The 70,813-nt window shown below is 49.0% G+C and overlaps 2 protein-coding genes and 1 long non-coding RNA gene across 6 annotated transcripts in view; 2 read left to right on the forward strand and 1 right to left on the reverse strand.

Moving 5' to 3' along the window:
* The window catches only part of LOC311578885 (lymphocyte antigen 6A-2/6E-1-like), a 4,549-nt gene extending 4,532 nt beyond the window's left edge, over nucleotides 1–17 (forward strand). For both annotated transcript variants that reach the window (XM_084748950.1, XM_084748949.1), the window contains exon 4: nucleotides 1–17. This exon is cut by the window's left edge and continues 588 nt beyond it. The gene's annotated coding sequence lies outside the window, so the exon portion shown is untranslated.
* Nucleotides 18–15,238: 15,221 nt separating this feature from the next.
* On the reverse strand, nucleotides 15,239–18,970 carry LY6E (lymphocyte antigen 6 family member E). 3 transcript variants are annotated; one of them, XM_084748685.1, is made up of 4 exons: nucleotides 18,821–18,970; nucleotides 16,727–16,824; nucleotides 16,168–16,287; nucleotides 15,239–16,062 (listed from the first exon to the last, which is right to left on the reverse strand). In XM_084748685.1, exons 2-4 carry the CDS (start codon nucleotides 16,776–16,778, stop codon nucleotides 15,842–15,844), a joined length of 393 nt encoding a protein of 130 aa, XP_084604811.1. In that variant the 5' UTR covers nucleotides 16,779–16,824; nucleotides 18,821–18,970; the 3' UTR covers nucleotides 15,239–15,841. The 3 variants fall into 3 exon arrangements, with proteins under 3 accessions (XP_084604811.1, XP_084604810.1, XP_084604812.1); XM_084748684.1 differs by having other exon boundaries at nucleotides 16,727–16,827; nucleotides 18,821–18,969; XM_084748686.1 differs by having other exon boundaries at nucleotides 18,721–18,854.
* A 280-nt stretch (nucleotides 18,971–19,250) lies between these two features.
* LOC311578675 lies at nucleotides 19,251–45,263 on the forward strand. The gene is made up of 3 exons (XR_014772922.1): nucleotides 19,251–19,455; nucleotides 44,436–44,597; nucleotides 45,097–45,263. It is a non-coding gene; the product is annotated as an uncharacterized lncRNA (long non-coding RNA).
* Nucleotides 45,264–70,813: the final 25,550 nt, after the last annotated feature.

A 70,813-nucleotide genomic window follows, 5' to 3' on the forward strand; every position in this document is an offset into this window, starting at 1 on the left:
ACCTTGTATTCTCCCAACCAAGGTCTCCACTTTTCTTTTGCTACACTGAGTCCTGCCTGCCAGTCCACACCTCTGCCCTCTCAGCTAGCCACATAGCTCTCTATGTCCTGTTATCAAGCTAGGAGTGGGGTACCGCTGGGTTTCTTCCCTCAGAGCTGATGCTAGGGGCAGGCAGAGCGTTCTTCCACTTTCCAAAAGCATCTAATTATGCTGAGAAAAGGTCATGTATACGCATAGGTATGATATGCACACACACACACGCACACGCACACACACACACACACACACACACACACACACACACCTCTAGTGTGCATACCCTGTGGTTTCTCTAGAAATTAATATTTTAGGTTCTGAGAAAGAAGTGAATTTACAAGTCCAAAGTATTCACTCTCCTTCAGCTCTAGACACCTGTGACATCTTCAGTATCTGTTATTTGGTCTTTTTGTCCGTCTCAGGCAGTCAGATCATAGCTCAGGCTTTAAGGACAAGTGAGAGTTGATCCATGTGGCTGTTAGCCAAGCATAGCCAATCATGGTGCCCACAGTACACGGTTATAAATGTGTCTACCTCTAACCCAGCAGCAGCAGCAGGCAGGCAGGTCTGCATTACACCTGTGTCTTGGCCATAGCTGTCTTGAGTAACACACATTATGTTGTTTCATGATGGCAGGGCTGGGTTCCATGTCCAGGGGTTCAGTCTGGGCCCTGCTTGCTTCCAGACTAAATGGACGCAGCTTGAGAGCAGAGGTCCTGTTTCTCACTTGGGCAGCGGGCTAGAGTACTTTAGGAGTGAGGCTAGGAGCATGGACACAAAGCCATGTTCCTAGCCTCTCCAGCGGAGGTGGGAAATGAGTTCTCACACCCGGTGTTATATTAGCTCTTTTTAGAATGAGGCTGCAGGTCTCAATAGGCAGTGAAGACTCAGGAACCCACAGGACATAAAAGTCTTACTGCTCTTCATGCTGAGGTCATTGCACAGAAAGCCAACAAACTCCCGAAACCAACTAAAGGTCAATGAAATTGTTAGAATAAGAAGGCAATGGAAACTTAGGTGGGGGTTCAAAAGGCTTGTGGTAGTACCACAGTGTTACAGTTCTCTGTTTCCTGTACCTTGACAGGCTGGGCATGGGAAGCAGGCTGAAGCCTGAAGGGAGGCCCTGTGAGATACAGACTGGGCAGGTGCTTACCCAGCGGTCTGCACTGGTCTTGCCATGATGGGTCAGGTAATTCCCTATTTCATTGAACAGTGGGAAGTCATGGAAGGCCAGCGTGTCCCTCAGGAGCCCTTCTTTTCCCGGGATGAGGAGTCTGAGTTGGTTGTGTTAGACTGAGTAAACAAACCAAACACTATAAAGCCTGGGCAGTGGGAATGGGTCATGAGAGTGAATGTGTCTGAGTCCTTAGGGCTAAGGGTACCAGGATACTTAATCTACATACTGTGCCTTGTTTACAGTCAATATCACTGGGCCTATCACAAAAGGATAAAACAGTTCTTAATTATGTGTAAAGTAATGACTTCTAGAACTATGTGACACCTCTTACAAAATCTGGTGTTCCCAAATCCGCTGAGTGAGGACCCCGCTAGGAAAGGGAGACCCTTCTTCATAGATTGAACAGGAAATGACTATCCAGAGAAGGCAGATTTCAGCCTGAGTCAGCAGAGTCCCACACATGTAGATCTTGTGCACACAGATGAGCACTGGAGAAGTCAAGACAGTAAAACACACAGCTTACCTCTCAGCGGAAGGAGGTGCCCAGATGTTCTTCCTGGAATGCCAGGATTGCATGTAGTTTACAACCTGCTGATCTTTTGCTGTCTGATGAGGCAGGCTCGGCCTCTATCTTCAAGAATTTATGCTTTCTTATCCCCTCAAAACCTTGAGCATTGCTCCTGGGCTATAAAGTTCTTCTTTGTGAGAGATGTCACTTGTACTTTACAACAGCCTAAGTGACGTCTGTGTCATCTTAGGGCCAGGACAATCCTGACTCCCACAGGCATTATGTTTACCTCAGTCATTCTCCCAAGACCCTTACCTTGAGCATTGTTTCTAGGTCAACAAGAAACCATCTTATGGACGAAGCCATATGGAAAGAGTTTCAATGTAAACACTTCTTAGGCTTGGCTGTTCACATGGTGCTAAGTAAATTGTTATCTGAAAACTTTTCCCAAATTGTGCTGTGCTTAAATATGGCTCAAGTAAAATGATCTGGGTCAGACTCCAGACGTCTTGGCCCAGGACTGATACCAAAATCAGACTCATCCTGATTCATTTGTACCTCATCCTGATCACTTTCCCCTGCCTACTCTAAAGCCTACATGGATGGACACACACACACACACACACACACACACACACACACACACACACACAGGGTAAGAGGAGGCCTAACAGATAGTTTGTAAACCTAAGGTTACCTTGAGAGGTAAAGTATGAGGACGGAACAGGGGCAGAGGTTAGGGTGTACATAGTTAAGCAGGTCTAGCCAAATTGGGCTCCAGCTGAGCACTGTCCCAAATCTTCAAGGCATCTTTTCAGTGGGAGCAGCTGCCTGAGAACTCCCCTGAGTCTTGTAGGGACCCCCACATGTGTAAAAACAGATCCTTGGTCCTGATGCAGAAACAAACTGTAGGATGGGCCTAAAATTAAAAGCAGAAAGATAAGCGCTCAGGGAACTAAGGTGCCTCATTCAAGAGACATGGGTGTGGGCTTCCCAGGGATGAGTGGTGTAAACGGTGCAGCAGTGCCACGTGTGACATTTAAAGAAGGAACCAAGCCGAAGCCATTTGGAATAAAACTTCTGTTTTGAATAGGGGTCATATAAAGTTTAAGTTCCCAAGACCTCCCTGGGTAACTGACATCTTGCTTGGCAGAAGGAGACACGCACGTGGGTAACTGACATCCTGGTTGGCAAGTTGAGACATGAATGCTAGGCAAGTTGCCTTTCCCAGTTGGAGAAACCCACCGATGGGAACAGGATAAGTGTACCATATAGGGAAATGTCCCTAGAAAAGTTCCTTACCCCTGAATCCTGATTGGTGGGAAGCTGTAACATTTTATTACACTGTGAACCCTGAGATTGTGTTGTTTCCTGGAAACCCTGTTGCTAGTTGTATTGTGGCTCAACCTGTGGAGAGCCACAGATAGCAGCGCCCCCTGCTGCTTCCCCGGCGCAATGCGCCCCTTATACGCATGTGCAATGCGTCTTTGATCGAGCCCCTTACGCGCATGCCTGAAGGCATAGCATGAGGTGTCGTGATCCGAACAAAGCATAGCGTGAGGTGGCGTGATCCGAATGCACCAACCAAGAGTGACAACGTGGCAGTCTCTGATAGGACCAGGCACACTATAAAGGTTCTGTGGGAGCTTTTCCCAGGGTCACTCCGGTAGTCAAAAGTTCCTGAATAAACTGCTGCAAGAAGAGTTCCCGGTGTTGGTGTCTTTCCTGCTGGTCGGGGGTAGCATCGACATCAACCTTAGCACACACCTTTAATTGGAGGAAGGTCAGATGGGTGTTTTCTCTGCCTCTCTGAGCTAGCAGGCTTTCACCCCATAATCTGGCTCCTAAATCATTTTTCCCCCCTGAGACAGGGTTTCTCCATTTTATCCCTGACTGTCCTGGACTCCCTTTGTAAACCAGGCTGACCTCGAACTCACAGAGATCCACCTGTCTCTGCCTCCCAAGTGCTGGGATTAAAGGCATGCGCCACCATGCCCTGCTTTTAAGTTAAATTTCAACTCTTGATAAGAAACCTTTTCTTTCTTTGACCTTTTTAATGAGTAAGATTAAAAGGTAGCTCTGGATGGGATTATAATTTGATAAAATAAAACCAAGTGCCGATAGGGTTGCACAGGTGTCTTTTATGCAAATAACTTTTCTGGCAATAGTCCTGGGAAACTGCAGGTTTTCAATAGAGAAGGTAGAATGGCCATAAACTAATGTTTATTGTGTTAATATATTTGGCTTTTTTTTTTTTTGAGACTGGGTTTCTCTGTGTAATACCCCTGGCTATCCTGAATTTGCTTTATAGACCAGGCTGACCTTGAATTCACAGAGATTTTCCTGCCTCTGCCTCCTGAGTGCTAGGATTAAAGGCACATGCCACCATGCCTGGGGTGTTGAAATATTTTTAAGAAAGATTTATTTCTATTTTATGCGTATGAATGTTTGTCTGCATGGATGTATATACACCATGGCATGCGGCATTTGAGTAGGCCAGAAAAGGCCATTGGATCACCTGAAACTGGAGTTATAGTTATTTGTAAGCTGCCAAGTTGTTGAGGTCTGTTTTAACTTTTTGCATAACCATAGCCCCTCTGTTGAGACCTACTTTACTTTTTAGCATAGCTGTAGCTCTTCTTTTGACACGCGCTTTCCATCTTTAACACAACTGAAGTCATTGTGTCTTTAGTCTCCATCTTGATCATAAGGTAAAGCTAAGTTCAGGTTCTTAGGCTCTGCCTCCCAAGGACTCAATACTGACACTCTGTGAGGTCAGAATAACTTGTTACATTGTTACGACTGTATGTCTTCTTTTCTCTACCTTTGTATACTTTATTGCCTGGATATTCTGTAAAGCCCCCAACTGCAGGAGCAATCAAATTAAAGGCCAGTTAGAAATGTTTTGTTTAGCTAATCAAAAAATGATGTAATATGCTACTCTCACCTGCTTTCCTATACTGTTATTGCCTGTCTTAGCTCTGGAAAGGTCCAGAGCAGGATCTCTAGTGCTGGATGCAGAATGCCTTCTAGTTCACTTCATCTCTTGGGTCATCCAAGCTGATCAGGCAACTGATCAGGACTGGAAGAAAGAGGGGAGGGAGCCCAGGGTTCCTTCTCTAGGGACTGGCTGTACTACAGCTAAGGAGGAAAACTGACCAAAATTTTCCTACAGCTGAGGCTGTAAAAGTGGCTTCTAGCCAAAAAACTTCAGGGGCATCATAAACGGTGATTCATTGATCGGTAGATAGGCCTCTTGGCAGAGATCTCTAGTAAGCTAAAGTATACCTGCTTGTCTGGGAAGGTTTAATGGCTGAACTGAACTCTTGCTTTTGAGCTTGTGAGAGGCTTTTTAATCAGACTCCTGGGCTAGGAGTTTCTCTTTCTTCCCAAAGTCTCCATAATTTCCCCCTTTTTATCTTGCCTAAGTGGAAACAAATTATTACTCAAGCAGACAAACTGATTCCCATATGGTGACTTCTGTTCCAGGGACAGCCTGGGCATCACAGACTGTTGCCCTCATTTGGGGGTTCAGATCATTGTCATGAAGATGTTAATGGGCCAGTGTTGGCTGTTCCTCAAATCCACGGTGACTAGGTTCAGGACTATGATTGCTAATCTTGCTTGTCAACTTGACTACATCTATAATCAACTAAAACCCAAACAGCTGGGCACACCCATGAGGGATTTTTCTGGATTGGATCACTTGAACTGGGAAGACCCACCCTAAATCTGAGCTCCACCTTCTGGTGGCAGCCTATATGAAGGACACAGAGAAGGAAGCTCTTGCTTTTTGCCTCCTTGTCCTCACTCACAATGTCTCAGGGCATTCTGACCTCATTAGTAACTCAGACTCTCAGAAGTGTGACCCCCCTAGGGAGCCTTCCTCAAACAGCCAATCCTCACTCCTCAGCAAGATCAGAAGGTATCTACCCAGATGTGAGCTGCACATATGTCTCTCCCCAGAAGATGGACTTTCATGGGACATGCCCCTTGGGCTAGTGTCCAGATATAAGTGAGTATATACCATTTGAGTCTTTCTGCTTCTGGGTGAACTCACTCATTATGATCATTTCTACTTCAATCCATTTGTCCACAAATTTTGGGAATTCCTTGTTTTTAATAACTGAGTCGTATTCCATAGTGTAAATGTACCACAGTTTCTTTATCCATTCTTCTACTGAGGGACACTTAGGCTGTTTCCAGGTTCTGGCTATTATGAATAAGGCCGCTATGAACATGGTTGAGCATATGTCCCTGTTGTGTGCTGGAGCTTCTTCTTGGTATATTCTAAGGAGTGCATCCTATTGGGACTTTAGGTGAGAGAACCATGGGAGAATGGGGAAATAGAAGGATCCAGAGAGTCCTAGAAACCTACAAGAAGGACATTATGACAGGCAGATCTGGGCCCAGGGGTCCTGCTCAAACTATGGCACCAGCCAAGGACTATACGTGCAGTAAACATCGAACCCTGACCCAGATCTAGCCAATGGACAGGACATTCTCCACAGTTGAGTGGAGAGTGGGGACTGACTTTCACATGAACTCTGGTGCCCCATATTTGACCACGTCCCCTTGATGGGGAGGCCCCTGGCACTCAGAGGAAGGATAGCAGACTACCAAGAAGAGACTTGATACCCTATGAGCATATACTGGAGGAGGAGGTCCCCCTCAGTCACAGTCATAGAGGAGGGGAGTAGGGGGAAAGCAGGAGGGAGGGAGGAATGGGAGGATACAAGGGATGGGATAACCATTGAGATGTAATATGAATGAATTAATAAAAGAAGGAGGAGGAGGAGGACACAGCCAGAGCACCGTGACATTCAACTGCCATCCAACTGCTTGAGTAGAACACTGCGCCCTGCAAAATAGGTACCTTGGGATTGCCTCTGCAAGTGCCTCTTCACCATCCAGCCTATGGCAGCTGAGCCATTGTCCCTAATACACCCTTTAACCTCTGCCTTTTTGTCTTGGTGAATTCTTTGACGGATCACACATCACCAGCCTTCCAATACCATCTCTGTCATAGCAGAGATGTGTCCCTTGCCAAGCATCTCCGTTCCTTGCCTAGCCTATCTAAGGTTCTCAGGTGGAAGACACTGCTTGGAGAACTGCTGTGTCACCTGCTCCTAATCCTGGAATGTCAAGTCCTGTTCAGCACAAAGCTGGAATTCCTCCTCCTCAGGGCCGGAGCCTAGGGCTCTGACCTCTTGCCACAGGTGCCTCTCTGCTGCCCAGCAACTTGGAAGGAGCCTGTCCCTGAAGGGCAGGTAAAGGGGCAGGCTAGCAGGACACAGGCTGAGCAAGGGCACTGTTCAATGAGACAGGAGTGGCCAATACCAAAGAGGGCCTGGGAATCTTCCAGAAACCCTCAGGCTACCCTGCCCCTGGGCACAGGCTCCCTTACCCATTCACAAGCCCTGGATCTTCTGGAAGGAAGCTGGAGGACCTGCTTGTATCTCAGAGGCAAGAATGTCAGGCCAAGTTTGCCCTCACCCTCAGTCCTCCCAAATCTATGCGCCCCCCCCCACCCCCCGCCAGAAGTGAGCCCAGCTGGAGAAGCTGACACAGAACAAGACAACTGCCCTGAGAATCATGGAAAAATGGAAATTCTAAGACTCCCAGAACCTCAGCCCCATCCCCCTTTCCTCCCTAAGTCAACTGGAAAATTCCACAGGCATCCTTCTTTTGAGCTCCTCTTCAGAGCCCTAGAGAGCAACCTAATCTGAGACCTACCTCCTGAGGCCACAGGCAAAAGGGCGGTTGCCCACATCCTTTTACTGTTTTCACACGGTAAGCTGCCATGCCTCATACCTCGTGAGAACAGATGGTAGCCGGCCCTAGTTTTTTTCCATACTATGTGAAAGTGGTTTTTCAGACACTACTTTGCTCCTGAGAAATTCCATTTTACAAGCAGCTTTCTTTCTAACTGAAAAAAAAAATTCAAACTATATTTTAATCACATTTCCCTTTCCTCAGTTCCTCCCAGATCCTCACCACTTGTCTCCACACCCAACTTTATGTCCATTCTCTCTCTTAAAAAAACATCAACAATCCAAACAATAAAAAAAAAAGGAAACATACAAAAATACCCGTAGGAAAACACAAAAAGAGAAATAAAAATAAATAAGCAAATGGCCAATATGAGCCCAACTTGGTGGCACATGCCTTTAATCCCAGCACTCAGGAGGCAGAAGTAGGCAGATCTCTGTGAGTCTGAGGCCAGCCTGGTCTCATAAAGTGAGTCCAGGACAGCCAAGGCTATACAGAAGAGAAACCCTGTCCTGAAAAGGGAACAAAACAAAACAAAACAAGAGCAAAATGACCAATATGCAACATATGCCCCCCAACAAAGCAGAATGAGATGAAAAGTCCACAAAAATGCCATGGAGTTTGGTGTTGGCCAACCGCTCTTGGGCATGGACCTGCCCTGACTTGCGGCTAACAGACTAGTGAGACTTCACTGGAGAAAACAGATTTTTCCCTTTTCCATCTGATATCGATTGCAGATAGGTTTTTGGTAAGGGGTGGGAGCCCATGTCCACTTTCCCTTCTCAGTGCTGGGGCTTCGTCTGATTGACAACTTATGTGTGCTCCTAGGGTCTCCGTGAGTTGCTATGTGTCTCAGCTCTTCCTTGGATTCACCCATCCCCTCTGGCTCCCACCAACCTTCCACATACATCTCGGAGCCCTGAGAGGGAGGGCATTGATGAAGACATCCCATTCAGGACTGAGTGCTCGCAAGTCTCTCATTCTCTACTCAGTTGTGGATCTCCGTGTTAATTCCCTTCTACTGTGAGAAAAGGGCACTCTGATGAGAACTGAATCAGGCACTGGTCTGTGGCTATCGTAGTATGCCATAAAGGACCATTGTATTGCTAAATTCCTTCAGCAGATTAATAGTATTGGGCTTCTTAAAGGGGGAGGTAGAACTTAGATCCTATTGTTCTTTGACTAAGAGATGGGGTTCAGAGTCCATCATGATGGCAGGGTCCATCTTCAGTGGCCCCCAAGGCTGTGGCTCTCTGTAATGCTACTGCCCTCATCAGGACCAGGGTTGGGACAAAGGTGAGAACAGGAGGATGTGCAGGGCGCTTGTCTTTACATCTCTTCCCTAAAAGTTAGAGCTGGGGGGGATCCTCTGGATTCCAAATTCTGACTCAGGACCCTCCAAGGAAGAGACTGCTTTCCAGCACGCAGTGAGGGGCCAAGGTCCATGAGAAGTGCAAGCAGAGACTGGACGGGGGACCTGGGGGAAGAGAGAGGGCGGCACTGGGAAGGAGCAGCTGCGGGCATAGGAGGGAACACAGGGGTTCACTTGGTTAAGAACAGAGATGATCTGGCCACTACATGACCCTTAGTGGGGTCATAATGTGGGAGCTGGTTAGGGACCCCCAAAACAGCTGTCCCAAGAATGTCAGAGACAGCAGAAGAGAGTTCTTGTTTCTGGCCCCTTGTCTCTCACTTTTGCTTGGAAGTTATATGTGAGAACGAACTCAAAATTGCAGAGAGGAACCTGGATGCCTTTTGGCTGGACCAGCTGGACTGACTAGTTTCTCCCTCTTTCTGTGTCTCACCCCAGTTTTGGCCATCAGTCCTCCTCCAAAAAGTGCCTGGACTAGCAGCTTGATGGCAGCTCATTCCTAGAGACACCCCCTGCTTACTGGGGTCTGCTCTGCACTCTGTCTCTTAAGATGCCACTTATGACTTTACAATGATTTTATCGCTAAAACTCTGTGGTCTGTGAACTTCTTTATTTAATTACAGGGATGAGAGCCTGAAAGCCACTGGCTTTGGTGGCTTCTGAGTTTTCCAGGATCATACCTGAAGGCTCAGGACTCCCAAGACCAAGTTCTCAGTACAACGGAGATTTATTTGCTCCAGAGGGACAGGCAGGGATAAGGGACAGAAACAGGAGGTAGAGAATGAGGGAGAAGAAGGGAACGGGAACAAGAGAGATGGGGGATGGGGGCAGGGAGAGTGGTGAGGAGTATTTGTCCTGAGGGACAAAGGACTGTCTCTGAATAGAGAGTAGACAGATGTGGCCCATAGGCAAATGCCCCGTTTGTAAAGACAAAAATGGGAAACCCTGAATTAGCATGAGGTTGGATTTTAATTGGGCATATTAATTAGGTGAGCCAAAGGGGTCTTCCGATTGATTGCTGGACTTCAGTCCTTTGGTAGCTGGACCTTGGTAGCCAGCCTCGGGAGGAGGAATTGGCCACATGAGGAACTAGACCGTGGTGGCCAGCTTGAGGAATATAATCTAAGGGTCTGTAGCAAGGCAGAGGGGATCGGGGAGAAGGACAAGGCCTGCCGGAGCCACGCTTGCCACGCTCCAGCGGGCCAGAGTCCCTTCACTAGCCTCTGAAGCTGAGTTCACTAAGAGCTGAGAGAGGCTCTGTCAAAGTCTCCCCAACTTTCCAGTATCGCCCCACACCATCAGTTCTGAGCAGAAAGTGGGGTGACCTTGGAGGAAGGCTGACGTTTCTGACAGCTTTATTCGACCCAAAGTCCAGTCTCTCCACCCAACCTCTGGCCCAGGGAATGGGATGATAGAGAAAGAGCATCCTTGTCCTTCCTTGGCATCTCTGTGGGGGCTGGCCCCTCCCACCCACCTGAGTACGGGTGGCCCTCATCCCAAGTCTCTGAGGACTGCTGACCAGGCCCTAACGGACAGAGAGGTACTAATGCTGCTGTGTGGATAGAGGCGATGTAGGGAAAGAGTACAGGGACTCCAACCTCTAGGTAGGTCTGCCTACATCTCTAAGAAGGGAGGACAGAGGCTCCACTGGGGGGCCAGGAGCCCCACCATACTGGTCAGAACTCAACATTCGATTGTGAGGTGGGGCCCAGACTCCTCTGTGTGGAGGGGGGGGAGGGGGTAGAGTCTCCTCTTCCTGGGCTACCCTCCAACTTTCCAGTTCCTGGCCGGATATGCCACCCTGCCCCCCTCCCGACCCCCCCCCCAAGGTTTTCTTTTACTCACCGACTGTCCTTCACAGGCCCCTCCCTTCTCTAAACTTCAGGAAATGGAAACTCAAAATTCCGGGCCACTCCTCTTCTCCCTCCCCCTTTCAAAAGCCAGGAAACTGAAAGCTAACTCCTGGCCTCCTCCACCCCTGCCCCACTTTCTCTTCTCTCTTTCACACCTCTTGCCCAGTCTGAAGCCTGTGGTGGTGCCCTGTCTGTCGTCCGTGGGCAGTTCTAAGTATCTGAGCAGGGAGGTTGGGCTAGGGGAACATCCTAGGATCCTGCCGAGTGAAAGCTCAGCTCTAAGTAGCTGGGGTTTACCAAGCGAGCAGGCAGGTCAGACGAAGTCTTCCCTAGAGCGCTAGGTGCCCATATTACCCCTACAAGAGCTCCTGGAGACGCCTATGGGTTGTACGGGAGGGATCGGGCATCTTCCTCTGGCTTACAAGGAAGGTCAGTGACGCTAGCGTGACAGCGTGTGCTCACTGCGGAGTATCTTCTTCCTCCGCAGAACTGAAGGGAAGCCGGAGTCCATTGACTTGAAAGCCGAAATGCGTTCTGATTGCTGTGAAAGCTTCTGCCACTAAGGGGCGCGGTGGGGCTTGGCCTGGAGATGGGTTTGGAAGCTCTTTCCCTGGACCGGCCTCCTGGGATAGGGTGGGTCGGCTTCCTGCCCCGCCCCCACGGTGCATGTTGATTAATTAAAGGGATGAGGGTGGCCTCAGCTGACAAGGGAAGAGGGCATTAGGGGCACAACCGGCTCTACTACTAACCACCAGCTTAAAGTCACTAGATGTGCATGAGACCACAGTCACATGCCACAACTGGGGGCCCATCTCCCAGCCCGTGGCCCTAGAGCAAGACTCCCTCCAGCCGTCACCCACAGAGCCTTTCCACTTGCTGGGCAGATAGATGCCTGAGGCTTTTGGCCCAACAATTCTGTCTTCTGGGGGTGCTCTGGGTTGGCACAGTCTCCAGTTGGCATGAAAACTAGTTGGGGGTAAGGGCGTGTCAGAGGGGAAGAAGAAGGAAAGGGAGAGGGTCCCAGGGCCTCCACAAGCTGAGGCAAGTGGCCAAGGCTACTGTGGCCACCAATGCAGCAAGCTGAGGATGTTTAGAGGTCATTGCTGGGCCTGGCGTGTGTAGGGAAGGGACCAGAGTTGGGAGGAAAGCAGGAAGCTCTCCAGGACATTTCATTTAATTAAGGTTGGAGAGGGAGACTTGACCGGACTGGCAAGGCAGTCCTTTGGAACCTACCTGCCTGGGAGAAATTCATTTGCGCCCGCTCTTGGCCTAGAGGGCTAGTAGAACAAAGGTTTCCAAGAAATTGGAATTTCCTTAGAAACTTCCTGCTGGAAGAACAATGGGCAAGAGGAGGAAGAACTTGTCCCCTGGAGAAAGATTTATAACTTGTGAGACACTGTAGACTTGGAGCTGAGTCCATGGGGAAGGGGAAGGGGAAGGGGAGGGGTAGGGGGGAGGAGGTCATACCTTGGCTGGACTGCTCACTTACGCATATTGTTTGTCTTCTGTTTATACTTTACCCCCAGGTTAGGACCCCAAAGATAGGTTTAGTGAAATCTAGCCTCACTTTGTCTCTCTTCCCAATGTGATTGCATTTGGCTCTTTTAATGGCAGATTGAGGATGGGTGGCTGAACTTGGCTTGTTAGGACATTAGCTGCAAGCCTACACGCTGTGAACTCCTTTATAGTTTAGGCATGGAGATCAGAGAAACAGCCTTAGTGTCAGGGAAGGCAAGCCTGAGCACTGGCGGGTACCCAAAAATGAGAGAGAATGGGAAGAGAAAGGGAGAGGGAGAGAGAGAAAGAAAAGTGCGTAAGGGCATGTGCTGGCTAGGTTTATGTCAACTTGACACACACTTAAGTCATCTGAGAAGAGGGAAGCTCACTTAAGAAAATGCCTCCATAGGCTGGCGTGATGGTGCTTGCCCGTTATCCCAGCACTCCGGGAGGCAGAAGCAGATGGATCTCTGTGAGTTCGAGGCCTACAAAGCAAGTCCGGGACAGCCAAGGCTACACAGAGAAACCCTGTCTGGGGGGGGGGGTGATTAGAAATAGAATTTAGAAGGGGAACACAAGCCCAGGAATGAGAGTGGACTAGTGAACTGAGGAGGGAGCTCCCCAAAGCATCTGCCATGAAGTATAGAACCCATTACAAGGCTTTTACATGCCTCTGCCTTTTGTACTTTGGTAGTTGGGGTGGGGCTGGGGGGGCTTTTCCTGCACATGCTCTGCTCATTAGATGAAGTCCAAGTAGGGAAGATTTTTCTAGGCTTGCACTTCGACCTTGCCTGAGCATGCTCAGTTTGTTGTATGAATGTGGAGAAAGGTCCTGAGGTTTCAGTATTCTGTCACTCGATGACCTCGGGATGGAGGGAAGGACGGTAAACGTTAAGCACACGCTGGGTGGTGGGGCACAGCTGGCACCGTCAGACTGGCAAAGCCCCAGTGAGTACTTACTAACTAGCAGCAATAATAGGAAGGCTGGCCAGGACCAGGAACTCATAAAAGAGATATTCTGGGGAAGGTCTGAATCTGACCTAGCATGATAGAGGCTGGTGGCCACCCACCCAGCACCTTACTCCAAAGCCTGGGCAGACCTCTGGGAAGTGTAGTATACACTCTCCCTCTCTTCCCCTCCCCTCCCCATGCTGGGCCTCCCCTGACATTTCTTGCCACCAAACTTCAGGAAAGTGAAACTCAAACCTGGGGCACCTTCTCTTCCCTCTTTAGGAAGTGAAACTTAGCTCCTGGCACCTCCCTCTCCTCCAGCTGTCCCCTCCTCTTAGCAGCCATAGCCTTCGGGTGTTCCCTAAATGAAGTTTTCTGGAACTCTAGCTCCCGCTGCCCACCCTTCTGGGAGGAATCAGACCAGTCCACCCGCTGTCCCAGTTTTTTAGCCTTGAGAGGATGCAATCCTGAAACCTAGAGCAAAAGGGTTGTTCATGGATCCCAGACCACAAGTGGCCTCAACTCTGGAGCCTCATGACACCTCCCCTATCACAAAGAGGGAATGAAGACAGAGAGGAACCTAGAGGTTATTAGGTGTCCCTGTCACTGCCTGGTGCCCTTTTAGCTCCCATGCCTCAGGAGTCTTAACCCAGGGTAACTGGAGCTGCTAGGACCACAGGCCAGTGTCTCTAGGAAAGTTACTCAGATCTGTCATGAACACCACAGTGGCAGTCTTGCTGAAGACTTAACTCCCACGTTTCTTTACTGCCTTGTCCAGTAACAAAGCACCCTCTTGTCCTGAGTCTCAGAGGCCCCATAGTTGTTCCCTTGGTGAGGTTTCCCAGGGCCTGTCCTTTCTCAGTATGGGCCTGGGCAGCCCCACCTGCTATGAGGCTAGCTCCTTCCTAGACCTTCAGGGTTTGGGTCCTGGGAATCCTGGTCTTGAAACCACGGCGCTAACAAAGCCACTGTCTTCATAGATTTCAGAAGACCAGCCTGAGCTCCTATGATGTCCCCGTGTGACTCCCACTGGGCAGGATCCCTTGGACACTGATCATAGGCAGGAACTGTATGGATCATATCCCTGTGTGCTATCACCCGCCAGCCCAGAGACTTGGGAAAAATCTGACAAAAAGGGCTCCTCAGGCACCCAGACCCAAGCAGAGTTGCTTCAGGATATGGCTCTATTAGTCCTTCCCTCAACACACAACAGCAGTGAACCCCATTAAGCCAGGTGTAGCAGCAACTGTCTGTAACCCCACTACCCAGAATTCAAGTGAGATCCTGCCTCAGAAACAAAAAGTCTTACTTAGTGTCAGGAGTGGTGGTGCGTGCCTTTAATTCTGGCACTTGAGAGGAAAGCTAGTCTAACATAATCTGAAAATACCAGAAAAGAGGCCAGGAGTGATGGTGCACGCCTTTAATCCCAGCACTACAGAGGCAGGTGAATCTCTGTGAGTTGGAGGCCAGCCTGGTCAACAAAAGTAAGTCAGGATAGCTAAAGATACAACCTCCCCCACACCCGCCAGCCACCACCTCGCCTCACCCCCCCAAAAAAAACCAGAGCCAGTTATGGGGTGGACACATTACTTGCCTGGACCACACTTCCATGGCTTGAAGCACAGTGTGGCTTGTGAAGGACAGGTGGCACACAGCAGGCCGCTGAAGTCCCTGGCAGATGAAGCTTAGGACTAATGTGTGGCCAGCCTGGCTGACCTACCTGTCTGGGTTGCTGATGTACTCTTCCGCTGACTTACAGCCCGGGACAGCTCCCTTTCAGGCTCTCTGTCTCTCTACCTCTTCCTCTTCCTTCCTTTCTCTCAGAGCCCATCTCACTGAATGGGCCTGAATCCCTGGAATGCGCTATGTACCTCAGGCTAGCCTCACAGCTACCTATCCGTCCGCTTTTGCCTCGCCAGCATTAAAGCAAAGTATCACCAAACCGGGCTGGTCTTTCAGGATCTTATGCAGAGCTGTGCACTTGCAGGGTTCTCAGGGTCCCCTGGGACCAGAGGGGAAGAAGGACTCTGCAAGGAGGAGGAAGGGTAAGGACATCCAGGCCAGAGCAGGAATGGGTGTGAACTGTTTATTTGAGGCACTAGAATAGCAGCAGGAAGCTAGTGTGGGCAGAAGAGGGTAAGTGGGGACTCAGCTGATCCAGGGGTAGGAGCCTTCATCTGGTGGCGTGGTAGCCCTCCATGGAGAGCCTCCTGAATCGCGTACAACATGGGCACAGTCATGCCAGGGAAAGGGTTTTTGTGGTAGACAGAGGCCTTCTGCCTTAGCATCTTCCAGGTCCCCTTGCCCATTCTAGAATGCAAGTGGCTTCACTCACACACACAGACTGAGCACACGGACGTACGTTCATTTGGGTTAGATATCCATGCCAGTGGATCCACAGCATTCAGGCCTGGCCCTGGCACTCCAAGATTCCAAGGAGAGCTTTACCCCTTTCCTGGCTCCCCAAGGGAGGCCACAGGATTGGCTCTGGAAGCAAGTGCAGCCAGTCCCATTTCAATGGAGTAGATCAGATGCATTTGGTGCTTAGCCCCGATGCTGAAAGTGTGGAAGGGGACTAGACACAGCCAGGAGGAGCTGAAGGCTCCTAAGGTCCCCTAGAACCTAAAAAGGGCTGGGCTTCTTCCTGAGCTGGGGGAATCCAGGGAATACATAGGTCAAGGGCCCATTTGCAGCAGAGTCAGCAAGCTGAGCAGAATTCCAAGGCCTAGTAGTGGGATACTGGCACGAAGGCCAAGGCCAGCTGTGCTGAAATTACAGAAGGAATGTTGGCAGCAGTAGGTATTGACGGATGCCACACCGAGGTTGATGTTGATGTTGTCACGGGGGCAGAACTGGGCGCAGCCCTTATTCAGGGTGTAGCCAAGGTTGACATTCCCTGTACAGAAAGTGAGATTGAGGGGACAGGCATATGGGCAACAGGAAGATGGGGGAAAGCCCTGTGGATCCCTGACCCAGGCCAAGGAGATGGCTCGGCACTCACCAAAGCCTGCAGCAGCAGATGCCGTGATACAGTAATTGTCTGAGCTCTCGCACACTGTTGGCAACAGACAATTCCAATTGCTTGTCTGATCGTTGCAGGCGAAGCACACCAGGGAATGAGCTGCAAAAGGGACACGTTGTAGGTGACACCTGCCTGCTCCCTGGGGAAAGCCTTCCAGGGCAGGGTGCCTTCGCGGTGGGGTCCTTGATACCCAACCCTTTGAGGAAAATGAGCGACTACAACATGCTCATCCCTGAGTCAGAGACAAAAACAACCAAAACCAAAACAAACAAAAAAAACCCCAACAACAACAACAACATACAACAAAACAAGACAATGACAAGTGACATTAGACTTTGGTACTAGAGGGGCTAAAGTGTCTGTCTCCTTAAGCACAAGGTGACAACATTGAGGCCAGCACTGAGGCAGGGGAACTCGGCCAGAAGTTCACAGGAGGGCTGGCTCAGGAGGAGCCCTGGGCATCTGCTCAGGGGAAACAAGAACGAAGGTCAGAAGAAGAGCCAGGCTGTCTGTATCTGGGGTCTCCACTGCTCCATACCTTGCTCCACACCCAGAAGGGCTGCCAGCAGCACAGGCAAGAAGACCCTCATGCCGGAAGTGACAGACGTCTGCTGAAGGCTCACACGCCAATGAAGCCTGCTGGGAGAGAAGCAGTTGGTTTAAGAACAAGGCTACACACTCACCACCCAGGATCCTGGCTTAGATAGCACCAGACCCAGGGCCTGGCCACTCTTTGCCTTCCCAGTGATCCACATGCTCCCTAAGTAGATGGTTCTAGCATTCAGATCCCAGGCAGGGCAGGATAACAGTATTAACTCCTTGCTGCCCTGGGGGCAGCCACTGAAACAACTTTAGTTAAGGGCCAGTTTCTTACCTAGTGTCTTCCTGGCCCCTGCACCAATCAGAAGAGCAATTTGTGTGGCCTAAAGCCAGTCACGTGCTACAGTCACACTTGCCTCACAGTATATACCGTATGTTATCTGAAAGCCCCTTGCTGCCTTTGAAACCTGTAGGAGCCAGAATTTTTCCTTTGCTCCATGGGCTGCTAATCAAATCGCTACCTCAGAACACCTGGCCTCCTCCTGCTGCTGTGGCCAATTATTACAAAGGGCTTTTACCTGTCCTTGGTAGTGCGGACTCTTTCTCCAAAATTCTTCTAATGGTACCTTCCAGTTAACAACCCTTTCCAAACTTGGAGACACCCAAGGCCAAGTAAGGGGGACCAAGAACTCTCAGAATGCCATAGAAGTGGAGGCTTAGGGAGTTGACCTGAGGTCGGGGCAGTGGCCAGATAAATGAGCAAGTGTGAACCTTAAGCCTTCCCTAGCAGTGGACGCGCAGAGGCTGGGCCCTTCTAAGATGGGGGCTCAGGACACATTTCCAGAAGATAACTCCATTTTTTCTACCAGTTGCTCAGAAGGGTGACACGAGCTACCTGTAGCAGTCAGCACACTGGCCAGCCAGGAGGACCTTGGGGCTTTTCTGGGCCCTTTGGGCAAGAGTCTGCGGCATAGGGTAGAGAAAGTTGGAGAAAGGACGAGCTTGGTGGGTTTCAATGTCCTATTTTGAGTACCCCCGTCCTCCTGTCGAGGGAGGAGACTGTGCCATCTGTTGAGTGGGAGAGGGGCATTCCAGAGACAGAGGAATAGGGGGTGGCTTACAGATTGGGGGAGGTCCTCTTAGAGGAAGGGGGTGCAGTGGGAGATGAAGCTGTGTCCTCCGGGACTGACCCTCTCCTGGTCTTGAACCTTGCTGACATCTTGTAGTGGGCAGAAGAAGTTCCAGACAGCCAAATTCCGTGCCCAGCTGGGCCTGTCCCCGCTTCTCCTGCCTTTTCTATACACAGTGAGGTTTTGGAACGAAGGACCCCTCAGCTGTCTACCAGGAAGCTCTGGCAAGCACAGCAACACAAACGGGTCCAGGAGGCAACTCATCTTCCACCGGTGGGCTAGTGAAGGTACGGGTGGAATGGGTTGGAAACCAGTCCAGTGTGATGAGTCTGCCCACAGCTACCGTCTGCAGGTAAAGAGGAAGGGCCTCCTAGGGCCCAGGAACTCCTCCTCAAACGCACAGGGCTCACCTGCGGAAAGCAGACGTCTAGTGGCACGCAGCGGGTAGAGAAAGAAGCCTGCTCAGATATACCGTGCTAGCAAGGAACTAAGCATAAAGCTCCGAACCTCAGCATTGGTATGCAAATTCCCGGAAAAGACAAAGAGCTGCTCTCCACTCTCCCGGGAGGGTCCAGCCTCTGGGCAACTGATCCACCTAGTGAGAGGGCCCAGCGTCTACCGCTCTAGTTTACAAGGGTGTATCGCTGGAGATCCCAAGCAGACAGGCGTTGGTAGAGTTGAGAAAGGGGCACCCAGTGAGAGCTCAGCAGGGGCCATTGCGTCTCAAGAACCATTGCGGAGGACTGGCGGTGGGGGGTAGGGGTGGGGGTGAGGGATGGCATGAATGGAGCACGCTGCAGGGGGCCTCGCAGGCTCCAAGCACTCCGCACCCGGGTACCAGAGCCGGGATCCCAGATCTTACACGCTGTGACCAAGGCCGCCAGCTCTCTCCCAGCTCTTCCCCGCCGAAGCACGGCCCTCGCGTGACGCGTGGACACCTGAAGCCGGGCCAGCGGACTCACCTCCGGGAGAAGCGGCCCCGAAGATATCCCGAAACCTTAGGTCCTGGCGCTCACCACAGTCTGGAGGTTCCCGGGCAGGCAGTGCCGGGCGCGGATGGCGGGGGCGGGCTGCAGGCGGGGCGTTTCAATGGCTGTGGGCGGGTCTCTGGCCGGTAGGGGGGACAACAGAAGCTGCCGGTTTCTGGATTCTGCGGAGGATGCGCCGTTGGCCTTGCTGCGCAATCGCTCCTCTTAGACTTAGACCCTGAGTCCGGAGCCACATGCCCAGGGCGGCGATCCCCAGTGGTTCCCAGAAGCCGGGCCGAGTCCGCCCTAAGCACCCCCCCCCCCCCCACGTTACACAATGTGGCACCCGAGCGCTGGCGTGGCTGGCTGCTTTCCACCTAGCCTGTGGTGCCGCTTGTTTGCGATCTCTTTTATGACAGACCTGGGGAGGGTGGAAGCGCCAGGGTTTGTGGCAACCACTGATACTAGGACCAGTGCGCAGGTTCTGGTTGCTTCCGGAAGGAGTGAGGGGACGGACTGCATCCCGAAGCCCTAGGCGCTCATGGGATCTCCACTGCAGCGGGGCTGAGGCAGTACTAGACCGTGGATGCCTCATCACCAGCCCTCCTGGATGTCAGGTCTTTCTTGAGGTGAGGCGATAGGACAGGGTTTCTGGGAAGGAGGCTATTGCAATTCTGGTTTGGACAGATCTGGTTCTCCCACATCCTCTGGGTGTCTGCCTCCTACACTCCACTCCGTGGGTGTGAACAGAGGCTCAAGCCCAGTCATCTTGTTTTGGCTCTCATCTCAAGAGCTATAGCCCCAGTTTTTTTGTTTTTGTTTTTGTTTTGTTTTTTTTTAGGTTTTTTTGTTTTTGGCTTTTCGAGACAGGGTCTCTCTGTGTAGCCTGGGCTGTCCTGGACTTACTTTGCAGACCAGGCTGGCCTAGAACTCACAGCGATCAGATCAGCCTGCCTCTGCCTCCCAAGCGCTGGGATTAAAGGCATGTGCCACCAGGCCCAGCTGAGCCCCAGTTTTTAGAAGGACATCTCCGACCCATCTGCTTTTACCTAGAGACGCATCTTCCAGTATTCTATTCCTAGCTCTCAGGAAGTGCTTTCTCACCCAATAAATATTAACGGCCACCTGCTGACCGCTGGCCCTGTAGCAGGACCCTGGGGCCCTTGTCTGGCTTCTTGATGATACTTCCGGACGGAGGAAGCCGGGGCACAAGAACCGGCATAAACAGTAGACCCCTTTGCCTGGCAGGGCTGTTTTTCCCCTCCCCTTCCCTCTTTCTCACTCTCTCTTCTGCAGAGCCCCGCCCGCCCCCTCCGGCGAGTGTGGGCTGCCAAGTCTCTGCCACCTTTTCTGAGAATCACACTTTCATTCTTTATAGGAGTTTGCACCTGATCCACATCACGGTGGTCTAAGGAGATGATGGTGGGGACGTGGACTGGCCTAGGAAGAAGCGTCACAGGACTCGGGGCAGGGTGGGAGACGGAAAAAGTGAGGCTGGGTAGGAGATTGGGTTAAGTAGGGTAGGATTTGGACCGATACCTAGCAACAGGAAGCCAGCTGTTGGGGGAGGGGACTAGGAGCATATTCAGTGTATGTGTGTTGGCCGACACAGTGTGTTAGTGTATGCTTTCAGAGTTCTCTCTCCTCCAGCGATGCTCGCTCGCGGGATCATGCAGTCCATCAAGTGGGGGTGAGGGCACACATGCTTCTGGTAGCTGAAGGTGTGTATCCTCAGACGTCCAGGCTATGTCCAGCATGGTGACAGTTGGCAGTTGGGAAGCCCATGGTTTGGGGTGATATCCTAGCTGTCCCCAAGGCCAAACCATCCAGTAGGCATTGGCCAGGCTGTTGCTCAGTGTCTGGGGCCTTGGCTTTCTGTCTCCTCCTTGGTCTCACCTGGGGCCAGGACAGGTCTGAGTAGTTAAGGATGGAGGTGTCTGCCTCGTGTTCAGAATATCTTTCTTCATGCTTGCTCTTGGGCTGATTCAATGATTTGAATCCCTGTTGAAGCCAGACTGTCCCTGTTGACTGAGGACTTCATCTCACGTCTAGCACTACGTGTGGCTCATGATTGAGTCTCAGAAAGTGGGGAGTCGTTCATCAGGACAGCCCCCTCCCCTTTGGACCTGGAAGACAAGTTACATTAGGAGGGCCCTTTTTTGATTGGGGACGGAGAGCCCCCCCCCCCAAATGTTGTAAGGGCTCTGCCATGGCTCAGTAGACTCTGTTCAAGCATCGGGCTAGGGGATCCCGGCTGTGCAGTGAGCTGGGGCTCACCAATGTGATGCTCTATGGGGTTTCTGGAGTCTGACTGGCTCTTTTAATGCTGTGCAGTTACGGGGAGTCTGAGAGTAAGTGGTAAGCTTATAGGAGTCATGGCTGGCACAGGGGTCCACATTTCCAAGGAGGTGCCTCCTTAAGGACCGTGGTCTCAGGAATGATGCCAACGTTAAGATGAGAGGCCTGGTTAAGTACGTCTAGCAACAGGCGCCGGCTTCTGTTAGCTCAGAGCAGGCCTGGGCCTCCATTCTTCAGAGGTGGGCTCAGCAGTCACTGGAAATGCTGCAAAGAGCTGGCAGCCAACCAGAGGCGGCCATGACCTGGCCAGAGAAAGATAAATTTATTTATTTATTTATTTATTTATTTATTTATTTTTTACTGCTGGTGTAATTGGTTAAGAAAGAGAAAGATAATACTGCCGATTTGGAATCTTCTGCCTCACGATGAAATCTTGACCTGGCCAGAGTAGCCCATGTGTTTACTCAGTTTGCCTGAGCTTTCAAGTTTAAATGATTACTTAACCCCCTTTGGAATTTAAATGCTTGTAAAAGGAGCCTGCCAGCCCACGGAGTTCACCAGGGGTCGCCATCCTGTCTGAGCGGTTCCTCCCAACATGCTAATGATTACCTAGCTCCACTCCCTCCACTTAGGAATTCCCCTAAAAGCCTTTAAAAATAGCTTACAAGCTCATGGGGGTAGGGGGTAGGGGGTAGGGTCTCCATTGTGTCTTAATGGTGACCCCAACATGTTGGGTTGGATCCTACAGAATAAATGCTCTTTGTTGTTTGCAAACTATTTGAGTCTGAGGTCTTTTCTTCAGCATGTTCCAGACCCTAACACTGCATCACACTGATCTCATGTTCTTTTTTGTTTGTTTGGGTTTTTTGGTTTTTGTTGTTGTTATTTTGGGTTTGTTGTTGTTGTTGTTTGTTTTTTAAGACAGGGATTTTGGGTAGCCTTGGCTGTCCTGGACTTGCTTTGTATACCGGGCTGGCCTTGAACTCACAGCAGTCCACCTGCCTCTGCTTCCCCAGTGCTGGGATTAAAGGCGTGCACCACCACCACCCGGCCAGTGATTTAATATTACTCTTAAATTCCTTACTTCAGTCAGTCTGCTTGGGACAATGGGTCAGGTGATTCTGTTCCTTCTCAAATCTGTGATCCCATTACACCGGTGGCTCAGCTCTTCCTGTTCTCTCATTCACCCCAAGGCAGTCTGGGTCACATGGGAGAGTCTTCCTGTTGTCACTCTTTAGTCTCTGTGACACAAAGACCACTTGTGTGTGGCCAGCGTCCTCTGTTTGACTTTATCGCATGTGTCCACACTCCAGACCTCACAGAGCTTGTCCCTAGGCATCCAGATTCCTGTGCAGCTTTGGCCCCGGCCCCCTGCAGAGGTCCCACCCTGGCCTGTTGTCTGTTTCTGAATAGAAGGTTACCATAACCACCCTTCACATGCTGTTGCGAAGCGGTTCTGCATCTATCCACCCTGGTAGTGTCTGTCTCCTTGGGCATGGAGCATATACTCTTCTAGAGCAATGGTACCATGAGATTAACTTAAAAAAACAAAACAAAAAAAAAACCCCTTATGTAGCCCAGGGTAGTCTTGAACTCACCGAGTTGCTAAGCAAGCATTCCACCAACTAATTTAGCCACGTTTCCAGCTCAGTTAATGTTCATCTTTCCGGTGACCATCCATGGTGTGACTTAGGCTTGTGCCAGCGGCATTATCATGGGCTGGACTTCTGTGGCCACCGAGCCTGGCCCACCCCGATGGGATTCTAGACATCGCTTTCTGGAATGGCGAGGTTTGCTGTTCCCCGCCCACCCCCCCCACCAGGGGCTTGTGGGGACCAAGACGGCTTGTCTTCTGACTTAGGTGGACAGGATGGGCTGTCTTAGGACAAGAGAATTCTACTATGGAGCACTGGGCTCTCACTCTCCACCATGCCACGCAACCGTCCCTCCTGTCTCTGCAGCCCCCACTCGCTGAGGAGTTTGAATAAGAAAGCCTCCCATAGGCTCACGTATTTGAATGCTTAGCTTTTGGGAAGTAGAGCTACTTGAGAAGGACTAGGAGGCGTGGCCTTGTTCAAGGAAGTGTGTCACCTGGTAGGGGGTGTGTGTGGGGGGGGCGGCAGATGGGGGCTTTGAGGTGTCAGAAGCCCAACCCAGGCCCAGTGTCACTCTCTTCCTGCTGCTGGTGGATCCAGATGCAGAACTCTCAGCCACTTCTCCAGCACCATGTCTGCTTGCGTGCCACTATGCTCCCTACTGTGATGACAATGGACTAAAACCTCGGATGGAAACTGTAAGCCAGCCAGCCTCCCCTGCCCCCCAAGTGGTTTCTTTTATAAAGGTTGCTGCTGGGGCTGGAGAGATGGTTCAGCGGTTAAGAGCATTGTCTGCTGCTTTTCCAGGAGTCCTGAGTTCAGTTCCCACAACCACATAATGAGCTCTGGTATCTTCTTCTGATGTGCAGGTGTATATGGAGGCAGAACACCGTGTATGTAATAAGTAAATAAATGTTAAAAATAAATAAATAAAAGAGTTGCTGTAGTCCTGGTAGCCCTTGTGTCTCTTCACAGCAATAGAACTCCAACTGAGACGGGACGCAGCCTGTACAGCTTTCTGCTCACAAGTCTCCTGACCTTCTCAGATGGAATGTGACCCCATGAGGATGACTGAAAATTGGTCAGCCACCCAACTGCAGGCCCTGGTCCTAGCCCTGAGGAGTTGAAGGATGCCTGTTTTGTTTTGTTTTGTTTTTCTCCTACACCTAGCGTGGTAGAGGAATCCTTACTAAGCTTGCTCCTGGGGTTTTTTTTTTTTCCTTTTTTCTGTTTTTGTTTTTTCCTGAGCAGGACTCTCTTTTCCCTCTTCCTGGATGAGCCACTTCACTGCACAACACTCTTTCAGGCAGGCCTGTGTCGTGAGGAAGTCCCAGGTGAAATGAGAGAGCCAGTACTGTTTGTTTCCCATGCAGAGCAGCACTTCACCTCAGCAGTCGGTCTCCTCTCTCCTGCAGCTCTCCTCGAGTCTTCTCTCCTGGCCCCAGAGGCTGTGGTGGGTAGCTGACTGAGTACCACCAGCCCTGGAATAGCAGCCCCTCCTACCTCTCAGTCCCTGATCTGCCCTGTCCCTCCATGCCAGATCCTTTCTTCTTTGACACCCCTTGGCAGTAATTAAATGCATTCTGGAGTTGTTCAGTGTTTTATCTGACTTGGACCCCCCCTACACACACACACACACACACACACACACACACACACACACACACACACACGATGTTGGGGACGGTAGGCCATATGGCCAATGTTCAGCCATCTTGTCAGAGCCTAGGTTTCTATTTCTCCAGCAGTCTGCCATTTACGAGAAACCAGCTGACCCTGTCGTGGTTCGGCAGTTAGACACCTGCTGTGGTTTATTGTGGAGGACGGTCATCCTAAAACCTCCAAGCTCATAGTAAGAGCTACTCCTTTTTGGCTATAAACAAGCTTTTCCAGTAAGACTACTGGTAAAATCAGATTAAAGGCCCCCTGACTGTGAGCAGCAGTTGTGGGAACTTTTTCCTGACTAACCAAATCTTTCACAACTTCCTTTCTCTCTGGAATTTCTCTCTTCTGCAATTATAGCAGCTGTAAAGGTAGACACCTGCTGGAACATTCCAGAATTAGGTATCCATAGCAACCCTTGCTTATGCAAATACCCACGCCTCTGTGCCTATAAAAACTCTGTGAAATTTTTCAGTAAACGAGGTTCTATCAGAATCCAGACTTGCCCCCTTCTTCATGTCTTGTGTTCTGTCCCTATACAGGAAAATTCTCCTCCTGAGCGTTAGTCAAACCCCAGCAGGCCGGGGCAACATTTCCCAGTCCTAGAGTGCCTAGTGCTCTCAAAGTGAATGAATGGACAAACGAATGAAGGAATGGAGACACTCCATCTTTTGATGCCAGCACAGGAAGAACTCATATCTTTTGCACAGGTGTCTTGTCCATCCTGGTCCCAGCTGAGGTATCAGGTGTGCAGACTGGCTATCCTATAGGGAACCTGTTGCCGTTAATTTACCAGTATGTGTAGGGAAGATACACATGTTTTTGTTTTGATCCTGAGTGTGGCATGGGGAAGAGACTTGTGAGAGAGCAGGTGATGTTTATCCACTTAGAAGTCACACTTCATGAGGGAGTCCTTGAACAGACTCTGGGAGGAGATATGTATGTATGTATGTATGTATGTATGTATGTATGTATGTATGTATATCCCAAACAGGAGGCTGAGCTTTTTTGGGACTTGGTATTGTTTGGCTGTTCATCACTCCACTTTGAGACACTCCTAGAGAGAACCGCTCCAGGGAAGGCTTCAGGGCTTTGGGCTCCGGTTGAGGGTCCAGTTCCGCTTGCTCCAGGTTCTAGCAGCAACTTTGGTGGAATTGTTGGTCTGATGAAGTCCTGCTGACTACGCCAGGGGAATCATTCCTAGGAACTGATACCCAGGAAGTTTTATTCCTGTTTTTCTTAATCTCCTTCCCCTCTTGTTTAGGGTAGTTGGGTTGTAAGGGTGGTACGCTCATTTAATAAGTTCAGAACAAGATATAATTGTTAAGGAAATTGAGCTGACAAGTATGGCTATAATTATTATTATGGCAGTATTTTCTAACCTGCTAGCAAACAATCAAGACACAGGCACCTGTTATATTTTTATAATAGCTTAACTGAACTTGAGGCAGGGCAGATATTAATCCACTAAACTACTTCCCATAGTGGGGCAGTTATGAGATATCTGTCCCCATTCCATGCCATCTGCTTTTAATAATTTCTATCAAGCTACCTCCCATCCATAATCCCATATACTTGCTAATGTTCTTCATCTGGGCCAAATCCTCCATCCACACTGGCCATGTGCTTCTCTTCCACCTAACCCACGGTGGCCTTCCTTCTTCCCCTCTCTTTTCTAGTCTCTCCTCTTTCCAAGATTCTGTCTCCTCCAGCCCTGGAAACCTTAGCCATGCCTATCCCATTTGCCCTGCCCAGGGTGTGATGGCCTTTTATTGGTTAAACAGGTTAGGCGCTTAGGCAAGATTGATCACAGAGACATCGAGCAGTTATTAGCATCAAAGTACATCAGACCATGCTTCTCTCACCTAAAATCCTAATAGGATGTCCTCCCCTCTGACCCACTTTCCTGGTACGTGAAGACTTTCATGGGACATGCCCCTTGTGCTAGTGTCTTGATATAAGTGAGTATATACCATTTGACTCTTTTTGCTTCTGGGTGAACTCACTCATTCTGATAATTTCTAGTTCAGTTCATTTGTCCACAAATTTCAGGAATTCCTTGTTTTTAATAGCTGAGTAGTATTCCATAGTGTAAATGTACCACAGTTTCTTTATCCGTTCTTCTACTGAGGGACACTTAGGCTGTTTCCATGTTCTGGCTATTATGAATAAGGCCGCTATGAACATGGTTGAGCGTATGTCCTTGTTGTGTGGTGGAGCATTTTCTGGGTATATTCCAAGGAGTGGAATAGCTGGGTCTTGAGGAAACCCTATTCTGATTTTTCTGAGAAAGCGCCAGATAGATTTCCAAAGTGGTTGTATCAGTTTGCATTACCACCAGCAATGAAGGAGTGTTCCTCTTTCTCCACAGCCTTGCCAACACATGATGTCACTTGAGTTTTTTATTTTAGCCATTCTGATGGGTGTGATGGAATCTGAGTTTCGTTTTGATTTGCATTTCTCTGATGACTAACGATGCTGAACATTTCTTTAAGTATTTCTCAGCCATTTGATATTCCTCTGTTGAGAGGAATATCCTCTGTTTAGTTCTGAACCCCATTTCTCAATTAGGTTATTTGGTTTGGTGGTGTGAGAAATAGAAGGATCCAGAGGGTCCTAGAAACCTACAAGAAGAACATTATGACGTACGGATCTGGGTCCAGGGGTCCTGCTCAAACTATGGCACTAGCCAAGGACAATATAGGCAGTAAACTTCGAACCCCTACCCATATCTAACCGATGGACAGGACATTCTTCACCGGTGAGTGGAGAGTGTGGTCTGAATTTCATGCAAACTCTGGTGCCCCATTTTTTTACCACATCCCCTTGATGGAGAAGCCTAGTGGCACTCAGAGGGAGGACAGCAGGTTACCAAGAAGAGACTTGATACCCTATGAGCATATACAGGGGGAGGAGGTCCCCCTCAGTCACAGTCATAGGGGAGGGGAGTAAGGGGAAAAATGGAGGGAGGGAGGAATTGGAGGATACAGGAGATGGGCTAACAATTGAGATGTAATATGAATAAATTAATAAAATATTTTTAAAAACCAAAATACATCAGACCAACCTCCAGCAGTTGGTTGCTATAAAAAACACATCAAACTATTGCCACATCAGAACACAGAATTAGGGATAACCTAAATCTGTTTTTCTGTGCCATTTATATTTGGCTCCAGAATAAGCTATCTTCCCCTACAAAAAAAAAAAAAAGAACTGTTCTTGGGTGAAAGAGACCATGAGCAGAAAAGTGTAAGAAGTCTGTTTAGGGGCTGGAGATGTTGCTCGGTGAGTACTTGCCTAGCAAACAAGGTGTGAACATGGTGGTGCATGCCTGTAATCTAAGCATTTGGGAGGCGGAGGCAGGAGGTCAGGAGTTAAAGGTCATTCTCTATGTCAAATCCACCTGGGATAGAAGAGAGCCTGTATGTTAGAAAAGAAGAGGGCCATTCAGACACTGAGCAGCTTGTGAGAGGACGAGGCCCCGAATCTGACACTGTCCCTTGTCCCCTGTTTTGAAGCAGCAGTGCTGGTCTGCTCTTAACAGGAAGCTGCCCGAACCGTTTGCTTGCTTTTCCGTTTCATTGCCTGAGTTTTGCTTACACAGCATCCAATTTGAGTGGCTTTAGTTATTTTGCTTTTTTCTTTTGACTAAGACAAGCTGTATCCATTACTTGTCTGTTGTAGAGATAAAATAATGAGACCAAAAGCAACTCTTTGGGAAGAACTTGTTTGGGTTCAAGGTTCCTAGAGGGATGAGAGCCCCTCATGGTGAGGAAGGCACTGGGCAGCAGGCACAGGCCTCTGAGAGATCACATCTTCAAACACAAGCATGAAACAGCTTTAAGTGGAGCGAAGCTATGAACTCTCAAAGGACCCCTCCCCCGCCAGCGATATACTTCCTCAAGCAGGGTTCTTCCTCCTAAAGTTTCCATGACACCCTCGAACAGCACCATTAACCCAGGTGCTCAAGTACGTGAGCCCGTGAGGGACATTTCTCTTGCAAACTACCACACAAGGTCTCGCTCTTCATATTCCAGCCTCGCCTCCCAGGCACTGTCATTACAGACTCGAGGCACCACCATAGCAGCTACTGATGTGAACAATGGAAGCTGTTGCTATGCTTGATAAGTTCTAAAGTAAGTATTATTATGATCATGATAATGATTATTAGGTCAAGAATTAGCTAGAATTTACAAAGGCCCCAGCTGAGTGTCTTCTCTGGGCCTGATTTTAACCATGATCATGATGAAGAGGTGTAGCCACCTTCATATGGTGACCTTCAGGAGGCTGTAGCTGCTGTCGTGGCCACAAAATAGGACCGTACAGCAGATGGCTAGGTCACAGTAATTAGACTGTTAATATTGCTTCTTGGAGATAGGGAGGGACAGCCACTGGGCCTTCCTGGGTCCCTCCCTTGAGGTTCTATCACCATTTCTTCCTGCCAAAGTTACATGGAACCCTAGAGATGCTTAAGTGTGTACGTAGCTGGGAACAAGCTGGGCATGGTCCCAAGAAACTCAGATGATTCACAGGCAGGACCTGAGGCATCTTTCTTTCATTTGTCAGCCCGTCCCTATTTTTTGATGAAAACGTATATCTTTTACATCTCCCAGGAGAGTGATAAATTAGGAGACTCTAGTTTGTATGGAGATGATAAAGAACCAACCAGCGCAGTTGACCCCTTGTCAACTTTGACATACAAACACAAAACACATCACTATTAAGCCCTACAACTTTTCTTTCTTGTTTCGCCACGAGTTATATCAGTATCACAATATAAGACATTGTGCAATTTTGGAAGTCCCACGGCCTTTAACAATTTCAACACTTTAAAAAAGACCAAGGTCTCTTTCAGAGTTACTGTGGATTCCCGTACAAATAAAACAAGTCAAATAGTTTCTCACTCCCACAGGGAAAAACCAGGACATAGTCACCATCAAGTAAAAGCAAACTCCGACTCCCAACAGTGTAAATCACGTAAGCATCAAATGTCTGGGACTCACTCATGATCTTCTGGGGCCCTAAACAATCCCATGTCTCTGGCTTTGCCACTACCTCCTGTCCTTGGTGGTTACCTCCAATGAGCTAGGGTTTCCACTGCCATGAAGACTACCTTCAGCAATGACCTCCTGACCTCTTCACAGTGCCAGGCCTCAGCTGCTCTCCATGAGCCCCATTCATGCCTTCAACCCCATGTGAGTCTCTTACATACGAACAATGTCTGTTTGCAGCTAGATGTGCAGCCTTGGTCCCCAACCCCATACTGGACCCCAGCTTCTGTGTGCTGACCCTGAGGAGATACCCCCAGAAGATCTGGCCTTGGTGATGCTGATTTCTTATTAATAAAGCTGATTTTCCAGCCTCAACTAACTAGCATGGATTGTTCCAGGAAAGAAGAAAGAAGGACCACTAACAGGGTCCAACGAACGGGCTAGGTTCTGAATTGCTGTTGCAGTGCCACTCCCCTCCCCCAGAGTCACTTTTCTTCTGTCCACTCTTGTAAAGGAGACCCAAGAATTCTGGTCTGACTTTTTAGCCAAATTGCCCAAAACCATGGGTTTATTAGAAGTAGCCAAACACTAGCACTGAATAGAGGTACTAGAGGTTTCCATATGGAAAGATACCCAAGGCTGGAGAGATGGCTCAGTGGGTACGAATGCTTACTGCTCTTGCAGAGGACCTGGGTTTGATTACCAGCATCGGCATGGCTCAGGCATGCCTGTAACTATGGTTTCAGGTGATCTAAGCGCCTCTATTGACACACATACACACACACATACATACATACATACATACATACATACATACATACGTACATACACATACACACATACATACATACATACATACATACATACATACATACATACATATACACACACACATATATAGGCTAGGGCTCCCCACAGGCCAATCTGTTAGTCTCTGCATTGTGTCCAGTTGAGGTTTTTTTTGTGATTGTCTCTATGTGTTGCAAAGAGACGCTTCTTTGATGGAAGTGGTAGCTATACTTATTTTTTGGTATAAAGATAGGATTTAGACTATAGTTAGGAATTATGCTGGTCTAGAGTGGCAGGAGTTTAGTATCTTCTAAGATCCATAACCTCACCAACTCCAGTATGAGGCATGACTTTCCCCCATTGTGTGGCCCGTAAGTCCAATTAGACATATGCTGGTTACCAGCAACACACGAGTGGCACAGCCTGTATGTTTATGACGTCATCCATGCTGGTCTTTGTTGTGGCTCATGGGCATGGCATCTTGCTAGGATTACTAATTGCTCCTCTCCCTGGGAAGCTCCTGTATGTATGGCTCAGTGAATAGTGCAGAAGAAAAGGCAGAAAGAGTGTAAGAGCCAGAATATCAGTAAGTCCGCCCTGAAACTGTCTCTCCTAGAAATGGATGTTGGGGGCTGGGCTGGTGTATGTATTCTGATGCTGATTACTGATCTAGTCGCTGCCCAGAGGAGCACATTCTCACTACATCTGTCCTTGTTGTGTAAACCTTGTTCTACCTATTTAAAACATGCTGAAGCTTGCGATTTGGCAGAAGAGAGGAAGGCGGAGTTTGAGGCTCACAGGCCTGGCAGCCTGGGGACCATGGGGCAGGAGAGAGGGAGGAGACAGACAGGAAGAGGAAGAAAGAAAGAGGAGGAGGGCAGAATGGGTTAGTGTGGAGAGGGGCCTGGATGGAAAAAAGCAGCCCAGGTGAAGAACGTAAGCAAGTATTTTGGGGATTATGGATGGGAAATTGCCCAGATAGGAATAGTTAAAGCAGCTGGCCTGGGATGGCACTGGAAGTGATAAAGGTAGTGTAGAGGGGTAACGTCTGCTCAGTCCCAGGTAAAATGAGGCTGCTCTAAAACACAACAGGTGTCTGTGTCTTTATTGATTACGATAGCGGGTTAGATAAAACCACCATAATAGTGATAGATACTTAATAATAAACATTATTAGATAAATATTTAAAATCTCTACAACAAATGAGTGCATAAGCATGACCAGAACAATGGCACTATCAATAGGCATGTTAACATGGAATGGGGAAAATCGCATGGAGTCCCACCCCTAGACAGAACTACACTCAGGGATTGCTGAGAGGAAAGAATCAGCCTTTCCCAGAAATGAGCTAATTGTTACCCAATACAAAATGCCCAGCCCTGAAGCCATAGTTACACAAACAACAAAAACAGTTACAGCGGATTGTATTTATATAGTTGCAACACACACACACACACACACACACACACACACACACACACACCAATTATAATAAAAGAAAATGAGATTTTCAATTTGAGGGTGTCAGGGAACATGGAAGAAGAGTTGGAAGGGACTTAGGAGGGACAGGAGAGAGGAAGGAAAGGGAAGAAGGAAAGTGATGTAATTGTGTTTTCATTTTAAAATGCATAAAAAGAATTTGCTTTAAAAATAAGACATTGAGACACTGTTATGTCCAGAAGAGAAAAAAAAAAGCATGTGAAATACTCTGTAAAAAAAAATTATTACAAGAGCCGGGCAAGGTGATGCACGCCTGTAATCCCAGCACCCAGGAAGGCAGAGGCAGGAGGATCTCAGGGAGTTCAAGTCCAGCCTGGTACACAAAGTGAATGTAGGACAGCCAAGGCGACACAGAGAAGCACTGTCTTGAAAAAAAGTTATTACAAGAATGAAAAAAAAAAAAAAGAGCTGGGTGGCAGTTTTGCACACCTGTAGTCCCAGCACTCAGGAGGCAGAAACAAAGAAAAAAGAAAAGAAAAGATGCCGGGCGTGGTGGCACATGCTTTTAGTCCCAGCATTCAGAAGGCAGAGGCAGGCAGATTGCTGTGAGTTTGAGGCCAGTGTGGTCTACAAAGCTAGTCTAGGACAGCCAAGTGTAGGCTCAATTTTCTTAACATTATGCTTTGTTATGAACTCACTAATAGAGTGTGCCTCATTTACAACCTGATTAACCCAAACAATAGGAAAAGGAGATTAAAGAACACAATGATGAAACCTTAAGGATTTCAGTTCTGAGGAATAATTTTCCTGGAGTAGTCAGCAGGCCATCAGCAAACCCACAATTCAACCAAGGTTACTGCTGGAACCTGGAATGGCAGCTGAGGCCCAGAGCCTCAGCTCCATCATCTAAGTGTTGATGAACAGCCAAAACAATCCCACGTCCTTTCTTTTTTTAAAATATTTTATTAATTTATTCATATTACATCTCGATTGTTAGCCCATCTCCTGTATCCTCCAATTCTTCCCTCCCTCCTGCTTTCCCCCTACTCCCCTCCCCTATGTCTGTGACTGAGGGGAACCTCCTCCCCCTGTATATGCTCATAGGGTATCAAGTCTCTTCTTGGTAACCTGCTATCCTTCCTCTGAGTGCCACCAGGCTTCCCCATCCAGGGGACGTGGTCAAAAATGGGGCACCAGAGTTCGCATGAAATTCAGACCGCACTCTCCACTCACCGGTGGAGAATGTCCTGTCCATCGGCTAGATCTGGGTAGGGGTTCAAAGTTTACTGCCTATATTGTCCTTGGCTGGTGCCATAGTTTGAGCAGGACCCCTGGACCTAGATCCGCGTGTCATTATGTTCTTCTTGTAGGTTTCTAGGACCCTCTAGATCCTTCTATTTCCCCATTCTCCCATGCTTCTCTTACCTAAAGTCCCAATAGGATGTCCTCCCCTCTGACCCACTTTCCTGGTACATAAAGACTTCTATGGGACATGTCCCTTGGCCTAGTGTCTTGATATAAGTGAGTATATACCATTTGAGTCTTTCTGCTTCTGGGTGAACTCACTCATTATGATAATTTCTAGTTCAATTAATTTGTCCACAAATTTCAGGAATTCCTTGTTTTTAATAGCTGAGTAGTATTCCATAGTGTAAATGTACCACAGTTTCTTTATCCATTCTTCTACTGAGGGACACTTAGGCTGCTTCCAAGTTCTGTTGTGTGCTGGAGCATTTTCTGAGTATATTCCAAGGAGTGGAATAGCTGGGTCTTGAGGAAGCCCTATTCCCATTTTTCTGAGAAAGCCCCAGATAGATTTCCAAAGTGGTTGTACTAGTTTGCCTTCCCACCAGCAATGAAGGAGTGTTCCTCTTTCTCCACATCCTTGACAGCATGTGGTGTCACTTGAGTTTCTAAAGTTTTGGGCTCACATATATATCTCCTCTCAGAGTCTCTACTAGGATGTCTTCAGCTGGCAACATCCAAGCTCCCCAACGAAGTAGTTCGACTTCTAAGTGGAAAAACATCCTGATCTCTGGCTAGTCTGCTCCCCATCCCACACTTGGGATCAACACAATAACATGTTCATCTCTTCTATAGCCAAGGCTAACAGAAAAACCCTGTCTTGAAAAACAAAACAAACAAACAAACAAACAAAAAACCAAAACCAACCAAACAAACAAAGGAACCCCCCCCCAAAAAAAAGACAATTAAAAAAAAAAAAAGGAGATGGGTGTGCCGGGAGGCATTTGTAATTCCAGAGCTGAGGAGAGTGAGGCAGGAGAATTCCTATGAGCTCCAGGTCAGCCTGTATTGTAAGCAATGAGACTCTGTTTCAAAAAGACAAAGCCGTCCAAAGCCAAAGCAAACCCTTAACAACAAAACAAACAGAAATAAGGCTAAAGCTGCTGAGGACTGTGCTCAGATTCCCAGGTATGGAGAGCCAGGCTAGGCCTGGACAAGATGCTGCTGACAGTGTTAGCATGGGTTTGGGTCTGAAGAGAAGGAGATGGTGCCCAGCACTCTCAGGGCTAAAGACCTAAGGGAATTTTATGGCAAGCCACCTGGGCCACAGAAAATAGTAGACCAAGCTTGTCCCCTTGTTATGGCCACAGGAAGCCTGTCCCTGGCTAAACAAGTCTGTAGCTAATGCGGAGAAGTTAGACTTGACTTGGAGAATACTGGGGAATGCTCCGGCCACCAGGGGAAGTGGGTGGTGGCATTGATAAAAGACACCAGACTCCAATCACGGATGATGGTTTAGTTATGACCACAGAATCTGCCAAATGCCGATTCTCACAAGTCTGGCTCTCACAAGTCTCTACTCTCATAACTAACATTATTGGGCATAGCGGGGAGGGCAATTCTGATTTTGTTTTGTTGTTGTTGTGTTTGTTTGTTTGTTTGTTTTGAGATAGGGTCTCTCTATTATATAGCCCTGGCTGTCCTGGAACTGGCTATGAAGACCAGGTTGGCTTTGAACTCACAGACATCTACCTGCCTCTGTCTCCCGAACGCAGGAATTAAAGGTGTGTGCCACCATGCCAGGACTGTTTTTTTGTTTTGAGACAGGCTCTTTTTATGCAGCTCTGATTGATCTACAACTCTCTAACTAGACCAAGCTGCTCTTGAACTTGCAGCCTGCTTTTGCTTCCTGAATGCCTGGATCACTCACATGGGCCACCTCACCTAGCCTGGTGAGGGATAATTTTATTGGGAAAGAACTAAAAACAAACAAACAAAACAACAACAACAAAAACAACAACAAAAACCCAGGACTGTATTATTGTGCAACTCTCCCTTAAGTCCCCTCAGTAGAATCTGTTTCAATATCAGAATATTAGGACAAGTCAAATTATTAGCAAATACACAAGAGTTACAAAGACCTGGACATTGAAGGCCAGGCTTAGCATTAGAAAAGGGCACTGTATGTGAGGTTATAGCCAGGGAATGGAATCAGCCAGAAGAAATTATAACTGGAAACCAATCTCATGTGTCCTAAACTACTGGTGGTTGCATAACGGGCATTAGGTTATTCTGGCTAAAGGGCTGGTTAACACACTCACATGACACAGTGCTGGGATGTCTGAGCCGCCTCTGTTGCTTCCCCCTTAGGCCATACTGTGTCCTTCACTGCTCACTGTGTGAGAGACTTCTTTCTGAGTGCCTTTGCAGCTGTCTCCCCTCCTGAGGCTGACCTCCCGCCTACTCAGCTTGGCTTTATCCAATGCAGGAATGAGCCTGTCCACCTCCTGGGGAAGAAACCACACTGGCTTCTTCAGGCTGTGTGGTGCTGGCCTGGGAAAAGATGCCCTGGAGACCAGCATCTGGGGAGATGGGCAAATCCTGGCAGAGAGCATCCTGTGGAGAGATGGAGGCGGCAGGTCCAGAGGTGCCAGTTGCCTTGAGCTGTCTAGGGTCTTCAGGAGCCATTTGCTTCTGGTCTTTGTATGACCTTAGCTTTTAATATACTTAAAGTTCATTATGGAGTAAAACTTCTGAAATGTATCATTAAGTGTAGCAGGCCACAGCACCCACCAAGCTTAAAGCTAGAACACCCAAAAACAAAAACAAAACAAACAAACAAAAAAACAGGCCTGGGGGGCTCAAAAAAGGGTTCAGCACTCTAACATGTGACCACAATGTATTATTTCATATTATAATTTTTTATTGTATATGTATGGGTTTCTGCTTGCACGTATGACCGTATGCCACATTTGCCTGGTATCCATAGAGGCCAAAAGAGGGAGTTGGATTCCTTGGAACTGGACTTATAGTTGGTTGGGAGCTTCCATGTGGATGTTGGGACCCAAACCCAGGTCATCTGAAAGGACAGCGTGTGCTCTTAACAGGTGAGCCATCTCTCCAGCCTCCTGGGTCATGGTCTGACGTAGCATGTTTTCATCTTCTGTGGCCGTGAGTTCATGTCACCCCTTCCACAGAGGAGCGTGCCATCCGGAGTGATTTCCGTACACATGCCTGATCACTCCCATTTGGCTCCCATTAAGCTATTTTGTTCTGATTTCCTTTAATGCAGAATTATTATATAACCTGAATGAGGCAGTGATAGACCTCTGGCCAGGTCCCCAGGTCTGCAGACCTGACTCCTATCTCTACAAAGTGCTCATGTGACACTTGTGGCTCTGTTGCAGCACTGGCCCTGGAAGCTTCCTGTGAGAACTTCCTCTAATTTACATACACACCTCAGGGCCTTTGCACAGGCTGCTCCCAGTCTTGGTGCTGAGGTGGCCTGTGGCTTATTTCCTCACCTCCCTGATGTCCTTCCTGTCTCTAGGTGAGCCTTGTGGGACCATGGGAATGCCTGTCACCTTACTGTGCACACATGAGTTCCTTGTCTCACCTCCGATTGGTTTTAGGACCCACGAACACGAGTCTCTTGTGTGTGCTTTAAATAAAAATGATAAAGTCTAGGGGGTCATGATCAGGCTCATTTTCTCTGCCTATTAAAGAATAAAAAGGTGGGGAAATCTCAAGCACAGCAGGCAGCAGTGGAGAAATGTTGAACAGTACAAATAAAACAGACAGAATCAGTGGTTGAAGGAAGTTATGTATTGGGGGCGAGGAGACCTGAGCATGTCGCAGACACACAGAGAAAGGCCCTCTGCTTTGCAGAGCAGGGACTTGGAAAGCTGAAAATTCCGATGACTTCCAAAGAGCTGAACTGTTTTTTTTTTTTAAACGTCTCTAAGGAGTTTTCCTCCTCTAATTTAGGGTCCGTTGGTCTGACGAAAGATAGGATGTTTGATTAACCTACAGCTGTTTTGTAATTTCCTGATCTGGCCTGGAACTTGTTGAGCCAGTCCCTGGAGGCTTCTGGTGGAAGACAAAAGCCTTTACTTTAAGCAGTCAGGCTTTTGTCTTAGGTGAGGAGAATGAGGAAGAAGCCGGCCATCTTGGAAGGTCACCACCTTCATGACCTAGCCATACCTCCTACCCCATCTGTCTGTCTGCTGGTGAACTGTGCCTTAGAAGCATGGCAGTGGAGGTGGGATTGAGGTGGGGTAAGGTGTTGTGGTGACAAAGAGCCTCAAAACACAATTTCCTAGTCACAGAAAAAATGGGAAGGAAGGGTGTCCATTGCTTCCCAGTTCTTTCATATTTCAAGTCTTGGGGGAGGGGGGGGCTGGCTTCCAGCCCTCTTGCCTGCCCTATCTGGGCCACGTCCTCACCAGCTGGTTTGGAAATGATTGGGACTGTGTGAGATGGGGCTTGGCCTCCGATTCCTGGTGCCAGCTTGGAAATAGATTCACAGTGACTCCAAAGGAGAGGGCAAGACATTGGCTGGGGCCTTTTGCCCACTTGTGCCTCTTCAGCCGTTGTCCCTGCCCAGTGCTGAGCACCTAGCAGGACAAGTTGCTGTTCTTTACTAAGAGGGTTGCGGGTGCTTGGTCAAGGTGAAATCCCAGTAGCCTTACTAGAGAATTTACTCCTGGGTCCGCCAGAGCATTTTCTTCAAGACACACTGAGATCTCCATTGAGTCAATATGTCAAGGCCTGCCCCATCACCCTCCACACCTGATTGGCCTAACCACTCTCCATATCTGGTGGGGGTCATACCCCATTCCTCCAAAACCCTAACTCACATCTGGCCTGAGTTTTCTGCTGGCCTACCTTCACTGAGAAGATAGCTAGGGTGGTTTAGCCAGAATCCCCAGAATTATATCTGGAATATTCTATTTGATACTTTGGGAGTGTGGTTGGCTGCAAGTAACAGAACTTGAAGTGTGGATAAGGCATCTGCTCTGGAAATTTATTCAAAAACCCTAACAAGATCCAGGAAGTGGTCCTTGTGGTCACTAGGCCCAACGAGGCAGGAGGGACAGAAGCTTCGTTCTGAGGACAGTGTAGACAGCATCTCCTGATTGTCACTGAGGCCTGGCTCTCTGTGTCACCACTGCAGCAGACGCTTCTCCTCAACATGAGTCACCAGAATGTATTCACATGGGGAAACTGAGGCACACACATACACACACATACACACACACACACACACACACACACACACACACACACACGAGGAGAGAGAGAGAGAGAGAGGGAGAGAGACAGACAGACAGACAGACAGACAGACAGACACAGACAGGAATCATGTTCCATATTTCATGTCTTTCTATGTATGGACAGGTCTGTGGCCCCTACCTCCACCCAACATGTTTAAGGATTGTTAATACCAAAGATGGGAGGAGAAAGACCACCAACCCAAATCATTACGGCCAAATGAATTAAAACAAGCAATTAATTAAAGCAAGCCTTTTTATTCGTGTAAGGTTAAATCCAAATATGCCAGGAGAAAGGGACAATCCATGATTGTCCCATTAAAACAAGCTTAATTAGAGGTACACCTGGGACTGACCAGCTGACTGTCCCAGCCTAAATTGGGGGGTTTTAGAGAACAGCCCCACAGTGGCTTTTTGAGGTTCTTTTTCTGGGAAAGAGCCATAAGGCTAAGAGAAGACAGCTGTTACTGTCTTTACAGGGGCAAGATAATTGGCTGTTAGAAAAAAAATACACTGTAAGGTGAGAGTAAAAGCAAGACTATGTGCCATGTCGGAGGGGAGTCATGCACTCTGGGGTGGTCACGGGTGTAGAGCAAGGTGCCCTGAACTCTTGTTTTGCAAGGCAAAGGGCAGTCACACAACACTGGCTCACAAGTTTAGTGTAGGTGGTAAACCATGTTTTGTAGGGCACGGTCAGGTTGGTCAGGTTTAGGAAACAGAAACTTGTTCTTAACTGAAAGAGAAACCTACTCTTGCAGGGTATGGGGGCTTTTAGCAACAACGTGTTCCTGTTCTGGTTTCACAGGGTCCCAGAGAAGAAGGGGGGCAGAACTGATCTCTGCAAAGGGTCTCCTCACCCTTTGTGTGGGATGTGATACCACCTCCACCCCCTCCCCCATTCCCCTCTCCCCTCCCCCTCCCCCTAACCCCCCCCCCCCGCCTCCACCCCGCCTCCCAGCGGAGCCAAGTCTCCTCAATAAGGGCTTCATGATGCCAGAACTCACGGGAGACAGGGTCTCTGGATTCTCCAGCTCTGTCAGGAAAAACTTCCCGACCCCATTAGATGATGTCTGGTTTCTATCTGTCCTCTTCCCTCAGAAGACTTCTGTGTCTTAGCTCCCAGACCCCTTTATCCCATATACCTTCTCCTGTCTTCTTCCTCCTGGCCCCCTTTCCCCATCCCACTTCTAGAGGCCCTTCCACAGACCTCCTTCTCCGGGGCCCTTCAGCACCCCGCTAGCCTTCCTCCTGCCTCTGAGTCCTCTTTCCCTACGCCCATTTCCTCAACCCGGGAATCCAATGTGCCCTCTAGCGGCAGTAGCATGCATTACTACCCGCCCTCCCTGGCCATGAAGAATCCACAGCTTTAGGAGACTTGGAGAGCTTGCTCAACCATGTTCATAGCAGCCTTATTCATAATAGCCAGAATATGGAAACAGCCTAAGTGCCCCTCAATAGAAGAATGGATAAAGAAACTGTGGTACATACACACTATGGAATACTATTCAGCTATTAAAAACAAGGAATTCCCGAAATTTGTGGATAAATGGATTGAGCTAGAAATGCTCATAATGAGTGAGTTAACCCAGAAGCAGAAAGACTCAAATGGTAAATACTCACTTATATCTGCATATTAGCCCAAGGGTCATGTCCCACAAAAGCCTTCACTTACCAGGAAACTGAGACAGAGGGGAGGACATTCTAGTGGGACTCTAGATGAGAGAATCATGGGAGAATGGCAAAGTAGAAGGATCCAGAGGGTCCTAGAAGCCTACAAGTAGAACATTATGATAGGCAGATTTGGGCACAGGGGTCCCGCTCAAACTAAGGCACCAGCCAAGGACAATACAGGTGGTAAACCTTAAACCCCTACCTAGATCTAGACAATGGACAGAACACTCTCCACAGTAGAGTGGAGAGTGGGATATTACTTTCTCACATACTCTGGTGCCTCACCTTTGACCATGTCCCCTGGAGGGGGAGACCTGGTGGCACTCAGAGGAAGGACAGCAGGTTACCAAGAAGAGACTTGATACCCTATGAACATATACAGGGGGAGGTAATCCCCCTCAGGAACAGTCATAGGGGAGGGGAATAAGGGGAAAATGGGAGGGAGGGAAGAATGGGAGGATACAAGGGATGGGATAACCATTGAGATGTAACAAGAATAAATTAATAAAGGAGAAAAAAAAGAAAAAAAAAGTAACCCAAAACATCTGATTACAATGCAATAAATAAATAAATAAATAAATAAATTAGGGCACTCAGTGGATTCACTCACACTGCTAAGGGAGCTGGCTGGCTCTGTCCCTTCCAAGCTAGCTAGTTTTTTGTTTTTGTTTTTAATCTCAAATGCCTCACAGCTGTTCCCACATAGGCCACCCCCCCCAACCCCGGGCTGGCCCAGCAGGTGGTCTCAACTTGTGTTGTGGAGTTCCTTCTTCCAGGCAGATCTGCTTCAAACTGTAAGATATCTTCCTACTGCGATGGAGGAAGAGTGCCTTGGGGACGGGTGCTAGTGCTGGGATCCTGGAGAGCTGGCCTTGTGCTCTGCTTTCTGCAGGGACCCAACTAGCCCCAGCTCCTTCAGCAGGACAGGCATTCAGGGACCGGTTGAACAACCCACCAGTATAAAAACTAGCCATTGGCTGCTGGGAAACCAAAAGGCCAATTGTACATGAGCAGAGCCATCAACACCGACCAAGTTGGTTTTGGGTACCACCTCTGGATACCGACATGCACTCAGAAGCCTCCTGTGGGAATGAGTCACTTCTGAACATGAGAACCCCTGGACTAGCTTGTTCTCCGGGTTTAGAAACACAGAGAGGGGGAGGGGGAGAGGCTGCTATCAGCCCCAGTATTGGTAGCTGAGCTTGGATAAGTGGCAGATCTTTTTTTAAAAAATTTATTAATTCATTCATATTACATCTCAGTTGTTATCCCATCCCTTCTATCCTCCCATTCCTCCCTCCCTCCTGCTTTCACCCTATTCCCCTGCCCTGTGACTGTGACTGAGGGGGACCTCTTCCCCTGTATATGATCATAGGGTATCAAGTCTCTTCTTGATAACCTGCTATCCTTCCTCTGAGTGCCACCAGGCCTCCCCATCAAGGGGATGTGGTCAAATATGGGGCACCAGAGTTCATGTGAAAATCAGTCCCCACTCTTCACTCATCTGTGGAGAATGTCCTGTCCATTGGCTAGATCTGGATAAGGGTTCGATGTTTACTGCACGTATTGTCCTTGGTTGGTGCCATAGTTTGAGCAAAACTCCTGGGCCCAGATCTGCCCATCATAATGTTCTTCTTGTAGGTTTCTAGGACCTTCTGGATCCTTCTATTTCCCCATTCTCCCATGCTTCTCCCACATAGAGTACCAGTAGGATGTCCTCAGATCTATCCCACTTTCCTGGTAGGTGAAGACTTTCATGGGACATGCCCCTTGGGATAGTGTCCAGTTATAAGTAAGTATATACCATTTGAGTCTTTCTGCTTCTGGGTGAACTCACTCATTATGATAATTTCTAGTTCAGTCCATTTGTCCACAAATTTCGGGAATTCCTTGTTTTTAATAGCTGAGTAGTATTCCATAGTGTATCCATTCTTCTACTGAGAGACACTTAGGCTGTTTCCATGTTCTGGCTATTATGAATAAGGCTGCTATGAACATGGTTGAGCATATGTCCTTGTTGTGTGCTGGTGCATCTTCTGGGTATATTCCAAAGAGTGGAATAGCTGGGTCTTGAGGAAGCCTTATTTCCAGTTTTCTGAGATAGTGCCAGATAGATAAGTGGCAAATATTTTTGACCTGGACTTACTTATCCACTTGTTGCAAGGCTGTCAACAGGCTGGATTTTAGTGCATTCGTCTTTGCGTTGGCTCAGGACTTGCTAACTAGTCTCCCATGTACATGTCTCTTGGTCTCCACTTCCTCCAGGGAGCAGAAAGCCACAGAGCAGTTCCCAAAGTGTTTGGAGGGCATGGAGGGTGGGAGTGGGTCCAGGAAGCCCACCTGCAGCAGCTGTCTGAGGCTGTGAGTCTCAAGGCCTAGTTAAGCTGCTGGCCAGTGGGTCCTGTCCTTTGGCTCAGGACTGGCTTGGTGGCCTACTTACTCCAGCTGTTGCCCAAAGATAACCACCATGGACCAGTTGCTGGCCAGCCTGTGCTTATCCGGAGCTGCATCTGCATTGTCACCTCTGCAGTGAGGCCGACTGTCCTCAGGCTGGCTCTCCTTAGTGCGTGGGACCCCACAGGGAGCAGCGTTGAAGCCACAGCATTCCTTACATCCTTGGCTTTGACGTCATAGAAGGAAAGGTCACTCTGCCATGTGACACCTGATTCGGTCTTCTAATGAGAGGAGCGTTTAATATGAACTGCCTCTCAAATTTTATTGCATAAAGCATGTGACTTCTTGGCTAATGGGTATGTAGAATTCAAGAAAAAAAATGCTATGAATTCATGTCCAGCTTGCTTGTTACTGAAACACATACCACAATGAACAACACATGTTTTAACCTTTGTTTTTATTTTATGGGTATGGTTGTTCAGCCTGCGTGTGTGTGTGTGTGTGTGTGTGTGTGTGTGTGTGTGTGTTTACAGTGCCCTTGGAGGATGGAAGAGAACATTGGATCCCGTGGGACTGGAGTTACAAACAGTTGTGAGGCACCAAGTAACTGGGTGCTGGGAATCGAACCTACACCCCCTGGAATAGCAGTCAGTGCTCTTAACTGCTGAGGCAGTTAATATTTTACTGTGCATATGTAACAATTTAGTATGAGTTAGTACAGCAACATACAGTTTGTTGTCTTTAAAAATCAGATAATTATGTGTTAATTGGTGAAAATGGTCTTGCTAAGACTGACTGGTGCGAATGTGAATTCCTAGAGAGATGCTGTCTACACAGCCTAGCTGATAAGAACTGCAGTGACATGGAAAGCTTGGAATATTACTAGTTCAGAGCTAAATTATCTTAGAGCATCATTGGCTCCTTTAATAACCTAACAACTTTTGTGAGCATCAGGAAAACCCTTTGGGATGTAGGGACAGACCCAAGTTGCCACCCACCAATAGGCTTAGAATGCTGTCTGTCAGACAACACCTGAGGCCTGGAAGCTGAGTTTTCTGTATGCGTTTGTCACCACCTGCTTCATCTACCCACATGTGAATTTGAAAAATGTGTTGTTTGATGACTTCCTCTGTACGACCTCATTGGGTCATGGCATTTAGGGTGATATATCTGTGTTCTGGGCCATCGCCTCTCACGTTTAGCTGCAGAATAAGCCATCTCTTTTGTTCATCTGAGGCAAGAGCTATTTATTTGCCTGGCACCAGCCACTTGCCATGATAGAGTCTACTCCAATGAACACAATTTACCTTTAAAAGGCTTATGCTTATAACATATTTCTAAGCTCTTGGGAGGCAGAAGCAGGGGGATCTCTGTGAGTTTGAGGCCAGCCTGGTCTATGTAGAAAGTTCCAGGCTTGACAGGGTTACATGGTGAGACTCTGCCTCAAAGTAAACAATAACAACAAAACAAATAAACAAAACAAAATCCAAACTGCAAAAGGCCCCAGAGCTGTTTAATAACCTCTGGAAACCAGTAAGACACTTTGGCAGTTGGACTTAAGGTAAATATAAGGAATGGAGAGAGTAAAACAAACCCCCACGTAGCAGGGACACATAATAAAATGTTACTGAAGACCATGGTTTAATAGATGTTGGGTTGTGCGGTCACGCTGCATGCCTGGCTTGCCTTCTGTCAGCCCAGGGCCAAAGGAGGCACAAAGGTGGAATTCAGGATGTTGCAATCAGAGCTTCCTGAAGGAGCACCCAGAGGGACAAAAGGCACAGCTGATGGCGTATTAAGTGGGTGTGGAAGTGGGGAGGGGGCGGGCAGCAAGCTGCTGTGAAAGGAAACAGGGAAGCTCCACCCATCCAAGCTGTTCTGCTGGTCCTGGTGTGTGTGTGTGTGTGTGTGTGTGTGTGTGTGTGTGTATGTGGTCCCCCACCCGTGCTGTCATGGGTAGTCATGTATGAACCGCACTGTCCATCCAAGCATTGGCCAGGAAAACCGACAAGTTGTTCAAAAAGACGACACACAGTGCCGCACCAAAAACAGATATTTATTCAAGGTCACAGAACTTACTGGATGGCAATAGGTCCGCAGGTAAGTTTCATTTAGCTGTAATTTACCAAGTAGTCCTGACTTCCTTGGTAGCTGGCAGAAGCAAACACGAATTCTTTTATTCCAACCATCAGTACCGATTCTCAGGTCAAATATCACACACCATATTATGTGTCTGTCTACCTATCTGCAGACGGGTCACAGAGCGGCTACTGAAGGCTACTGTGTGCTGAAGCGTCGTACGAAGCCCAGGAGGAGTCTCTGGAAGCGGGTTGTTAAATAACAGAATAGCAAACCCAGCTGGAGAGCTGCTGGATGCTGCAGGACCAAGCGTTGGGCTTGTAAGGACCTGGAGGTGAGGTGCAGGACCAGGTCTAAATGGGTGGCCAGATAGATGGACAGGCAGGTGGCACTTTAGGGGACCCAAGTCAGGCAGTAGGCACTGACCTAAAGCCCTGGAGACAGTCTCTGGAAGCTGCTCCTTTGGTGCACACACCTGGTAACCAGAGGACAGGTCAGTTAGAGCTGTCACCTGGCAGGTTTAGATGTCCTCCTCTTTATGGGGTCCAGGTGAAGCTGCTGTACCCTCCATCAGCCTGGGGTGTTTGGGAAGTTCTGAGTCCTGTTTTTTATTTATTATTTATTTATTTATTTATTCATTTATTTATTTCTGGTTTTTTGAGACAGGGTTTCTCTGTGTAGCCTTGGCTGTCCTGGACTAACTTTATAGACCAGGCTGGCCTTGAACTCACAGCAATCTGCCTGCCTCTGCCTCCCAGTGCTGGGATTAAAGTCGTGTACCACCACCGCCCAGCTTGATATGGTTTTTAATAGGCCTGTTTCTGATTTTACAGCCAAAGAGGAGTCAAGTGTTACTCATGAAATGGAATCACCAAGGACATGGTGTGGCCTGAGTGCCATGGTCCACACGATATGGAGTGACTTAGAGCAGGGCACTGCTTGATGGACACAAGGCAAAAATCTCCCAGCGCTGAACTTAAGGTAAAACAGGTGTAGCGTGACTGGCTTGGAGTACTCAGTGGCCCCTTCACCGTTCAGCCCAGCTCTTAGGCCCTCGATCCTAGAAGGTTGACGTCCCTTCCTTTCCCTCTAAGGCACTGCTGCCTCAGACCCTGAAGGTCTGAGGGTGAATGGAATTATCTGTAGGACAGGTCCCAAAGGGAGGGACCAACCACGGCTCTGGGTTCTGTGGTTTTGTGTGTAAACTTCATACATGATAAATTTGGACCCTCCAAAGGATGCTGAAAGGGACTCCTGGTAGCAGTCAGTCTATTTCTACTGAAACGAGTGGTAGTGGTGAGGGAGCTCATAAAGTCACCTTGTAAGTAGAAAAAAAAAAGCTGTGACAATCAATGAACGCACAATTCTTAGTAAGAGAACATTCTTAACTTTATAACAGCAAATGTGAAAAGAATGTGGAAGAAATGGTTTTCTTATTTAAAACTGGCCCTGCCCCCAATACAAGCACAGCTTCTACAATCTTTTTATATTAAAAGTATTTCTTATTACTGTGTTGGATAGGGCACTGCCATGGCTGTGTGGAGGTCAGAGGACAACTTTGTGGGACTGGCTTTCAGTGGGTTGCTGGGATGGAACTGAGGTCCTCGGGCTTGCTTGGCAAGTACCTCTGTCTGCTGAGTCATTTCAACGGCTCAGCTCCAACAATCTGGACGTCACAATTATCCAGTAGCTGTTTCCTGGATACATGAATCAATACCCACACTGGAATTCCCCTCCCAAGCAAATTTCAGGGTGTGTGATGGTTGATTTTGACAGTCAGCCGGATTAGGTTAGTACGTGCCCTGGAGGTTAATAAAGCTCATCTTTGGGGTGTTTGCACAGTGATGTTTGCAAACAGTTAGGTCCTAAGTGTTCTAACTCAATCAAAAGATCCGTCTCTTGATGGACTTGTAGTCTGCTGGCATTGGTGGGAGATAGTGGGCGGCAGAAGACTGAAGGCAGTGGGGTCACTGGGCGTGTGGCCCTGGGGCCTCTATCTTGCTTTCTCCCTATGTTACCCCACCTCCACCCCCCCACCCCCGCCCCCACCAGAGCTGTTAAGGAAAGAACCTAGGCCCGGGCTTTCACACCAATGCAGAGACAAGTAATACTGAAAAGAAAAAGAAGATGTACTTAGCGTGACCACAACTGGAAGAGGAACAAACTATTGTTTGAGTTCCTGCCCTGACTTCCTTTAATAATGGACTATGGCGTAGAAATGTAAGTGAAGTACACTCTTTTCCTTCCCAAGTTCCTTTTGGTCATGGATTTTTCATCACAGCAAAAGTAGCCCTAACTAAGACAGCAGGTATAGGTGCCTGTTTCTTGCAGCGTGGGGCCCAGCTGGGTGGGATCAAACCCTTGGGCCCCCTGCAGGTTGTGCTCAGGCCAGCAAGAACAGCTCTGGCTGCCTGTGAGAGGAGTGCTTTCCTGGCTTTCTCTCTCCCCCTCTCTTGGCCTTACCACTTTTTTTTTTTCACAGTGGCAAGTCAGACACATCCGTCTTCTCTCTGGATCCACATGGACCAACAAGACCTCCTCTTGCTGGGGATGAAGACTCGAGTGCACACTCCTGTTCCCATGGTAACGTCCTGTGTGCACAGTCTTTCTTAGACATTGGTGGGGAGGGAACATGGCTTTCAAACTCATCAAGGATGAGGCCTCGCCATCAGAGGGCAGAGAAACCAAGGGGGCTATGGCTATTATCCTGCCTGCAGCTTTTTAAAAAATGTCATTTGAAATAGAAAATAAGAGGAAAATTTCAGACTGTTGATTTGGGCAAAGAGCTGTCAAAGAGAAGTAGCTTCCCTTCTCCCCAATCCAGTCTCCTCTCTTTTGGGGTGTCGTGTATATAACCAGACACTGGTACACATGAGGCAAATGCTCTGCCATGGGGCAACAGCCCCAGCCTGAGGAGTAAGGCTTTAAAAATGTTTCATTTTTTATCTTTATTTTTATGTGTATGGATGTTCTGCCTGCATGTATGTTTGTGCACCACATGAATGCAGTACCCACAGAGGTCAGAAGAGGGTGTCAGATCTCCTGGAACTGCAGTTATGGAGCGTTGTCAACTGCCATGTGGGTGCTGGGAATCAAACTCAGGTCTTCTGGAAGGACATCTCGTGCTCTTTAACTGCCAAGCTGTTCTTCTAGCCGCATAGGACTCTTAAGAGCACACAGAACTCACAATAACAAGGGGGGGGGGAACCCTCTGTAAGGGGTTTGGCACTGTTACAGGAGTCTGGTCTGCCGTACACGGGATCTCAGACAAGCTCTGGCAAGAGGTGGGAAACTGAGGACCTGGGGAAGGGCTTTCCCTCAGCCCAGGCGCTGTTGATCGAAACCTCCATCCCCAGAGCAGGACGCTCATAACTGGCTAAAGTGCTGAGACCGAGTAATGGTTGAATGTTCTGCCCTATCACCCCATCCAGCGCAGAGAACACTGTGGAAGAGGGGGCGGAAAGAATGCACGAGCTGAAGGAAGCGGTCGGGTGTGACAGGCATGACATGATTCTTGTTCTCTAACTCTCAGCAGATGAGATGACTGACTCGGACAAGACCAGTGGAAGGATCGAACCCGGGTCCTGAGAAAGAGCAGCCAGCCAGGAAGCCATCCCTCCAGCCCTGTTGTGACCATTTCTCTTCTTTTTTCTTTTTCTTTCTTTCTTTCTTTCTTTCTTTCTTTCTTTCTCTCTCTCTCTCCCTCCCTCCCTCCCTCTCTCTCTCTCTCCCTTTCTTTCTTTCTTTCTTTCTTTCTTTCTTTCCCTCCCTCCTTCCCTCCCTCTCTCCCTCTCTCTCTCTCTCTCTCTCTCTCTCTCTCTCTCCCTCTCCCTCTCTTAAACCAGAGCATTTACTTTATGACTGATTGACATCCTCAAGGTGAACTGGATGCTGCACCAGCTGCCCTATTGGGCTTAGGTGTTGTTCCTTCGGAATCCATGGCTGAATCGGCAGTAGATAATTTTTAGATGTCTCATCTACCCAGTCCTGGTTGTGTTTCGTCTCTTAGCCTTGGCACTCCAGTTATGCTTTCTCTTGCACTTGGCTGGGCAGCCACAGGTGGCTTCTGAAGGTGGTGGGCCTTAGAGCCACTGCGATGGCACAGCGTGTGCGTCTTTATTGCGACGCTTTCCAAAGGAGGCCGTTCCTTTTGTCATCTTGCTTCTGCCGCAGAGGCCGAAGAGAGAGGGCATTTTTTTTTTTTGACTTGACTGATACAACATTAGGAGACGGGGACCCACCCTATACTACCAAAACCACTACAAAGATCTAAGGTCTCCCAGGGGGCTTCGCAGATACTCTCTGAGATTTTTTCCCCCCCCTGTCATTAAACTTTTTAAAGTTTGGTAGAGAAAATGAATCTGATTGAAACTCCTAGAGGGTTATGGCGAGCTTATTTCGTTTTCCTCAGCCCTGAGTCTGTTCTGGGTGAAGAACGGAACTGGGTACCAGTTTTGGTATACCAGTGCCCTGCTGTGCTTATTGTAGGGTGTGCTGATATTCCAAGGCAGGGATGTTTCCCTAGCTCTGTGCCTGGTCATGCTGCAAGGCTTTTCTCGGGGGACCTCTCTCCCCCAGCTCTTCAGTAGGTTTATTCCTGAGGCTCAGGCTGTTCACATTCAAGCTGAAATATTGTGTAAGTAGTAATAGTGGTCTGGGGTCTCATATCAGCCCCCCTCCCCTCACCTCTGTGGGGCATTGCTGTAGTGGGGACCTTCTGATCTGGTTTCCACCGTGGGTCTGTCTGGCTTTAAGAGTTCACGGGGACCCTCAGGGGTGAAGACAGAGACAGCCATGTTTTCCTATTCCTTCAACAAGTAGGTGAATAATTTTGTGCATTTTAAAGTTCTACTTCTGAGGCTGGAGAGATGGCTCAGTGGTTAAGAGCACTGCCTGCTCTTCCAAAGGACGTGGATTCAATTCCCAGCACCCACATGGCAGCTCACAACTGTCTGTAACTTCAAGATCTGACACCCTCACACCAATGAACATAAATTTAAAAAAATTAAATAAAATACTTTAAAAAAAAAAAAAGGTTCTGTTAAAAAAAAAGTTCTACATTCCTTCTGATGAAAAATTGTGCTTTGGAATAGTTTTCCCATTCTCTGTTCTGCTGGAAGCATTAAGAAGTGCCAGTCCACACCTGCAGCACAGTTGTCGGTCACATCCTCAGCTAGATAGCTCCTTCTTCGCTGGCAAGTTCTAAAAATACTAGGACAGGGCCAGAATTAGATCAAACTCTTCACTACTTTTAACAAATGTAGCTTTTTCTTCCAGCCCCATATTTGACGGCTTCCCCTTGGTGGGGAGCCCTGGTGGCACTCAAGGAAACAATAGGCAGACCACCAAGATGAGACTTGATAGCCTGCAACCATAAACTGGGGGAGGAGATCCCCCTCGAACATGGACCTAAGGGAAGGTAATAGAATGGAGGGTGGGAGAATAGGAGGAACAGAAGGATACGAGTGATGGGAGAACAATTGAGTTGTAATCTGAATAAATTAATAACAAAAAACAAAAAAAATAAATAAAAATACTAGGACAGGAACAGAATTAGATCAAGCTCTTCACTACTTTTAACAAAGGTAGTTTTTCTTCCAGTTTCCAGACAGTTGCACAAAATGGACTTTTTTTTTTCTCTCTCTCATTCCCCTGATCTTTGATCAAGAATTGCCTTCTGCTTAGAACCAGGTGTCAGGCCAAGTCCTCGGGCCTCGAGGGATGTAACTGCCACACCCCAGGAGTCAGACCCCAGAGCACCTGGCAACACTGAGGCCCTCGGAACAGTTGTTGACTCTGTCTGGAGGGGCTATTTTACCTTCATCATGGTTTGGATAAGCACCAAAGGCCACTTGTTGCAGGCTTGGACCTCACCCTGTGTCAAGAGCCCATACGGACTCAGAAACAGGGATAGGGCAAACTCAAAGGACAGCTGGATGTGTGTGAGCCATTTGGTGCACGAAAGGACCAGCCACCCTGCTTGAATTTAGGATGAAGTATGTGTCATCCATTCTGCTCGGGCCTCCTGCCCAGAACTCATGACCCAGCATGCTGAGACTATAGCTGAGTGCTTGCTTGCCACACACAGGGTTCTGGGCTCTATCCCTAGCATTGTGTAAACTGGGCATGGGGGTGCACAGTTATAATCCTAGCACTTGGGAAGGAGAGGCAACACCAAGCCTGTTGTAACTTCTCAGTGAGTGAGGCTGGAAGCCTATCTCTCTGAGGTATAAAGCACCCATCCCTTACCCCAGGGCCCACACTCAACCACTTCCACAGTCCCCCCACCCCACCCCATGAAGTAGAAGGTCCCTTCCAGCTCTGCCAAGTCTGACCCCATCTCTCCATGCCCCACCCCCCATACCCCCTTTCTGAAGCCAAGTTAGGTACTCATGCCTTTCCTGAGGACTCCCACCTCTACAGCCCGAGACCATAGCATCCAGTTGTGGTGGATTTGGAAGCAGCCTGCCACCCTCTTACCCTGACTGCCTTTAGGGCTTGGCCTTCACACGCGGAGGCCAGAGGCCATCAGACAGCTCTCCCAGCCCCCATCTTACTTTGGTTCTCTAGACATATTTAAGTGCTGGCAGGACCCTTGGTTTTCTTCCTTCCTATGGTTGGACTTCAAGCCCAGGATGAGTCAGGAGCTGGCATGGAAGTCAAAAGTGCCAAAGGCCCAGTTCTGAGGAAAAGAAGGTGGAGGGGGCTGCCAGGGCTCTTGTACCTTTCACGGCCAGGGCACAAGGCCTCCTTGGCTAGGGCTTCTTGATCACACCACCCACTGTACCACCATACCTGTGCTCTCTCCCTCTCTCCCCTTCTCTCTCCACTGCTCACAACATGTATAAACACGTTACCCATCGCATGTACAAGCCACCTATAGCCTAACATATCAGACGCAACTCATACACACGTACCTCCGTGTGCGTACTCACACTTCCCCCTCACATGCACATAAAACACGGCCCAACCACAGCTTGCACACTCCCACGGGCACACTCCCACCACACCCACACCCAGGAGGTCAGTGGAGAGCAACAATGACATACACGGGGGTGGAGAGGTGGCTCAGAGGTTAAGAGCACACTGCCCGCCCTTCTAAAGGTCATGAGTTCGATTCCCAGCAACCACATGGTGGCTCCCAACCATCTGTAATGAGATCTGGTGCCCTCCTCCAGCCTGCTGGCATACATGCAGGCAAAACACTATACTTAGTAAATAAATGACTAAATAAATAAATCATTTTTAAAAAACCCCAAAAAGACCCCAGTGACATACAATGGTAATACCCCCGGGGCCCAGCAGAGCCCAGCCTGGCCGCATTCATAGACAGGGCATGTGGACTGGGCCACCTCAAACCAGAAAGTCAACATCTAAGGACAGAACTGACTCCCTTGGAGAGTTACATTAAATAAATTAATGTAAACAAAATTTGAAAACATTTCATTGGTTCTTTGTGAATTTCATATCATGAACCCCAATCCCGCTCATCTCCCTGTCCTTTCATATCCTCCCTCAGACCTTACAACTTCTCCTCCAAACGAAAAAACAAAACAAAACAAAAACATATTGGTGTGGAAGACGTTGTGTGTCACACAGTATGTCCTTTTGTCCATACACTTTTTTTTTTTACTTGCAAATGTTCATGGCAATGAATCCCTGGTCTGTTTCGAGGCCTCTGGCCTTTTCTGCTTCGCTATTAATACTAGAGCCTCCCAGTGGTGGGAGGGTCAGTGTCCCTGGGCCCCCAGAACTGTTTCAAGCCAAGCTGAAGCTTGGAGATTGGAGAAACCAAGACCTGGCCTTGAGTGGGTGCTCGTGCACACGTGCGTGCATAGGGCTGGGAATTGGGAGGCTCTGCTTTAAAAAATACCAAGAGGCGTGACAGCAAGTCCCTCAGGCCCCGAAGTTCACTTCACAGGGCTTCTGGGGGACCCCAGAAAGGATGGAGAGCAAAGGACCCTTGCCTTCCCACGAGCACATGGTACTGTGGTTCTGGGAAGAGTATCAAGTGGCTTCATGGGGAGAACCAGAGACCTTCTCCTCCGCCTGACATGTGCCAGGACCTTCCCACAGGCTCTCCCTGGGTAAGGAGTTGAGGGTGGAGGCGGGGTTTTGGAGACCACTTCTCTTAGACAGAACACTTAAAGGTTTCTGACCTAGTCTATCTGGTTCCCTCTGCTTGCATGATTTCTGTGTGGCAGGTAAGTCCTCAGCTAATGATTTCTTTTCTTCTTCTTCTTTTTTAAAAAGATTTATTTATTAATTATGTATACAATATCTTGCCTGCATGTGTGCCTGCCCACCAGAAGAGGGCACCAGATCTCATTATAGATGGTTGTGAGCCACCATGTGGTTGCTGGGAATTGAACTCAGGACCTTTGGAAGAGCAGATAGTAGTGCTCTTAACCTCTGAGCCATCTCTCCAGCCCCAGCTGACGATTTCTGAGACAAACAAGTGATGGTTGTGTGGCATTGGCTGGGAGGCTCTTGTGTCACAGACTGGCAGAGAGAAAGGCCTGGCCACCTGTCTACTCATTTCTCGATCTGTGACGGGAAAGGAACGCCTTCGGGCCCCACTCCTGGCAATCCCTTGGGAGTGTCTCCAGACACACTAGGGGGTTGCAGAGGAAGGAGGAGAGGGTCTTCTCTCCCTGGTCAGCTACAGATAGGGGACTGTAGGGAAACACCATAGGCCACCCTGTCCCCAGATTGCCAAGGCCAAGAGTAGGGGCTACAGCTCACTGTGGAAGGAAGGAACCAGCAGAGAGATGGCCCTCTGCCATCAGCCATCATCCCCGAACCTCAGCTCCAACCAGGGACCCTGAACAAATGCCTTCCCTGTGGAGGGTTCTGAGACAGTGGGGGTCTTGGCAGAACAGTGAGTGGGGAGTAAATCCTGGGCAATCAGAGCCACACCCCAAGTGAGCGTCGGAGTCACCCAGGCTAGGGTTGAGGGAAAAAAAAAAAAAAAAAAAAAATGAAGCCAAACCTCCAGCAAAACAAGTGACAGTGATTCCTGATCGCCCCCTAGTGGGACTCAAGGTCATTGCAGGGCTAGGCTTTTCTGGGAAACATTTATTTCTCTAGCCTTGTGCTGCAACAGTGACCCTGAACTTCATGTCTGATGGTGCTTGCTGACCAGAATGCTGGTTCTGGAGGCTGGAACTGAGTGAACTGGAGGGCAGGCAATCCAGTGAGCCTGCTTTTTCTCTGGGCCCCTGTGTCAGAAGTGTGAGGTTACAAGTCAAATTTAGCCTGTATCTGTCATGCACCGAATGTGTGAGCACACATGTAAATGAGGGTATACAGTCAGCAAGCCTGAGGTCAGACACCTGATTATGCTGGCGGAACTATTGGCCAGTCATTATGCCCATGCTCCCTTTTGGAGAAGCTCCTCTGTTTCTCTGGGTCCCACACCCACAGGAAGGAGGGTGAGCAGGCTAAGCAGGAGTCCCTCACCTGTCATTGCTCCCAAGTACCTCAGGGCATGTGTCTTAGTGCAGGACTCTCTGCTGAAGCTGCCGTAGCTTACATCCTTTACCCCGCTTTCGAGGGGCTCAGCTGGCTCTGCGCCTCCGTGGTATATTTAGGGCAGGCCACCTTTGAAGCGTGTTAAGAAGCTTTCACAGGAACGAGAGCGGTCCTTATAAGGAGCTATGACTTCATTCCCTGAGGAAGGTGAGGGGTTGGCTTGGCATTCCTGGGGCCTCCATTGCCCCCTCCTCAGCCCTACTGCTGTCTTCCATACACACAACCCACTCCCAGTGAAGACCTTACTCAAGGGTCTCTTTCATGGCTCCCTGACAGACATGGAGGCAGCTCTGCCATATATGTCTTCCTTCATAGCTTGAGGTGCTTCACAACAGAGCTTCTGACCCTACGGTCCCACCTACTCTTTCCTGGGATGGCGGAGTGGGGTGCTTCACTGCCTTGGGTCCAGTCCATTCTCGGGTCCCCTCCAAACCAGTGGCTCTGTTCCGGTGGACACCACACTCTTCCCGTTTTGACAGACAGCACTGCAGGCCCAGGGCCCTGGAACACCTGCACGTGTGTCTAGACCGCAGACAGAACAGCGGTTGTATCCACGCCAACCCCCCACCCCGTGTTGTCACCAGCAGCTGCCTCTGGCCTCTCTGCAGGAACCATGGCTACTGCCTTCTTCTGGGTCCTAGAACACCCACGCGTAGGGTGGCCTGGAATGGTACCCTGCTCCTTGCAGGGCCCGTTCTTGCCTGATGCCCTCATGCACACCTTATCCTGCAAGCAGGAACAGTAAGAAGGTGAGGCGAGCCCCATACCCCAGTGAGGCCACTCCTGAACTCTTTTGAAGCGTCACTCCTGGGTTCAGGCTCACATTCTGTTCCCCACGCCTGTCGGAGGCCTGAAGCCTGTGCTGTCGTTAAGAATGAGATGCCATGCAACAGCCATGTAGTGGAGAGATTTATTTGAGGGAAAGAAGAGAAGAGTTAGGGCCTCCTGAGTGGGCCATGAAGGTAGAGAGCGACAGAGACAGAGAGACAGTGAGAGAGACAGAGAGACAGTGGGGGGGGGCGGTGGTTGGAGGAGTGAGTTTTTCCTGGGCTCCAGGGTAAAGCAGCAGTTAATGGAACCTGGCAATGGTACAGATAGCTTAAAAGTCAACGAGGGGAGCAGAAGGGTCTGGAGCTGGTTGGCTGGGTTCAGCCCAGCTTGTTTGGTGCAGGTTGGGTGCAGGTAGTGAGGAGGCCAGATTCAAGACAGGCTGCTCAGCAGACCCCTCTCCCCCTCGTTCCTCCCCTACCATTTCCTCAGCCTCTTTGCATTTCTGTGCCCCTCATGGCTCTGATTGTGTGCACAGGTGGCCTGGAACACACAGGGGTCAGAGAACAACTAAGCCGGGAGTGTGAAGCGCTTCCTTTGCTCCTCAAAGTGCGGTCTTCACACCACTCTCCCCCTTTCTGGCATGCAGGGAAGGTCCCATAGGACCTGCCACTCTCAGCCTTAGAGTCGTTCTCTGGAAGCTTCTGGGGTCATGGCCCAGATGGCCAGACCAGCTACGTAGAAAAGCCTCAGACTCCCAAGCTCGCTCCACCATTTAATGGGACAGATGGTGGCAGCATCTGTGGAGATCATACCTTGAGGGGTACACGTGGAGGCCCGCCGCAGGCTTTACTCTGGCATAGCAGCAGGTCCCCTGCAGAAAGGAGTACTGACCCCAATCCCTAGTGATAAGTTGAGAATCGGTGGAGTTATGTTACAGCTTGGTCTCCTGGTCCACATTCCCAGCACTGCCCAGCTCTCACAGTGTGTGTGTGTGTGTGTGTGTGTGTGTGTGTGTGTGTGTGTGTGTGTGTGTGTTCACAGGGGACAATAGGCTCATCCTTTATCCCTGGAGAGGAGTATTGGCTGGGAGGTGGGGGTGGGGGAACCTCACCCCATCCAGTCACTTACAAATGCTTGTCAGGGCATTTCCCTCTGTGGTGGCTTAAAAGACAATATCCCCCCATAGGCTCCTATATTTGAATACTTGGTCCCCTGTTGGTGAAACTGTTGACGCTTTGAGTTTTCAAAAGCCCATGCTGTTCCCAGTTAGCTCTCTCTTCTTTGTGCTGTGGATTGGATGTAAGGGCTCAGCTACTGGCCCAGTGCCTTGCCTATCTGGTGCCATGCTCTCCTTCATGATGGTCTTGGACTCACCCTTTGGAAGTATAAGCCCAACAGACTACTTTTTCTGTAAGTTGCCTTGGTCATGGCGTCTTATCATAGCAATAGCAAGGTAACCAAGACACCCTCTGAGCAGAACCTATGTTAGTACCCCTGCCTCCACCCCAGGGTGTCAATCTTGAAGATTTAATTAACGTGAGCAGCTGAAGATGTAGTCTGGTGACAGGACAGTCATCTGCAGGCAGCTGTATGTTCTTCTGGCTTCGGGGAACACACTAAGACTTACATTTAGATGTAATCAAGCTTCCGAGGCCAAAAGCAGAGCCATACAAGGACAGTCATATTATGACCAAGACAGGAAGAACATAGAGTCCAAGGCTACTGATGAGCAAGACCCAAGAAAGTCTAAATGCCAAGGAGAAAACGAAGACTAAATATGCCCAGGGACACAGTATAGACGGAAGCTGACATCAGATGATACTTCCCGGGACTGATTAAGGCCAAGGCCAAATGAGCTCAGAGGACAGACTGGCAAGGTAGACCGGCTGGCTTCTTTCCCTATGGCAGGTACCTGCAATAGTCTTGCAAAGCACCACAGGCTGGAGGTTCAGCTCAGTGACCCAGAAATTTTACTCTCAGTCTGGTAAGCAGGCTTAGGGCCAGCGTCAGGCTGAGGTAGAATTGGAGTGGACTATAGTGTATTTGTATGTGCCTGAGTGTGTGTATGCATGTGTGTTTCATAATTTTATTTTATTTTATTTTTTTGCTTAGTTGGTTGTTAAGACAGGATCTTATGTAGCCCAGGCTGTCTTCAAACTTGCTTTATGGGACAAAGCTAGTCTTGAACTCTGGGTCTTTCTGCCTCCATCTCTCAAATTACTCAACCAAAATGTATTTGTCAGGCTCCTTTAGGGAGACAGGCCAGTGGAATGTGTGTAAATGGAGGGAAATTATCACATCTGCTCACACCAGAGACAGGAAAGTGCCAAAGAAGCCGTGTTCAGAGCCAGGGAAGCCAGCAGCTGTGAAGCCGGAGACTCAAGACTGCACAAGATGTGACCCAGCCCATGCCCGGAGGCCCCAGAGTCCCCTGGGGGGTCTGAGCGGTTGCGCTCACACTCAAACGCTGAGGGATGGGAAGTCCAGGGCGCAGCTGGACAAGAGTCATTCCTCACCTTCTTACAGAGTCCCGTCCAGTCGCGACACCCAGCCTGTGGATGGCCAGCCTCAATCTGGGAGCACACCATCCCCGCCTACATATTTCTTGGAAACATGTCACAGACACCCCAGAGAAGACTCTTGTCAATTCTTTACCCTCGCCACTGACTTTTCCCGGGGAGATGTGAACAAATGTCTATTTGCCCTAGATAGAACACAGATGAAAGAGTAAAGAGACCGTTCTACCCAAGCCTGTCTTGGTGAGCCTGTGAGTTTCTTGGGGTTACTTTACAGAAGCATGGGTAACTTAACAGTAGCTGCATCACCCCCAAAGAACAACAGATTTAGCTCATGGCTTATGGTGTCTGCTGGTTTCCTTGAAGCAAACTCACATGACGGATGTCACATGTCCCACGGGACAGCACAAGATCAAACAGCACTTTTGAGGTTTTCCACCAGGGATGAGGCAAACCCAGATGGCCTCTAGGGCAAAGAGAACTGTGAAATGACCAGAAACAGGCTTGGTGGTGGTGTTGTGTCCCAAGTTTTAAGGTTTATTGATGTTTAATTTTTATTTGGTGCAATTATTTGTTTATGTTCATGCAGCTAATTAAAAAAATTTTTTTTTAAATTTTATTTTGGTTGGTTGGTGGTAGCTCATGCTTTTAATCCCAGTGCTGAGAAGGCAGAGGCAGGCAGATCTCTGAGTTTGAGGCCAGCCTGATCTACAAAGCAAGCTCCAGGACAGCCAAGGCTACTCATAGAAACCTTGCCTCAAACAAAGAAAGAAAGAAACAATATATATGCATATATATGGTGTGTGTGTGTGTGTTTTGCCTGAGCAAGCATGCAGTGCCTGTGGAGATCAGAAAAGGGCATTGTATCTCCTTGGACTGGAGTTACAGATGGTTTTGGGCTGCCATGTGGGTGCCAACAATCAAACTCTTTGTTTTCTGGAAGAGCAGTTAGTGCTCTTAACCTATGAGCCATTTCTGGAGCCCCTGTTTTTTTGTTTTTGTTTTTGAGGCAGTTTTACTGGGACAGTAATAGAGAGACAGGTTGGAGTGCCGAGGAGGGAAGGTGGGGTGTGTGTGGTGGTGGTGGGGGGAGGGGGCGGAGGTAACTCAGGTGAAGGCCGAGTGAGCCAGAGAATGAAAAAAGTGCTGGAGGCAGTTTGAGGTCAAATAGAGCAATTCAGAGGCTGAGAGAAGCCCGATTGAATAAGTCAGCTGGGAGAGGAGTTTGAGCCAGAAAAGCTGAGTTGAACCAGCCAGCCTGGATCGCAATAAGAGCAAGTAAGGGTGAGCTTATTAAGCAGTAAGTCTCAGAGGCTGAAAACATTTTGTGGAGGCTAGAAGCTTCTAGGACTAGGCCTAGGCTAACAGGCAGAGGCAGTGAGCCTCTGAGACAACAAATGAAACACCAAATAAGATACGTTTACAGGAGTCGTCAGTTCCCTCTTTCCACCATTGCCAGTGCTGCGGATTGAACTCAGGACAGCAGGCTTGGCAGCAGGTGTCTTTACCAGCTGATCTATCTCCCTGGCCAGTAATTTAATTTGAAATGTATGTTTAATACCACTTTACAAAAGTCTGGAAATCTTCACCCTCAGTTTGCCAAAGCCCAGGAGCTGTTGGCAGCATGTGTGCCTCAGCCGCAGTCTCCTGGCTCAGCACACAGGGTTTTCCTATCATTGACCAGGACAAAGGGACACAGGCTGAAGAGATGAGCTAGGCCCACAGCCATCCTTTTTTTTTTTTTTTTTTTTTTTTTTAAGAGGTGGAGATGGAACATGGGCTTGCTTACACATGCACACACGCATACCACATGCCCTACAGGGAGGACAGAAGCCAGACTGGCAAGATTCTGCGACAACGATGCTGTCATCTCGGGCCCTGTTTCAGATACCCCTACTGTGCAGGCTTTTCTCCATGTTCCTTCCTGTCCTTGTCCCCTTCCCCCCAAGTGGCCAATGCTTCTTGTCTTTCCTTTCCTTCTCTCTGGTCTTCTCTCTTGTTTCTGTCATTGTACCTTTCCCACTGAACCCATATCCATGACCAGAATTAGGGCTTGGGCTGGCGTGGGGGTGGGGGTGGGGTGGGTGAGCCTGGGAAGCTCTGGTGAGCTGAAACCAATGCTTTTTTTTTTTTCTTATAAGAAATATAGGTCAGAGTCTGAAGGATTCAGACTCACTCTAATTTAGAGACTCCTAGGAAGAGGGTCTGTTGACAAACTGAGAGATTTCGGCGAACACCGCAGTGCTTGAGCATTAAAGGATGTGTGTGGTTTAGAATGTAGCACCTGGAACTGCAAAGGTCAAATCTCACCCTCCAGACTGACAAATACTTTGTTTTGAGGGGCAGGGGCGTAGGCCTCAAACACAGGGTGACGTGTGTGTGTGCAAGGGATGTGTCCTCTCATTGAGCCATGAACTCAGGGCAAATAGCCAGGGCCAGTGAGGGCGAGTAGGAATAATCATGGGCAAATCCAAGACTTGTTTAGAAAGTAGCGTGAGGATGGGTGATAAATGGCCACCTTTGCAGTTTGTGTGAGCCAATCAGGAGGAGGCGTCGTTCCGTTTCCACTTCTGGTAAATAGATAAGGCATTGGAGAGAGGAGCAAAGCAGCCTTTCCTACCAACTGCAGCTGGTACAGCCATGGGGAGCAGCTTCTATGCCATGGGAGAGATGCTTATGTGAATGTGGTCAAGGGTGCTGGAGAGATGGCTTCACTGGCTGCTCTTCCAGAGGACCTGGGCTTAGTTGTCACCACCTACATGGTGACTCACAATACCTGTCATTCCAACAGGGGACCTGACGCCCTCTTCCAGCCTGAACAGGCACCAGGTACACATGGGGTTACACAGATGTTCGTGCAGGGAAAATAGCCATACATACAAAATAAACATTAGGAAGTCTCTTTAAAAATGTGGACAAAGAGCTGGGCATGTGGCTCATTTGGCAGCAAGCATAAAATCATAGGCCCGGTCTATAGCACCCCATGAAACACTGTGATGTCGCATGCCGATAATCCCAGCACTTGGGATGTAGAGGCAGTAAGAGCAGGAGTTCAAGGTTATCCTTGGCAACTTAGGGAGTTTGAGTCCAGCCTGAGCTATGCAAGACCCTATCTGAAACAAGCAAACAAAGAAACGCCACAAACCTGGAAAAAAAATGTGCACATAAGGAAAAAGTACTCGTGCCAAAAACCAAACCAAACCAAACCAAACCAAAACCAAAAACAAAACCAAAAACAAAAAAACAAAAACAAAAACAAAACCTTCCTGGAATAGAAGACAAAAGTGTCACCTGGGTTATCATGAAGGACACAGGCCTATACACAGTTTGTAAATACTTGATTTTCTTAAAAACAAAACAAAACAAAACAAAAAATCCCAGAATCTTTCATGTAACTGAGGCTAAACTTGTCTTGTGACCATCTTGATTTAGTCTCTCTAGGCATGGAATTATAAATACATCACTGGGTTTCCACTCTTTTTTTAAAAATGGGGTTTTTATTCATGTATTTAATGGATGTGTATTTATAGAAAATACCTCACTAGAAAGCTCAGTTCAGTGCTCCAGATATCTGGTCTAGCTCACGTGGGTCTTTGCTCTCTGCTACTTTTTTGCTGCCTAGAGAACCTCCGAGCCAAGTCCTAAGCCACCTCGCTTTCCTGGAGCCGGTGTGGCCACTCCTACTAATCCTGCAGTACTCAGATGCAATATTCCATCTTTCGGTACAGCCCTCTGCTAGACCAGTGTGCCAACCTCAAGCACAGCAGGACCACAGTGCTGGCACCATCACTTTTCTTTCTGGGCTGGGCACTCTCTGGGCTGTAAGATGCTCCAGGGTCCATCTCAGGAGGGGGAAGGGAGCCTCTGTGCAGCTGTTCTCCTGGAGGCTGAGGAATGAGCTCATGTAATTGAAATTGTTAGAGTGAGAGAGAGAGAGAGAGAGAGAGAGAGAGAGAGAGAGAGAGAGAGGGAGCAGGTGGATAAAGGGGGAGGTGGGGGGCATGGGATGGCAGCTACTGGCAGAGAAAGTATGAAAGTGTGGACCCTGGTGAGTGGGGGCAGTGGGGAGCAGGGCACTTCCCGATTTGCTCTTCTAAGCCTGGGAGGGTAGATCGTTTGTGTGTGTGTGTGTGTGTGTGTGTGTGTGTGTGTGTTCCATTGTGTTCTGGGCATTATAAGGTGCATGGCATGCCTGTAATCATTGACAATTTGTGTCCCAAGCCTGAAAAGTGTCAGCAATGACCTACCTCTAGTTTTGAAGTGTGCCAGTGACTGCTGGAAAGTGGATGCTCTTTTCTTAGTGGTACCCAAGTAATAAATGGCAGGGCAAGTACTGGGCTTCAGATCCACCACAGACAATGCCCTTTCTGGTTCTGCCTGTACCACAGGCTCTAGATGTGCCCATCTCCTCTGTGACAGAGTGGGACACTCTGCAAACAGAGCTCTGTCTTGGATGCTTGTAAGGCTGCCTTACCCGGGATTCCCAGCAACCCTTATCACTCATCAGTGTCAGAATCAGGTGCAGCATCTTCCAAAACCTCTACTTTTACAAATGGTCTGCCAACAAATAAGTTTTTGGGACTTATTCTGAGACTTAGACACAATCAGGACTGGAATTAAATCTCTGTGCGTACTTTATATTATACTCGTGTACAGAGTAGGACAAGGCTTGTAGCCAAGGCTCAACTCAAGACTAAAATCAAGGCCAAGAGCAAATCTAAGGCTGATGTCAACAAGGCCAAGAGATGGTCAGATGAAAATAAAAGCCAACCAAGGCCTAGGCAGACCCTAACCAGGCAGTGAATGTGGCAGCAAGGGCCAGCTGATGCTGAGGAAGGCTAGGACAGGGCTGCTAGCATGGGCTTGAGCTTCTCTTCTATCTGGTCACAGGCTCAATCTGAGTCTACTCACGGGCTCTTGGCCTGCTCCTCGGACTCAGCAACGGACCCAGGTGTGTACTGTGAAAGTGAGTAGGTCCCATTCTGAATGGCTGCAGGCTAACTATCCATTGGGACCTCTGGACCCAATGATGCTCTTGAGCCTTAGTGAGAGAGGAAGCCGGGACAGCTTTTGTCTTACACTGCAAATGTGGCCTTTTTGTCAGGCACAAGGCCCTCTCTCGCCCACAGATGGCAGACAGATGTGAGGGCTGTTACTGAACTCGGGCATCTGAACCAAGCAGTCTAACAAAACGGCTGAGGCGAGTGGCTTTTTAACCCAGCAGGAAGAAGAGGGTTTTGTGAAAGACGATAAACAAGACACATGGCCATACTTGGTGACTTTGTAGAAAATGCACTTTAGAGGTGTCCCTGACCATCCCTTGCTCCTGCCCTGGTGGCTGCCTTCAGGTGCAGAGGTCCTCACATGACTTCTTGCAGCCTCAACCTCCCAGTGTGAGAACCAGAGCTGCCTCTGCTGGTTCTGGGGTCATCTGTTCCTTCTCTGGCTCTGTTCTCTTCCCTGAGGCTCCTACACGGATTACCGCCTATTTGTAACTCAAGAAAGAGTTAATTTTATTAAATATTGAATTTAAAAAGAAAAAGCCCTGAGTGTGAAAACTAGCCATGTGTGCTGGCTAGTTTTAGGTCAACTTGACACAAGCTAGAGTTATTTGAAAGAAGGGAACCACAAGTGAGAAACTGCCTTCATAAGGTCCAGCTGTAGGGCATTTTCTTAATTAGTGATTGATAGGGGCGTGAGGAGGCAGCTAATCGTGGGTGGTACCATCTTTGGGCTAGTGGTCCTGGGTTCTAGAAGAAAGCAGGCTGAGCAAGCCACGATGAGCAAGCCAGTAAGCAGCGCCCCCTCCATGGCCTCTGCATCAGCTCCTGCCTCCAGATTCTGGTCCTGTTTGGATTCCTGTCCTAAACTCCTTTGATGATGAACTGTGATGTGAAAGTGTAAACCAAAGAAACTCTTTCCTCCCCAAGTTGCTTTGGTCATGGTGTTTCATCACAACAGTAAAAACCCCGACTCAAAGAAAAACAAAACAAAACAAACAAACAAACAAACAAACAGAAAAACCAGGGTCACCTGGTCCCTGTAACCTTGTCCCATCCACTGATCTAGTAGCCAGCATTTGCTGCTCCACACACTCTGAGACTAAGCTCAGACATGAAGCTGCAGGACTCACAGTTTGAGGGGGGTGGGTGATAACTGAAGATGGGGTTCTGGACTTTTGAGAGGGGCTGGTGAATACCCAGAGGCCTAGTAGGTTGTGACCTCCGTGCTGAAGGAGAAGGGGGAGGAACCTGTGCTGAACCCCAGCAGGGAGGCCCGGTCTGAGCAGCCACTGTGAACCCCAGGCCCTCACAGAAGGCCCTGGTGGTCTTGCTGGAGGACATGCAAAGGAAGCCAGAGAAGAGAAGTGGAGCTCTCAGGAAGTCAAGCAAGGTTTTGGAACCGTGGGCAGACTTCGCCTGCCACCGGGCACCTGGGCCATCCAGGTGGGCTTGAAGGGGCAGGCCGCTGACCTCGTGCGCTCTTGGGTTGCAGCAAGCCTATCCTGTTTGGACAGCTGGAGGGTACCAGCCCAGGTGCTTCAGGCCCTGAGCTGGTGAAACTGCTTGGGTGGTCTAAGCTACTTGCCCAGCCCACTGTGAGTTCCTATCCCATTGTACCTGGGGGCTTTACCCACTCCATTCCCCTACCCTCTCAGCGACCATCTGTCTCTTGGGGTGAGGAAGGGCTAAGGCTGGCTCTGTAAAATTTTACTTCAGTCCACTCTTTCATGTATTCCTGCCTATCCTGGCCTTTCTCAAGCCAGAAGGAGCTGGAGAAGCCCAAATCCTCCCAGGGGAGGCAATAGCCAGGAGAAGCAGCAGAGAGGGCCCAGGTTGAGGGTGGAGCTTGGGAGGGAGAGGAGGAGCCTGGGGCAGAGTTTCCATTTCCTGAGGCTTAGGTATACGTGGGTGGGTGATAAGAGGGGACCCAGAGGTCTGGTGAGGGGAAGTGATGGGGGTAGGAACAAAGGAGGGCAAGGGACTGAATCAGGCTTGGGGAGAGATGCCAGGTGTGGAGCCACCTGCCCTGCCCACGCCAGATTATGAGCTCAGATGTGCTAGACACCTGGTTCCTGCGGCCAGCCCCACTGCACTCCAGCACTTGCAGGGGTATTTACTCTTTGGGCTTTGGAGGTGTTGGTGTTCTTTCTGCCCTCTTCCACTTCTGTCTCCAGCTGGGCATCCTCCCCAAGTCCAAAGAGCCTTCTCTGCCCCTTCTAAGTCCTAATGTGACCTCTAAGGGTTCCTGGTCAGCTGACCTAGGACCCTCATTGATTGAGATGCTAAGTCCCCTGTACACTGGGTGGTCAGGGAGAGCCTGGGCTTAGTACCTCAGCTTCCAGGGGCTCCCCAGGCGCCTTTAGACTTCCCATCGTGCATTTGGGCCTATCCTTTTCCCTCGTTCTCCCCCTCTACCAAGTCCCCCCTCTCTACTAAGCCTCCCTCCCAGCCCCCAGAGACTCTTCATGAGTCCTGGGGAGCTCAGCACACCTCCGACTGCTTCTAAGCCTGAGGTGGCTGGCTGGGACCCAGTTCCATTTGGAAGGACAGCTGGATGCAGGAGGGCCTCTGTCATAGCTAATTTTCATTGTCAACTTGGTGTATTTGGGGGGGGGAGGGGAAAGGGACCCTCAGCTGGGGAATGGACACCATCGGCTTGACCTGTGGACATGTGTCCACCGTGGGCAGTGTCATCCCTATGCAGGAGGGCCTGGGCATTGGCTGAGCAAGCCAAGGAGAGCAAGGCATTCCACAGCAGTCCTCTGTGGTCTTTGCTTCAAGTTGCTGCTTTTAGTTCTTGCCTTGGCTTCACTTAATGATGGACTGTAGCCAGTGAGAGGAAATAAAGGCTTCTCCTCCAAGCTGGATTCGGTCAGTGCTTTATCACAGCAACAGAAACTTCTAGTCCAGCCCGGGGGTGCCAGGGGAGTCTGCTGGCACCCTGTAGTTAATCTCTCTGGTTCTGTATTCTGGGAGCTGAGACTCCAGGCCAGCTTCTGAGGATTGTTGGGCCAAGATCTTCTCCTTGCTGCTAAGCTGGTGGAGGAATTGCGTGGATGAGGGGAGATTGTGTAGTCTCTGGCTGTCCTGTGGCAAGACCCATCCATGGCTTTAAGCTATTGGTCAGCTAGAGAGCTGAAAGTACCCTCCCCTCCCTCACCCACAGCCCCTCCTATTTATCTGCTTGGGCAGCTGGAGTCAGGCTTGGCTCCATGCTCTGTGGGATCCCAGGTGGTGCTGAAGTTCCCACGGTGTCTCAGGGTCCTGAGCTAGGCTACATGCGCCCCCTGGTGGCAGAAGCTCTCACAGCCACGGGCCTTTTCAGATTCCACACTCCCCAGCTGGAGAACTTTAACCATTGCAGAACACAGACTTAACAATTATTGGCCACATGATAAGCCAGAAAACAGTTTGAACAAAGTTCCAAGAATTGTGTGCACGGGTGTGTTTGTAGTATAACGTGTAGGCCCACGGGGTGTGTATGTGATACGCATGTGGGGTTTGTGCAGTATGTAGATGGTATGTGTGCACTGTATGTCCTGTCTGATCCATCTGTTGTATATGGTGTGGTTCTATATAGAAGTTTACTGCGTATTATGTGCTGTGCAGATGATGTTTTGTGGTGTCTGAGCCGTATATATATATATGTAATATGTGTATAAATATTGTATGTGTGATGTGCAAAGGTGTGTACATATGTTTGCAAAGTATGTTGTATGTGGTGTGCATGTATGTTCATGAGTGTTTCTTCTGAATGTGGTATAATGGTATGTTTGTGTGTGTGAGAGGAATAGACAGAAATGTGTGCGTGTGTGTGTGTGTGTGTGTGTGTGTGTGTGTGTGATTTATGCATTCTATCATGTCAAAGGTCTGATGTTTTCCCGTGGTTTTGACATTTAGGGGGAGGGTGGCACGGCTTCAAGGAGAAGTCCATGAAATTCTCAGAAGGGAGAAATTCTGAAGACTCCTCCATCTTGCTAGGTTCACCATGGTGTAGGGATCAATGAAAGCCTGGCCCACCAGACAGGCTGTGGGGATGGTGAGTTGGGGGCTTAAGCGGCAGTCCAGATGTCTCTGTCTTACCTGTTATGACTCACTGGTCCTCCCTCATGCCTTCCCTCATACCTTCCTTCATGCCTTCCCTCGTGCCCCATCTCCTGCCCTCCCTCATGTGAGGCCTCAACCCTCCCCACCCCCCAGCACCCCCCACCCCTGCCCCATGCTCCTATCACCTCTCAAAGCCTTGCCTTATCAGAGTTTCAGTGATGGACAATTGGCTTCTTTTTGTCTGTGTCTCTCATGCCATATTTAGGACCATTCTAACTCCATGGGGCCTCTTGTGTTTTCTTGGTTTTGTTAAGTCTCTAGATTTTATCACTGTGCATTTTAAAAATAACTCATTTCTTTCTTATTATATGTACACTGTATTCTGCCTGCACGTATGTCTGTGTGAGGGTATCATATTCCCTGGAACTGGAGTTATAGACAGTTATGAGCTGCCGCGTGGGTGCTGGGAATTGATCCTGGGTCCTCTGGAAGAACAGCCGGGCTGAGCTGTCTCTATGCCCTTTATACCTGACAGGGGCCAGGCCCATCCAGTGAGTGCGAGGGATGCCCAGCAGGCCTACAGTTTGCAGAGCTCCCAGCATGAGCAGCAAGGTGGAGACATGGAGTTGCTGGGAGTGGGGCAATCAGAATGCCTAGCAGCAGGATTTACCAGCACTGCAGCCTGAACTGTCCCAAAGACCACAAGTTAGAGGTTTATCCAAGAGAAGAGCTTATGGGGGTGGTGTAGAACCTTTAAGAGGTGTCTGTAACAGCAAGTTATAGGCCATTGAAGGTGTGTCCTTGAAGGGGTTTTAGGAGCCAGTCTTTTGGTCTCTCTTTTTTCTTCTCCCAGATGTGAGTCAAGCAGTTTGCTCTTGCTCTACTGACTTGCCACAGGCCCACAGGCAAATTGGCCAAGTGAACCATGGACTGAAACTGAGCCCAAACAAACCATTATTTTTTTTTTCCTTCACAACTTGATTGTGTCAGGCATTTTTGTTACAGTAACAGAAAGCTGACTATATCATCAACACCAGCCTCTGTGTGTCCTGGCAATTTAATCCTAGACTTTTGCACACAAGAAAAATCAAAAGGAAGTGTGTTCTCAAAACACTTTAAAAAAACAAAAAGCACATTCATTTCTAATTGGAATTGTTCCTCCACAGAAGAAAAGGTGAAGACTTCATGGCATAGTCATAAGCAGCAATACATGTAGGAGGTACTGCAGAAATACCACTCAAAGGAGAAGGAGAGCGCCCCCAACTTGACTCTGCTTTTCACATCCAAGAACAGATGAGGCCCAAAGGCCCTGGGCTGGCTGTAGGCATGGCCCAGGTTTAACCATGTGAAAATCATAGGACACATATTTTGTGCCTCCCAGCTGATGCCACACACCACATGTTAGATGGTGAGAAAACCCAACAAACAATAACAAGATGATCAGAAAAAAAATATCCAAATATAGAGTGCAGCCAGGATGGCCTGGGAGGTCTGAATGAGGCCATAGGTGTCTGAGCCATTTTCCCCTGTGCTGGTCAGGGTTTCTGCAGCCTGGGTTGTAGGAGGATTGTAGATGCAAGTGGATCATGAGGCAGGACCTGAGTCAGTAGAGGTAGCATCGATGACAAGAAGAGGGGGGGCTGTTTATTGTGAGCCCTCGAAACCAGCTCATGGGTGGGGAACCAGAGGGACTCTGCTGATCCAGGTCTGTGATTAAGTGACAAGGGGGCCTGGGGAGGAACCAGCTTGAAGCAGAGGAGAAATATACGTGTTCTGGTAGGGGATGACTGAGCAACACCCAGGAAGGGGTAGCTGGTCCTGACACTGCGTGGGAGGGACATTTGGAGGAGGATAAGATGATGAAAGGGAGGAAGAGAGCTGCAGCATGTGCTTAGTGGGCCAAACCCAGCAGGGGGGAGTGGGAACTGAACAAGTGAAAGGAGCGGCAAGAGACAGAAAGGAGGTGCGAGCTGCAGAGAGGAAAAGGATACAGGAGGCAGTTTTTGGCATCCAGAAAAGGATGCTGACAATACTGAGCCTGCCTACAGCTTGGTCAGCTGTTTGATAAACCATTTTCTTCTCTCTCAGGTGGGAGGCGGAGGCATGGAGGCAGTGCATGCCTGACCTGGGCTGGGACACCAGCTGTTTCCAGTGTCGGAATGGTTGTTCAGCTTGTAGGTGCTGATGGATGTGAAGGGGTAGGAAGAAATACCTGCATGGGGGCTGCAGGCAGATAGTGGCTTCTGAGAACAAGGCCAGATGTGTGGCACGTGCAGGCACAACTTCCAGGCCCCACAAAAAGTTGCCTGGAGGCTGTCCCTCCTGACTCCTGTCTCCTACAGGGTGAGGGGCTAATGTCAGCTATACAGAAGGCATCGCTGCCTTGCATATGTGGGTGGTATTTCCAGAGGCCAGAGTCCTTTAGGCGTAGGCTTATATAGAGAATCTGGGCTAGGAGCCAGACTGATAGGGAAGGCTCCAAACAGAGCCACAGGTGACTAACTTCCAGGGTCCTGTGGAGAGCTGTCAAAGTGCTGTGACTCACTGGGGTCCTGGTGAATCAAGGGGTCAACGCTGCATTACCATCACTGTGGAAACTCACAGGCCTCTTTTCCCAGCAGCCTCCAGCTTCCTGTCCGGCCTGTAGTATATCATACTGAAAGAACACAGTCTGGGGTGGGGCTTAGCTGGCCCAATCTAGAACCTGCTGTCCAGGCCAGGAGATACCTCCTCCATCATAACCTGTGACACCTTGCTCCAAGCCCCATTGCTCAGGCCGTGGTAAAGTAGCAGCTTGTCAGCTTGACCAGGGGAACCGGAGATCTAGGAGACTTCTTCTAACTGCTGCTAAGGAGGTCTGCGAGGCCTGGGCCTTTGTGGCAGACTGGGAGTTTGGATGGTGTGAGTGTGGTTGGGATTAAGATGAGGAGGATGAGGAGCACTATCTAAAGGTGTAAGAGGCACCTTGAAGGGATCAGTGTTTTTTTTTATTAAACTCACACCATTATCCCCTACATCTTAGGAGTAGATGCTGTTATAAAGCCTAAGCTACAGACAACTTGTTGAACAACTTGCCCAAAGACACACGGGAAGGTGGTGGGCAGAGCTGGATTATGAGCAAACAATATGAATTTGGGTTTCTATCTCCTCAAGCAAAAGGAAATGTCCTCATAGCCCATGGTGGCGCGGCTGGGGTGGGACTTCATCTGCTGGGAAATGGACACTAGGGAAAGCTTGAGAGGCTGTGACTTACAGTCAATATCTGCAGAGGAGAAATGGGTTGTGGCAGAGAGACATAGCAGCCAGGCATGCTCTGTTATGGGACGGTGTAGTGGGGACAAGTATACACCCTTCAATGTACTCCTTACCACCAGTATTCAGAAAAACAACCACTACTGTCTCCATTCTCACCACCTCACTAGTTATACTATCCACATCACCCCCAATATCACCACCACCACCACCACCACCACCACCACCATCACCACCACCACCACCATCACCACCACCACCACCATCACCACCACCACCACCATCACTACCACCATCACCACCACCACCACCACCACCATCACCACCACCATCACCACCACCATCACCACCACCACCACCACCACCATCACCACCACCACCATCATCACCATCACTACCACCATCACCACCACCATCACCACCACCACCATCACCACCATCACCACCACCACCATCACTACCACCATCACCACCACCATCACCACCACCACCACCACCACCATCACCACCACCACCACCATCACCACCACCATCACCACCACCATCACCACCACCACCACCACCACCATCACCATCACCATCACCACCATCACCACCACCATCACCACCATCACCACCACCACCACCACCACCACCACCATCACCACCACCACCACCATCACCACCATCACCACCACCACCATCACCACCATCACCACCATCACCACCATCACCACCACCACCATCACCACCATCACCACCACCACCACCATCACCACCACCATCATCATCACCACCACCACCACCACCATCACCACCACCACCACCACCACCACCACCACCATCACCACCATCACCACCACCACCATCACCACCACCACCACCATCACCACCATCCCCATCACCCCCAATATCACCACCACCATCACCACCACCACCACCACCACCATCACCACCATCCTCATCACCCCCAATATCACCACCACCACCACCATCACCATCACCACCACCATCATCATCCCCCATCCCAGTACCACCATCACACAGGTGCAGTGTTGAGTGGGTGGAACCCCGAAGACCAATCAAACCATAGTGGCATTGTCAATAGAAGTCACACAATAGAAAAAAAAAAGGGCGGGGATCCGATTGCTGGAAATGCTGTTCTTCCCGTTAAGGCAAAAGCAAGTGTACATGAGTGGCAGATGGGTGGATCATAGCAACATCACCAGAGTGGATCTGAGTCAGAAATAATGAAAATCTAGGTTTTTTTTTTGTCTCACTTTGTAGCTGAAGCTATAGCAGTTCTCTTGTCTCAGTCTCTTAAGGAATGAGATTTCGGGTACTAGAACCACACCCAGAGAAATCCTGATACACAGGACACAGTCATTGACGACGTGGTGTTCCTGGTAAGGCTCTCACACCATTCCCGGACCAGAATTACTTCAACT

This window comes from Acomys minous (assembly GCF_964271855.1).
Source record: "Acomys minous genome assembly, chromosome: 12".
NCBI lineage: Eukaryota > Metazoa > Chordata > Mammalia > Rodentia > Muridae > Acomys > Acomys minous.

What these genes read in the sequence shown, in the direction of transcription:
- LY6E (XM_084748685.1), bottom strand. Translation starts at nt 16,778, where the DNA reads ATGAGGGTCTTCTTGCCTGTGCTGCTGGCAGCCCTTCTGGGTGTGGAG. An exon ending in CCTTCTGGGTGTGGAGCAAG is followed by an intron (nt 16,288 to 16,726) that starts GTATGGAGCAGT and finishes TCCCTTTTGCAG; the next exon opens with CTCATTCCCTGGTGTGCTTC. An exon ending in ATCTGCTGCTGCAGGCTTTG is followed by an intron (nt 16,063 to 16,167) that starts GTGAGTGCCGAG and finishes CTTTCTGTACAG; the next exon opens with GGAATGTCAACCTTGGCTAC.